Source organism: Liolophura sinensis, chromosome 8 (genome assembly GCF_032854445.1).
Source record: "Liolophura sinensis isolate JHLJ2023 chromosome 8, CUHK_Ljap_v2, whole genome shotgun sequence".
Classification (NCBI taxonomy): domain Eukaryota; kingdom Metazoa; phylum Mollusca; class Polyplacophora; order Chitonida; family Chitonidae; genus Liolophura; species Liolophura sinensis.
In genome coordinates, this window is record NC_088302.1 from 41,473,624 (window position 1) to 41,545,712 (window position 72,089).

At 40.5% G+C, this 72,089-nt stretch overlaps 7 protein-coding genes across 7 annotated transcripts in view; 4 read left to right on the forward strand and 3 right to left on the reverse strand.

Moving 5' to 3' along the window:
* The window catches only part of LOC135474017 (uncharacterized), a 5,831-nt gene extending 5,270 nt beyond the window's left edge, over nucleotides 1-561 (reverse strand). Inside the window, exon 1 of the mRNA XM_064753999.1 lies at nucleotides 1-561. This exon is cut by the window's left edge and continues 91 nt beyond it. Within this exon, the coding sequence (XP_064610069.1) occupies nucleotides 1-252 (252 nt within the window). The 5' untranslated portion in view covers nucleotides 253-561.
* Nucleotides 562-25,453: 24,892 nt separating this feature from the next.
* Nucleotides 25,454-27,880, reverse strand: LOC135472653 (N-acetylglucosamine-1-phosphotransferase subunit gamma-like). The gene has a single exon (XM_064752257.1). The coding sequence runs from the start codon at nucleotides 27,861-27,863 to the stop codon at nucleotides 26,952-26,954; it is 912 nt and encodes a 303-aa protein (XP_064608327.1). The 5' UTR covers nucleotides 27,864-27,880; the 3' UTR covers nucleotides 25,454-26,951.
* Nucleotides 27,881-29,801: 1,921 nt separating this feature from the next.
* Nucleotides 29,802-34,906, forward strand: LOC135473532 (small ribosomal subunit protein eS17-like). Its single transcript, XM_064753384.1, has 5 exons — nucleotides 29,802-29,807; nucleotides 29,928-30,079; nucleotides 31,609-31,714; nucleotides 32,895-32,960; nucleotides 34,761-34,906. The coding sequence occupies exons 1-5, from the start codon at nucleotides 29,802-29,804 to the stop codon at nucleotides 34,833-34,835; spliced, it is 405 nt and encodes a 134-aa protein (XP_064609454.1). The 3' UTR covers nucleotides 34,836-34,906.
* Nucleotides 34,907-35,512: 606 nt separating this feature from the next.
* LOC135474052 (uncharacterized) lies at nucleotides 35,513-40,168 on the reverse strand. The gene is made up of 4 exons (XM_064754043.1): nucleotides 40,065-40,168; nucleotides 39,469-39,531; nucleotides 36,770-37,094; nucleotides 35,513-35,907 (listed from the first exon to the last, which is right to left on the reverse strand). Exons 1-4 carry the CDS (start codon nucleotides 40,154-40,156, stop codon nucleotides 35,788-35,790), a joined length of 600 nt encoding a protein of 199 aa, XP_064610113.1. The 5' UTR covers nucleotides 40,157-40,168; the 3' UTR covers nucleotides 35,513-35,787.
* A 12,800-nt stretch (nucleotides 40,169-52,968) lies between these two features.
* On the forward strand, nucleotides 52,969-55,112 carry LOC135473533 (peritrophin-1-like). Its single transcript, XM_064753385.1, has 3 exons — nucleotides 52,969-53,260; nucleotides 54,249-54,455; nucleotides 54,904-55,112. Exons 1-3 carry the CDS (start codon nucleotides 52,969-52,971, stop codon nucleotides 55,110-55,112), a joined length of 708 nt encoding a protein of 235 aa, XP_064609455.1.
* A 9,215-nt stretch (nucleotides 55,113-64,327) lies between these two features.
* LOC135473534 (peritrophin-1-like) lies at nucleotides 64,328-67,459 on the forward strand. The gene is made up of 3 exons (XM_064753387.1): nucleotides 64,328-64,568; nucleotides 65,785-65,991; nucleotides 67,251-67,459. The coding sequence occupies exons 1-3, from the start codon at nucleotides 64,328-64,330 to the stop codon at nucleotides 67,457-67,459; spliced, it is 657 nt and encodes a 218-aa protein (XP_064609457.1).
* Nucleotides 67,460-69,887: 2,428 nt separating this feature from the next.
* Nucleotides 69,888-72,089, forward strand: part of LOC135472132 (uncharacterized) — a 3,629-nt gene continuing 1,427 nt past the window's right edge. Inside the window, exon 1 of the mRNA XM_064751488.1 lies at nucleotides 69,888-70,232. Within this exon, the coding sequence (XP_064607558.1) occupies nucleotides 69,914-70,232 (319 nt within the window). The 5' untranslated portion in view covers nucleotides 69,888-69,913. The remainder of the gene's footprint in view (nucleotides 70,233-72,089) is intronic.

The window sequence follows — 72,089 nt, forward strand, 5'->3', positions numbered from 1 at the left end:
ACAGGTTCCCGTGTGAACGGAGAAGTAGGAAGGTTCTCTACACGGGGCTCGGAGTTTTTGGATAAGTTCTCCGTCACACAGGTACCCTTGCTGGCACTCCCCTCTCTTCCGAAGATGGTTGCCCCGTCTTACCCACTCGCTCCCTGGAGTAGACGCTGTGCATACCTTCAGAGTATTGTGGCCGCTAAACTGGCATGACCCGAGCTCGAAAAGGGTTATCACCAAGACGGTTGGTATTAATGGGGTCCACATTATTCTGGAATGGACCTTGTAGCGTTGTTGGAATATATATCTCTGATGTCAGACAAGTTAAAGCATTACTAGGCCTGACAATGACCGGGTACTGCATGACGAGGGTCATATATAGGTGATTGGGTCGTGTGATCTTGAGGACTGCCAAATGTTGGCGTGATGTACCTTCAGTGTGATGGTAATGTCACAGGCGGATGTTACACGCTTCACTTACATACCGACCATTACAGAACTAATGTCATTCCTGGGGCTGTACTTAATCACGCAGGCTCCCACAAAGCCTTTGAGGTGATCACTATTATCACAAAGTTCTGAAATGTCAGTGATTCAAGAAAAGTGTGTTGAATTGCAGATGTATTGACACTAGTTTAGGAGCTAATTGCCCGTGCTCTTACGTCGTGTTGCGATCTGCAAAAATCTGCGCTGTTGTGTGTGTGAGAGAGCTCTAGCAGCGTTACTCTAATTGAACGGCTATTCAAAGAGGTATCGACATGTCAGGGCACTACAAGAAAACGTAGATTTAATAACATTTACCGTGCGTGTTGTCGGTGCTGGATATCTTCAACATCTATTTGTTGGTGAAGTTGGTGAAATATAATACAATTATTTACACATGAACGTTGAACGTGGATGGACGTTGATGTGTATGATGTATATGATGTGTATGATGACTCACAATGCTTATGCAATATGACGCTGACTCAATCTCCTAACATTTCAGATAATCCTTGAATTGAACATTTGAACGCGTGGAAAGGGCTGCGAAGAAATAATGAACTAATATGCCCGAATATGGGTCCGAATGGCGACAGATGTTAAAGAAATTTTATTGATCGAACTATACAAGCTTTTATTAAATGGAAATCACTGTCCTTAATTCATGTTTCACAGACACAAGTTTATGCCGGGGTTATTTAGACCTGTTTATCAAACTAAAAAACTGTCCTAGTATGTGCTTTTTATCAGGATTATTTTATTTTATCTCTTCGTTGTGTTAAATTGGAGCCTGGATTCTGTTCTATGTGATTCTGGTTTTGTGTTTATGTTGTTGATGTCAGGTAAAGGATAACCTTACTGTTCAAAATAATTAATTTACACTATTACCATTTAATATCGAAGAACGAAAGTTTGCAATTGTTCTTGGAATACAATGATGTACAAATCCAGGCTTTGTTTTTCCACATATATTCTACGGAATGATCGGGTCTTTACATATGAGGCATTATTATGACAATATAAACTAAATGAAAGATGTATAAATATGTGACTGTCCCATGAAAACTCCACCAACGCGTGGCAATAATAAGCGCGTGTGGGACACTCCACCCCAAGCTACACAAGAGCAATGTCTGATATTAGTGTGTTTCTTTTTAAAATTCCAAGCAAGATATCTGGTTACTTACACAGTCAAAACGATTAAAACATATATCAAGTCATCCAGCATGAAGCGCTTTTCAATGTGATATATATTACGTAACCAACGATTTCGACACATTGACATAAGTAGCGCAAAACCTTCAAAATGTATTACCTTTACTTCGTTTAACCTGGAAATAAATGCAAACATTTAGGTGTTTTTGCGCCAGCCGAACAAACAATGCTTTCGACAAGGTCGGCGCTTATCAAATAAATGGGGCGTCTTATGGCCTTCCCAGCCACAGGTAGATGATAGACACAGACATCGGGGATAGATTTTGGTTATGAGTGGATATTGGAGTGAGGACTGGCCGTTGCTATACCAAGCTATATTGAGGTTGCTTTTGTAAATCTTGTGTACATATAGCCTCATTTGTTAACAAATTTGTTTGTAAATATTGTTGCTTGGCTAGGGCTTGCAGTTCTGGGTTTAGGCGTATATAGGGGTTTGCATGACCTGCTTGTGGTAGCCATATTGGAGTACAGTAGCTAGAGCAACCCATGTTAACAAGAATTCAATATAGTTACCTGGCTATTGTTCTGGCAGGGTGAAGATGTCACGTGCAACCATTCTATACGTGCTTGACCTTATTCCAGGTGCTGTTTGGCACTTTTGAGTATCATTTCTACTTAAGCAGGGTGTTACACGTATATACACTCACTGGCCATAAGTATTGCAACATACAGAAAATTGAGAACAACCACGGCCTCGTGCTATTAACATATAAATACCCTAAGGAGCCGTGTATATTACGCAATAAAGAATGCACTTCCTTATATAACAAGTTGAAGTGTTCTTCGCCGCTGCAAGCTCAAGAGCATTTCACATGGTTTAGTTATGCCGAAGACACGGGAGTTGACAGATGTTGAACGACAACAGATTGTTGTAGTGAGAGCTGAGGGTATTCCGGTTGAGAGAATTACCAGACGGTTTCGTGTTTGTCGTCAAACTGTTTATAGGGTTTGTAGGAGATATAACGAAAGAGGCAATTGTAACAAATTACCCAGAAGTGGACGGAAAAGGAAAACCACAGCGAGAGACGATAGACGCCTTTTGCGTATCACGCGGTTGGCTCGTTTCAGTCCTGCAAAATTTTTGGCTGAAAGGTGGAGCAATGCTATTGGTCAGAGAATTTCAACCAAGACTACCCGTCGGCAGCTTCATCAGTGCAACATGTTTAGCCGTCTTTCCAGAAGAAAACTGCTTATCTCTCCGGTCAACAGACGGGCGAGAGTGAGATGGGCAACCAGGGTAAGAAACTGGACAGTGGATGACAACTGGCGCCATATTGTGTTTTCCGACGAACCTAAATTTTGCTTGTCTTTCGATGATGGGAGAATTCGAGTGTGTCGCGGGATCAGAACTTCCCATAATCCCGAAAACCTGACCTTCGCCCACCATAATGCAGTTTCCATAATGGTATGGGGATGCATCGGGATACATGGTGTCGGTGAACTCGTACTCATAGACGGAAATATAAACCACGTCTATTACCGAAGGATTTTGGAGGAGAATTTGCTACCATCTATTAGGAACATCTTTGGCGACCAAGATCACCCATTCGTATTTCAGGATGATAATGCCCCTCCCCACAGGGCTGCTGCGATGCAGGAATGGTACCATGAACGAGGGATCAACCATATCAACTGGCCTGCCCAATCACCGGATGCCAATCCGATTAAAAACCTCTGGGATGACATTGGCCGAACAGTTATGAAGGACAGGCCCACCACCAGGAATGACTTGATCCGCTCCATTTTCCTGGCTTGGGCTAATATCAGTCCAGAAAGAGTAAGACAGCTTTATGACACAATGCCAAGAAGAATGAATGCCATCATACGAGCTCGAGGGTACCCAACAAAATATTGAAACAGGCAAAAATCAGTGAAATATAGTAGTTACGGTTATTACCAAACAAACTTATCTGTCCTACGATGCAACTAAATGATTTAGAAGCCTGCCATCAATTAATAAAATATCATGTGAAAATGAATTGCTTTCTCAATTTTCTGTATGTTGCAATACTTATGGCCAGTGAGTGTATATTTAGGGGTGTATACATGTTCACATTCCTGAGTGTTTGTGTCCGTAACCACGCCTATACTGTCCAAATATTACTTAAGAACACGGAAAAAACAGGGAAAGTTCCTACCAAATATCTTTTGTTGCATTTTGATTCCGAAACAGTGCCTAAAGAAGTCCACTTCTTTAGGAAATATTTCCTGTAAAACAGTATATTCCACCTGTAATTATATGCTTCAAGCGTCAGTCCTATGGCCATAGATTTCTGAATGCTGAGCGCACCAGCGATGTCCGAGGTGTAGGGGAGAACACACGTATGCTGAGTGTAAGAATTTAGACAGGTTGGTGCATTGTGACATTGCTCGGCGTACATGGGCTGTCCACATCGTAAACAGGTAAACTAGGCTCAGTGTATTAAAGTAATGCTGAAAATATCATTTTCTCAGGCACTTCAAAATTTTCGGGAAGAAGAGAGGAGACCGAATCCTAAAGGCCCCAATGTACGAGCTCCGTTACATGACTCTCATTATGAATGCTCACTCCAGATCCCCGTGCAGTCAGTCAACCGCCCCCGCCCTGTTACATTCCAGTCAAGCCGGTCATGAGGTCAGTGGCAACACAGACTGCTGTATCCACTGATACACAGTCTGAAGGTCCCCCATTTGACAAGGGTCACTAAATTAATTGCCATATTTGCTGAAATACTACTTAAACTATTTGATGTGCCCGACCCTCATAGGCTTGTCCAAACAGTTTTCGAAATTGCCCAACACCGTATGGGATTAGAACCCATAAATTTTAGTCGTCTCATGGCGTCATTAATGTCCTTGTCAACAAATGATTCAGATTCATAGGTACTAAGGAGGCCCAGTGTGAGTTATATTACATTCTCCCCTTATTATTTACACTTACGATATTAATGGCATTGTCTCTCGTGAGTAGGAAGTTTAAGTTTTACTTGTTAAACATTGTTCCTTGTCCCGATGTGGCGTGCTTACAAGAAGCTTTTTTAAAACCACACCTGGACTTTACTTACCATTGTGACCATTTCCCTATACACGTAAATACTAGATTTACTCCACATTTTAATTGGGTTTCCCGGCCATCCAGGTGGAGGACAAAAAATGAACATTGGGGACTATACCAACACAAGACGTTAAACAATGTGGCTGTTAATGATAATATTAAAATAATTTTAATGATAATGTAGTTAATACTATATCTACGGCGGCTAATAACTTGTGTAAAAGTCACCTGGGAATATTTATCGTAAAATGCCCGTGCCTTGGTGCAATTAAAAACCGTCTGTGGCGAAAAAATCGTGCACGTCGCACACGCTTATTTGAAGACATTGTGTTGTTCAAGCGAGCTGTTGCTAAACGTGTAATAAAAAAAGCTCAGAAGGGCCACTGGATGAACTACTGTTCAAATATTTCAAGCCGTACCCCTGTTAGACATGCCTGGGCGCAAGTCAACGCCATTAGCGTCAAGGGCAGATCTACATCTATACCTGATATAGTAGATCAGGGAAGTAACCATGTCACCAATATTGGTAAGGCCAATATATTGGCTGATAAGTTTTCCTATGTATCTAGTTCTGACAATTACGGCCTGGAGTTTATCACACATAAGTTAGATAGACGTGGTCATAAAGAACCCATATGTTAAATATTATTACAAAAGCTACATGTAAATATATGCCACTTACAGTTTGGAATGAGCTAATGTGTGAAAATACTGGATTCATACATCTAGAAGGTAAATTTATGTAAACACATGTCCACAGTACACGAAATATTACCAAATGAAATTTATTTACCACCTAATACCATGTACATTGGAGGTCAGTGTATTTCTTTATTTCTTTATTTATTTCAGTGGTGTTTTACGCCGTACTCAAGAATGTTACTTATTCAGCAGCAGTCAGCATTGTGGTGGGAGAAAGCCAGGAGGAAACCCACGACCATCTGCAGGCTTCTGGAAGACCTTCCCACTTACGGCTGGAGAGGAAGCCACCATGAGCTGGTCTTGAACTCACAGCGACCGCATCGTTGAGAGGCTCCTGGGTCATTGCGCCACGTTTGTGTCCACCTCGGGCACGGAGGTCCCTGAGGTCAGTGTATATTAGTGTATGCAATAACGTAGGGGTTAAATATAACTATACTTTAGAATAATGTATGACATAATTACCGTACTGGAAGGTAACCAGTGTCTTATGTTGAAGATTTTTTAAATACATGGGAAATGTTTCTTTGGACATGAAGTAAAAGCCTCAATACAACAGTATGTAAATAATATGAGAAACTGTATTTACAACTGACTTTCACAGAGTAAATATTTACATTACATTACGCAGAAAAGTACCAGTGTAAATGCATGGGCACTTGACGATGTTTGCGAGGTTTAACTTGGTAATGTGATCTGCAGCAATTTGTGACCCATCCCAGCTGAACTACATACTTAAATGTTGACAATGCTGAACATTTAAAGTATTTGAAATGTTAGAAAATGCTGACAAATGCCGGTATTCACCACAGATAATTCAAGATACACATTGAATGCCAATTCTCTTGTATGGCAGTATACCTTAGCGCTTTTTAGTTTAAACTAGTAAATTGAACGTCCCTACTTAATAACTACTTACGACTTAAGACAAGTCCTAAAATTTCAATTATTTTGTGTTTTCAATTATGTCGTTATGTCACAAGTTATTGACCTAGGCCTAAATTGTCCTACGATGAAAGTCGCACCTGCAGAAAGTGCTTAATGTTGTTTTGTTTTTCTAAAAGAAACTGATTTCCAGAAGGTGCTTTAAAGCAAAATCTATCTATATGGATATTGTTAGTTTTCGTTTGCATGAGATTAAGTTCCTGTGTTTTTCTAAAAACGATGTCTGAGGCATTTTAATTATGTAGAATGAATCAGCTTTGATTGACCATTACTGAATCAGTACTGCTCGCTATCTTGCATGGAATGAAGAATACCAGCCAAATACTTTTGCCTACTACCAAATGACTGCACTTCAGCGCTTAAGTCATTCTGAACCCGCAAAAGATAGCCGCATCTGCTCTTTCCATTTTTCATCTGAAATTTACGACAGTCTTGCAGCTAGCTGGACTGGAAAGATTTGGCTACTCTGAGGGCCGGAGTCGACTAGAACCTCAAGCTTAACTTAACTTAAAACTGATAGATAGCAAATCTTTGTATACACTAACGCGGACATCCGCATTTATATTGTACTCTACTACATAGTAATAATATGTAGCTGTCTTCGCATACAGGTGTGAATTTAGGATACGTCAGGGAATAGAATATGATATTTAAAGTAACAGAGGTAAAGGATAGTAAACAAGCATTACATTCTAGGATAGAATTACTAGGTTATTTAGGCCAGCTAGACATGGGTTGGCAATCTATGAGGTAATCTGCTGAGCTGTATACGGGATGGCCGGCTGAGGACCGGCTAGGGTAGTAACTTTTTTTTTTGATAGATTTAGATTCTCCACGTTTCTCAGAAGCCCTCTCGCTGATATACTTTTTAATCAGATTATAATTCTAATAATAAGATTAATATAATCCTTAACACTAATCCTTAAAACTATACCAAGACACAGCACTTCACCGATTATGTGTGACACGATACACGATTACCACCCTGAAAAGCTATCAATCATCACCGGCGCCGTTAATTTCTGTAATTCACTGGTTATGTGTCGCAAGATACGAATTATCCCCCGGTCGGCGTTGTTTAGGTTTATTTTCATTTCATGGAGGAAAATTCGAGATTGCATGACTCCAAGAGGGCGTTTAATGACTTTGCCGTTAGGAGGCATGGGTTCAAATGGCATGTTGACACTTTCTCAACAGTGATGTGGATGTGATTAAACACAAATTAAAGCGTCCTATTACTGGCTTGACTCGCCTGACAGCAGTTAAACGCCAGAATTAAAACAACAATGTCTGGAATTAGGCGATTATAAATGCACTGCACATTTGCTCTGTTTGGAGGATTTCTACTGGGGTCAGATGTTATGCTGACAGGCGAGTTAGTTCCTCTTTGTTACTCGTCGAGCAGACAACTGCCACTCCACCTGTACAAAGCCTAATATTAACGGTTTTTTTGTAAGCTGTCAGGAATTGTCTAATTGAAAGTAACTCACTCTGCACGTACAATCATAGGGAAGTCATACAGTGCCTTATTACTGAAGTGAACCGGTCGTAATCAAGAGGAATTCATAACGCACAAATCACACATAATCAGAAGGAAACCACACCTATGCTGATGAGGCGAACTAACGTTAATCAAGAAGAAACCATTCATGACATCAACCAATAAAATCTTGGTGAAACCATGCTCTACCTGATGAGGTGAACGTTGATCCAGAATAAATCATTCTTGTGACTTAACCAAACATAATCTTTTAAAGGAAACCCTGCTCTACCTGATGAGGTGATTAACCGACGAAAGACAAACCACGTGAAATATAGCAAGATAATCTAAAAGAACCACAGTGCCTGACGATGTGAACCGATGTAATCAAAAATGAAACCACATGCCGGTAGACATAAACTACCATAATCTGAAGAGCATCACCTTGCATCAGGAAATATAATGGAGAGAAGACACCATATGGCATAGAATCGGAACAGAACGGAAGTCAACATAAGCAGGACATTGTCTGATATACATGTATCAGCATTAACGTACAGGAGGCAGCTACCAATGGATGATCGCGGGTTTCCCTTGGATCTGCCTTGTTTCTTCCCATCATAATGCTGACCGCCGTCGTGTACGTGAATTATTCTTGAGTAAGGCGTAAACACCAGTCAGTTGAATAGACAAATAAATTAAAGTACAGGAAAAATACTACGTCGTGTACAGAGACATTGAGACTTAAGCCAAGAATTGAGATTTAAGTCAAGAATTGCAAGTGATTAAAATGCCAAACTCAGAAAAGGAAGGAACACAAACTGTAGTTGGTACATTGCCCTGCAGTAACAATCAGAGTACAAAATTTCCTCTAACAAAACATTTTAAGTGTAGTTGTTCTTGAATTGTTGACTTAAGTCTTCATACGTTTGATAAATATGCAACGTTTTGTATGCAAATTGTGCCGTAGAGCTTCTTTCCTATTTAAGAAATGTATAGAAAACTAAACACATGTAGCATTGATCAGGTTCATCAACAAAGAGACACGCGCTCTCATATCGAGGTTGCAGGCTCATCCATATTGAGGTAACAAGTTCACTGTTATGGAGACAATGAGTTCATACATACTCGAAGGTCAAAGCTCATACATACTTGGAAGGTTGCACGCCAGATATCCTACACATATGGTGCTAGCTCGCCATGCCGAGGGTGCACACTCGTCAATATGTGGGGTGCAAGCTCGTCGAAGCAGATGGTGCGGGCCATATACAGAGAGTAAAATCTCATCTACGTGACACATAGCTGTCCAGACGATGTCCACCAGCGGTTAAAAAGGACGGTGCAAATGGGGCCATACAAGTAGAGCTATTTTACTGAAGCATGAAAATAAAATCAAAAACATGAACGATTTTTTATACTTTTTATTTACGGCGTTTTATCTTTTATTCATGCGATCTACATGCAGATGTACGCGGCACACATGTTTCAACATGGGCTGCACACTGAGGCAAGATGGTTATTTGATAAAGGGAGAAAACGACAAAGGGAGACAACTAGAACGGGTAGGTAGTTTACACAGTGGAACAGGAGCGAGTGGAGTTTACGAGGTTAAGTGTCTCATATGCTCAGTTCCGCCTAAAAGAGCAGCCATCGGTGTCCGGGACACACGGCCCATCCTCTCCCTCTTGGAATCTCATCCCTGGGGCACAACGGTGCAGCCACTCGTCGTGCTCAGCCACCAGGGGGCACTTGTACATCAGCTGGCAATCATCGCGGTCTCCCACGTACAGCTCTGTCGTGTCCTCATTGGCCTGCTCGATCAGCGGTCGACACAGCTCCTCACGCTTCGCTGTAAAGTATATAACAGTAACAGATGTAAGACAACTTTTACAAAGCTCTATCAACGCTGCGCTAAGCGTATTTATTTATTTGATTGCTGTTTTACGCCGTACTCAAGAATATTTCACAGCCAGTATTGTGGTGGGAGGATACCGGGCAAAGCCAAGGGAAACCCACGTACATCCACAGGTTGCTGGCAGATCTTCCAACGTACGACCAGACATAAAGCCAGAATGAGCTGACCTTGAACTCATGGCGACCGCATTGTTCAGAGCCAACTACCAGTCCTCGGAGGCTATCTCTTCACTATACGTTGTCATGAAAGTTATGCCAGGCTCAGTTTGCGACTGTATCGTAAAACAGGCTCTTGGAGCCAGATCTACAAAACGTGCAACCGTTATGGCAACGTATCAGTAGGCTACATTGTGTTACCATAAACATTATGGTGGGCAGATTTGCGCAGGCCTTGTAGAACTGTCCGCCAGAAGCCCGTCTTACTAAGCGGTCACAATATTAATGTATTTCCATAGTCATCCAGCTCATTACCATCCTGCACAAAAAAATTCACATTTGAAAAAATAAATTATATGGAAAATGGGTAGTACGAGGTAGGAAATATAGGCGAATATCATTATGGCCTGACACATTGCAGTTGTGGTGAACCACGTGAGATGCACAGAGCACGTTCTTTTGTGAAAACGCCACACTGCACATATGTGCGAGGTAAGGTAACCACAATTTCATGTGGCTGAGCACCAGGACCGGTGAAGAATTTGTTTTGATGAGAAATAAAAACACCCTAACAATCTTTGAGAGGGCGGCCACGTGTGACGACAGATGCCGAGGAAAATCAAATTCGGCGAAGTCATGCGTAATCGTTTTACGACCACAGCATCAACCAGTAACGCGCTGTTTAGGGGTTGCGTAACAGCCCAGACCATATGAAACCGCTTGCGCGCTGCCCATCTTCATGCCCGACTAACTTATGTTGGGTCAATTCTGGCACAGGTAAACCGGAACGAACGTATACGTTAGGCACAGGTTCAGCTGCGCTGGTACCAGAGACAACGGAATAGGGTTATGTTTAGCAACGAATCGCGTTTAACGCCGCGATTTACTGACGGAAGAGTCCGAGCATGACGTCGTTGCGGTGAACGTCACGCTCAGTGCTACGTACATGTACGGGTAGCTGATCGATGTCATGGCGATATAGCGTAATGGTTTTCGGCGCTTTCGGGCTCACGTCTCCTCCTAATTCATGGAAGCCTCATTGCAGTGGGATATCATGACCGTAGCTGCATGGCGCTGTTCATGGCTGCTCATGATCCAGGATTCCGATTCTATCATCATAATATGACACAAAACACAGCTGTTTTGACACGCAATTTCACGTAAAAAAGAGGTTATTGACGTTATGGCGTGGCCATCGAGTTCATCTGACGTCAATCATATGGACCACGTATGGGACGCTCTTGGAAGAAGTCTTCGTGGTTAGGGCTCTATATTGGTACAGCAATGGCGCAGCAATGGTGCCTTGCTGAACAAGCGGTACTGAACCAATACAGATCGCAAAGCCTTGTGCAATCAACAAGTGATCCAATTATGCTACCGATGATAGTCATGATGCAACAAGCGCGCCTTGATTCCTAATATTGTTTTAGTGTATGTAATGTTGTCATTCTCCAGATTACGATTTTATACGTAACCGACGTTCGCGGCAATACAGATCTACCAGTCGAGTCATGCTGTGTTGAGTTCCTGTCCATAATTAGAACCAACAACATTATATTTGGCGACGAGAATGAACACATCGTTATCAGTAAGACATTTTTTGACTGGATTTTGAGAAAACACGCAGGAATTAACTTTTTTTACTGAAAAATCACTCTAAACCAGTGAATTTTACGTCCCTTTTTCCCACTCAGATGTTGTGGCGCGCAGCACATAACGCGGCTGCAACAACAACATAACGATGGCCCAGTCACTGCCGACATTCCGTTCGTTCGACGTGCACAATAGCTCAACGATGGACATCAGATACAAAGAGCCCTGTTTATCCATTACGGCGGCGAAGTAGTCAGTGATATTATGGATACGTTACTGCACACATGTGAGGACCTAGAAGGAGTTCTAGAGAAACTGAATGCTCACTTCAACCCCAGACGAAACATGGACAATGAAACATACGTATTTTGCAGCACTAAGCAAAACATAGGCGAAACAATGGACACGTATGCTACACGTCTGCGCCAGTTAGCCCTCACATTCGAATTCTCGGATCAAGACAGAGATATCAAAGGCCAGGTTATACAGGGATGTAGCTCCCATTGAACAGCCCAGCCAGCCTATCCCAGAGACGGAAAATACTGTAACAAGTCTCAGCAAAACAGAACGAAAACCCTGGAACGAAAAACCACAAATCAATGCGTAAAAATGCGAAACAAAATACAAGGATTGTTTTACTGGACTTGGTAAATTGAAAGGTGTTCAAGCCAAACTACACGTGGACAGCAGTGTACAACCCGTCGCTCACCAACAACTTCCGTTTAATCTGCGTGATTGTACGACGGGAGAACTCAAACGGTTACTTTAACCTGACATTATCGAACCAGTTGGTGATGTACCCACACCATGGGTGTCCCTATCCGTGTAGTCGAGAAACCTAAAAAACCATTTCAGATCAGAATCAGAAATGAAGCAATTCAGCGAGAACGACACATAACTGCCACTCTGAATGATATCATATCTGAACTGAATGGATCTACGGTATTCTCCAAACTCGACTTGAATGCTGGTTACCACCAAATCTAGCTTCACCCAGAATCCCGCAACCTCATAACGTTCTCTACACATGTGGGCCTCTTCACAAACGCTTGAACTTTGGGGTGTGTTCAGCTGCTGAAGTTTTCCAGAACCACATCAGAATGGCTCTTCACGGACTACCAGGCGTTATTAACCTTAGTGATGATGTTTTTCTCCATGGAATTGAGCTACAAGAACATGATCAGCGATTTGAGGCAACTTTACAGCGTATATGAGAACACAACCTCACTCTGAACCGTGAGAAATGTGAATTCACCAAGTCGCGGATTGAATTCTTCGGATATGTGTTCACAAAGGATGGTCTTTCTCCTGATCCACAGAATGTGCAGCCATCAAAAAACACCACCCGCCCTGCGAATGCAGCTGAAATTAAAAGCACTAAGATAATCTCCTATGCCAGTCGATCCCTCACGCCTGTTGAACAATAGCCAAACAGAACGTGAAGCACTTGGTCTTACCTGGGGAATACTGCACATCTCTATCTCTATGGACGAATATTTACGGTTGTTACAAACCACAAATCCTTGATTCCATTGTTCAACAAAGCCAGTTCGAAGCTTCCCGCTAGAATCGAACGCTGGATCTTAAAGCTTCAGGCATACTCGTAGAAAGTAACATATCGCCCAGGACATGATAATCCAGCTGATTTTATGTCCAGACACCCTGTTCAGTCACCAGACAGCTCCAAGCTGTGAAGAAAAGATGGCTGAGGAACACATAAACTTTCTAACGCAGCATGCAGTTCCGAAAGCGCTAGCCCTCGAAGGAATTCAAGACGCCACGAAGGCCGATCCACTACTGGATCTTAGTTAAAAGCAACAAATGGAAATCTGCCTACAAACCAAATGTTAACGCAAAGCTTGACAGCGCTACAGCAAGACAGCTTCAGTCCTTTGCTACAGTGCACACCAAGTTATCAGTAAACTCTGACGGAAATATCCTCTTGTTTGGTTCCCGCTTTGTGATACCAGCCTGCCTTCAACAGCGAGTGTGCGACTTCGCCCACGTTGGACATCAAGGCATCGTCAAAACAAAGAAACTGCTTCGTCAAAAAGTTTGGTTTCCTGGTATCGATAAACTCGTGGAGACCATTCATAACTGTATCCCGTTATGAGGCTGTAACCCCTGAAAACCCTTCCCGTCGAGAACCGCTCAAGATGACCGCCCTCCCGCAAGCACCATGGGAAAACGTCTGTTCAGATTTCGTTGGACCATTACCCTCCGGAGAATACTAACTGAATGTCTATGACGAATATTCCCGTTACCCTGAAGTAGAAAACGTGTCTTGCACCTCTGCGCCATCCACCATTCCCGCCTTTGACAAGATATTTGCCACACATGGTATACCATCAGTTTTGAAAACTGACAATGGACCTCCACTTAATAGTACAGAGTTTCACCATTTCCTCGATTACTTAGCTAGCAAACATCGGAGAATCACACTGTACTGGCCAAGAGCTAATGGTGATGCAGAAAGGTTCATCAAGACCTTAAAGAAAGCCATGCGTACATCTGAAGCTGAAGGAAAGCCATGGAAACAGGAACTATACAAATTCTTAAGGAGTTACCGTGCAACGCCCCACAGCTCAACTGACAAACCACCTGCTGAACTACTATTCAACAGGCCGTACCGCACAGCTTTACCACAACTTGCCCAACCAGTCTCTCAATCCGACATCCAGGTTAAAGACGATAGCGCCAAACAGGGAATGTAGTATTATGATGATCTTCACGCACAGGCTAAGCCAGCGATCATTGGTTCTGGTGATATCGTACTACTACGCAACCAGAAAAAGGGTAAACTTAAACCTCTGTTCAGCTTCAACCCGTATAAAGTCACAGCAGTGAAAGGATCAATGATAACCGCTAAACATGGAGATCATCATTTATGAAAGTGTTGAAATCTAATAACACATGTTCAGGTACTGCCACCAACAATCACATCAGTGACAATGACCTTGATGACGACGACCTTGCTGATGATGCCACCCCAGTTCACAGCCATGATGCAACCACGAGTTTCCCGTCATAGGCGACAGCCACCGGTTCGTTTCAGAGACTATATAACCTCGTGACTGACATTTCTGATTGACTATACGGACAGTTAATTTTGATATTTCGATTTATCTCGTGTGCATAATAGCAGATCTATGATGACTAAGATCTCATGTTTTATTTCCAAATGTTGGTAGGGATGTAATGTTGTCATCCTCCAGATTATGATTTTATATGTAACCGACACTGGCGCCAATACAGATCTACCAGTCGAGTCATGCTGTCTTGCGTTCCTGTCCATAATTAGAACCCACAACGTTATAGTGTACGCTCATTACGTCCATATACAAGATTTATTCCCTAGCAACACACTTCGTTCTATATGGATACATTTGAAATGCAATGTAACAAGTGTGAAATTTCTTTCTTTGTTCAGTATATTTGCTGTAAAGGACATTACGCCAGGGCACATTTCGACTGCTTCATAAGACGGATCCAGCTGGTAGGAGTGAGGGTGGGTTGTGGGAGTGGGGTGTTGCTGTTAATTGTATACAGGCCTATATAGCGCTACGAAGAGGTAATTTCCATGACAACGTAATTATTTCATAATTGGTCGCCGTGGTAATTATACGTGATTGTGATGCTTTATATGCTTTGTGAAACAGGCCCCAAAAGATTTGCACTGATATAAAAAATAAAAAAGCACACTGAATATCAATAATACTACAGTGTGTGAATATTATGCTAAGAACTGAAGAACTGTCTCAAGGGAACAAAATTGAACTGATGACAGCATCTCACAAGGATGCTTTTTAGATCAATAGTCAGTGTCAGTTTCTAGATTAGGTTTGGGTTCAAACAATTCAAGTAAGGATTACAGCAATGTTGTTCAACACAAAACAGATAAAGAATCAAATCGAAGTCAACAGCAAAGAAAGTGTGTTCTTATGAACAGTACCCGTTTAGGCAATGACTTCGATGGTTTAAATGATATGCAAGCGGTTTGCTCCGGGGAATTCAACATTATCTCCAGCCAAACCAAAGAGCATTCTTTTACATCTGATAATGGTAAAATTTATTGAAATTTATAACAAATGTCTGACAATAAAATACTGATTTCCCGATGCATAAGTATTGAGGTTACAAACGACCTTGTGAAATCTCTTCACTAAGACTTTATTACTAGTTATTTATTTTGGTTTTCAAGACATTTTTGACACGGCTTGATCCATCTTTTTTATAATTGTAAATGTATATGTTTTATATAATAATTCCAAAAAGTATTCGATTACATACTTTCACGCAGTGTAAACTCCGCAATGTCTGTTGAAAAAACGACGTACTCTTAAAAAACATCTCACAGCACAAACTATCAGCAGCAGTTAGGAGACAAATATGTGCGGCAAGAAGGAAACTTCCGCACAAGTGTCACTGTCCTAAGCAAGTGTGCTTAAACCGTTCATCTAAAAGAAATATCCAAGAAATTCCGACTTGACAATCAATGGGAACCAACCCTCTAAGATTATTCCTGTAGAGAGTCCACGGCATTTCTAAATCTCAGCAGGGAGGAATTAGTTTTTGTCGCATAGTATATCGAGAAAACATTCGTAGATATGAGATCCTTTTCACGCAACCATAGTATTTCTCTCTGACTTAAGGGCTGTTTCCACCGAGTACGATAATCGCAGCGATTCCCGCAACGGTTCCCGCTAAGGCAAACGCAGTGGATCACTTCTATCATAAATAAGTACCACCTTCTCCACTAAAATCGCAGCGGAAATCGCACTGCAAAAAGCGTTTTTCGCATCCAGTCACCCCTTCGACTCATTTCACTGCGTTTTCCGTTTGGTCTTTTGATTTGATTGGCTAGTAGAAATTGTTCTGTATTGAGTCTGGGTAGATATACATTTTTATTCAATGTGTCTAGAAACAGCACAAAATGATAGATGGACGTAAAAGAGAGAACAATTTTGGAAGTTGAAAAAATTAAATGCTCTTTGATAAGGCGGATCAGAATTACAAGAGAATCTCCCATGTCGGTTATTGAAGTAGCTAGTACAAATTTGCTTTTCCGGCGCTATGATTTCTGGTCAGAACCCCATGTAGTGGGAACACTTCACCAGGCGTTAAACGCTGCAGGAGCCGCTGCGGGAATCGTCGCGGTTCTGGTGAAAACGGCCATTTAAACCACGCCCAGAGTATGAACCAAATTGCAGATTAACTTTCATGAGACAAAATTGTTTGTTCCATTGTTATTCATGTCCAACGACATGAAATCTTCAGCTGAGCTTTGCTTATTACCATTTTGTACAAATCAGAATTGGTGTCTGTTTAAGGAAATGATTTCTAATTTACCACTGGACTATCATAGGGTAAACAAAAACAACAATAGCCTGTGGACAAACTGATTTTGCGTGCTCTAGGCGCGACTTCATTCGAAAACATGGGTTACTAGCATATGAAAATGGTTTTCATTTTCTATCAGTTACTCTTCCCCCTCTTTAGTTTCTTTTACGAGAAATGTGCTCTCGACGCCATTCCGAACATTGCATCGTTGTCACACATGGGATGCCTTCAAGAAAAATTATTTGAATCCAACACTGAACGCATTACACATGTGACAATTACTGTTTCTCAAATACCGTGTGAACTGGTGCAGTCATGAAGTACAAACATAACGGCGTCTAACCGTATATCGTTAAAAATGCCTACATTTTGGTCATGTTCCGCGCGCAGAATATCTCCATTGCTCTGTTTGCGTATAATGTCTCTGCTAATAGTATACTATTTATGTACCACCTCTGTCCGAAAAAGGAAAATCTTTCTTTAAAGGAAAATACATCTAAAATCGAACTATTCATCACTCAACAGACCGACTAAAACTATGTATAAATATACTTTCATTTATTTCTCTAGATTTTTGTAAAAAGAGTTTAAGGTGTTTCAACATTTGAATTCTAAAGTGGGCTTTATTATTTATTTATTTGATTGGTGTTTTACGCCGTACTCAAGAATATTTCACTTATACGACGGCGGCCAGCATTATGGTGGGTGGAAACCGGGCACAGCCCGGGGGAAACCCACGACCATCCGCAGGTTGCTCAAAGACCTTCCCACTTACGGCCGGAGAGGAAGCCAGCATGAGCTGGACTTGAACTCACAGCGACCGCATTGGTGAGAGGCTCCTGGGTCATTACGCTGCGCTAGCGCGCTAACCGATTGAGCCACGGAGGCCCCAAAGTGGGCTTTATTGGCCATACTATCGGGGCTTAGGAACTCTGACGTCACAGGAAGCTTTTCCAACTCTATTTACGACGCTGAAGATTGGAATAACCTTTTTACCCCCTGAGTAAAAGATTACTGAAATAATGTTCCCAAAAATTCCTTGCTTCTGGTGAACATCAGGACTGAAAGGTGATGTGACGCCTGAGTTCCTAGATACCGTCAGTAAGGCGCATAAAGTCCATAATATTCAAACATTTTGCATGTCTTTCAACACACTTCGAAAAAATCTGAAAAAATAAATGAAAGTATTTTTACGCATTATTTTCAGTTGTTTGTGTGATGAACCTTACTTCATATTTTAGCTTTCTTTTACTTTAACAAAAGCTCGTACTCGGAAAATAATCTGTGACCCAAAATCTAAAGAAATATATGGCCACAAGAAATACCGGTTCCATGGCCAAAAAGAGTGCCCCTATAACCTAAAACAATACTCATATCCCTAAAACAATCTATTGCCGAAAAGAATACTTCAATTCCTAAAATAATTTATGATTTAAAGAAGGAGTCATCTCGGGTTACCTGTTAATCTCTCAAAGTCAAGGTTTTCGTCGTCCTCCTCAGCGGTGCAGTTGAAGGAACCGAACACGAAAGCGTAGATATTGGGGAAACTACATGTTCCCGTGTGGACGGAGAAGTACGAGGGCTCAGGGCATGGCGCCCGGAACGGAAGAACCTGTGCACCGTCACAGAAGAAGCCCTGTTGGCAGTCCCCTCTTCGCCTCAGGTGGTTCCCACGCCTCACCCACTCATTACCGGGGGTTTCCGCTGTGCACACTTTGACAGCGTTGAGGGCACCAAACGGTGGAGCGCCTCTCTGACAAGCCCCGAGTTCAATTAAGGTTATCACGAAAACGGATGATATCAACAAGACCCCCATGTTCTTGTGTTTTTACTCGTTGATGGTGTCAGTTCGTATCAGAGAAGGCGTATAATGTCACCAAGGTCCAGTTCAGTAAAGAAAAAGTTTGACGATTAAAGGACAAAGCGCAGTTTCTTTTATATATACCTCAACGACTCGCCTTGGGGATTGGTATATAATTTTTGACATTATTGACCTCGGTAAGGTCACTGGAAGGTATTGGGATTATACCCTCCACGCTTAGCATACCAACTGGCGCATAAGTGAGGATATGTTTAATACATACCTACAGCTGTTTTTTCCCAGGCACAGTAAATCTAATAATGAGAGAACAAATTGGAAATGTCAATTATGCAATAAAGACGTTGTTTTGAGACGGAGAACCGTAAGGTCTGTTGACCCGGTACAAAGCGGGAACAACATTCCGCGCCGCTAAATTAATGGTTCTGGATGGAGGAGGATGTCGTAACGAAAAGTTTCATTTCACAATATATGTGATATTTTGTAAAGCAAATACCAGGGGGGGAAATGCGAGAGTGGTGGATCCGTGGTGAGCGTGCTATTCAAAGACGGCGTGACAAAAATCTGGGAGGAATTTACCTGACATTTAGCTCCAGTGACTTCATTAACCTTCCGAGATAAATCAAAGAATGTCAGTCGTTTGTACATCTTATAAGACATATCCCTCAGCTAGTCTAGCTTTCATCTTCGGTAACGTCCGGGATTGATCTGTTTGTGCAGACAACCCGCTCGAGGCTGGAGTCATTACACTCTGTACAAGCTCAGCTGTCACAGAACTATCCTTTGTAGCACTCCTTTGCATGCACTACTCTTATCCGGCTTTTAACGTGATGAAATATAGCACAGTTTCAGTAACTGTCGGCTCAAAACCAATTAATACAACAGATAACTCTCAACATATACGAAAATGAAGACACAAGATATATATCTATGCGTTGGCTTTTGCTAATTTCTGTCAAGAATGAACTGGGGACGATTCCACAAAACTATTTCTGACTTAAAATTAAAATTTAAAAAAGACTCTTTACGATGCTTAGTTTTTGATACTGGAAGTTGAAATTTAGACCAGTTCATGTCAGATAACTTTGATGAGAAGGGGGAGGTGGGGGGGGGGGGGGGGCGTCAATTTCCAAAGCCGAAAAATAAGCTTCAAGATGGTATTTCAAATTCTGACTCAAGTCAGAAATGGTTTCATGGAATCGGCCCCAGATGAATGTAAGAATGAACGAATGAGACTTAACGGTCGTGGTGGCTGTGCATTTCGTGAAGACTGAGTAAGTTTGTCAATACGCAGAAGCTGAAATGATAGATTGACTGGCTGATTGTTGTTTATTGACCAACTTAAGAATTTTCGTGTACATGACGACGTTTTATAAATGGTGTTATAAAGATATATCGATATATCGCGGGTCCATCAGCAGCGTGCGGATGGTCGTGGGTTTTCTCCAGACCCTGTCCGATTTCCTTCACTATAATGCTGGTCGCCGTCGTATAATTGAAATATTCTTTAGCACGGCGTAAAACACCAATCAAATAAATAAATTGCTTCTTATGTTTGCTGTTTACTTGCTGGAAGCCAGTGCTGTGAGTACAGAGCTAAATGGAATGCCCGGCGAGGTTAGCCCCATGCACCGACATTTAAGAAGTTAAATGACGAACTTGTGGAGCACCCATACAGATTTGGACGCCATAAAGGCGGAACGCTACAGTGATTTGCAAACGGTTTCGCTTATTGTCCCACGAGTATGGAAGCCAGGTGCGGCCACCTGCGTTTTCTTACTTTCGCCCTCATAAATAAATGGTCGAAAGCGCGAAAGGACGAAGCCCGAAAACGCAAAAGAGCGAAGGTCGAAAAGCCGAAAGTGCGAGACAAAAGCCCAAAAATGCGAGGCGAAAACACGAAACCGCAAGGTTGGCACAACGCGATACTTAAAACGATCAAGCACACTGCGCTGCTTTCCACAACACACGAATTTCCCATTTCGCTTATTTCTACTTCCATAGATAACAACTTTTGTTTCTAGATTCCAAATATCCGCAATATTCTTCATAAGCATTTAACATATTTTGTAATTCACATCGTGAAGGTGCCATTATCACAGTATTATCTGCATATAGTAGGGCAAATATTTTTATATACAGATTATTTGTCTGGACTGTAATTCCAGTACATCCTTTGCCTTTCAGATAGGTTTCCAAATAATGTACACATGATTTAATATCATTATATATTGATAAAATCATATGAAAAATTTTACCTCTTATACCATGCTTGGTAAGTTTTAAACAAAAAGTTTCAAAAGACAAAACATACATTGAGAGCCCTTTGTTCTAAATAGCCGTGAAGACCTTGCCCATGCAGCTTAGAAAAGTGATTAAGCAGTAATTATCCTTATTTATGAAAATAGGCTTAATTATACCCGTACGCCAGTCTTTAGGTACTCATGCAGTATTTACGATCATATTAAAAAACTCTGATAGTTATCTTTTGGGATTGAGAATGTTTCCTTAATGTATTCGTTAACCATATTGTCAACACCTCCAGATTTATTGTTTTTAACCTGTTTTACTGTGCTTTCTAATGCCTCAAGGGTAATCTTCTAATTCAGAGGACCAGTGTTTACCTCACTGTTTAGTAAAATTTCCCTGCCCGTCCTTGTGGTTTACCTGTATTTTGTGAATAGCGTTTTTGTACTTTTTGCTAACCGTGCGTAATAAATCTTTGTTTTCTTGGGTTGTGTAACAAGTCCTTATTTTCTTGAGTTCTGTGCTTTCCGTGTTTTATATTCGACCCTTTTTCTGTACCTGCCTTGTTAATCCATGTTGTGTTTCGACTTGCATAAGGTGTTCTTTGTGTATGTTTGTACTGCTACGGCTTCCATTGCTCCCTAACGCCGCCTCAACTAGGATGTTTTCTATATTTTTTCGCATGTTTTACTTTTGTTAACGTTCTCTATGTATAGATTTTTTGTCGTTCTATCTTGTTCCCATTTGTTTTGAGGTTTGTGGGTGTGCTATTTGTCACACTGTACCCGGCATCGGAGACTAAAAGTGACAGGACACTGGACATCTGAGAACAAAGCGCAAAATTCATGTACTTCAAAACTCATTCTTTAATGCGTCTGTTGAAGCTAATAGGTAATCTACTGTTGTAGTGGCCTTTTCCATACCTCTGTCATTTCCTGACCGACCATTACATATGAAAATGTTATTAAACTTGCACAGTTGTAGTAGTCTATTGCCATAAATATCAGCATTTTTTATCAGCGTTACATCGTTGAAGAGGGATTTTCATTCCTGGAAGTAACAGTGGTCTACAACACAAAAATCAGCATTTTCGCTTGTTCGGCTATTAAAATCTCATAACGCAGAGACATGCAGAGGTTTGAGCAAGTTTTCTGACAAGTTCCCTTTCAATAGTTGGTCCTCGCTCGTTTTTTTATCTTATATTTTTTTCTTAATTTTTAGTCCAACACTCATGATTTAGCTTCTGTAGTGGCGTACTCAGGGATAGTGGGACACAGACCCCCATTACAACTTCCGGAATGTAATTCTGTGTATTTTAGGGTGTAAAGTCTTTTTCTTCGCCGCCAGCCTGCCGTTTTTGGTGCAGGTACAGGTGCATGCTTGGTATCAAAATGATGGAAATTGTCTATGCTTTGGGCAGGTATGAGTTTCAGTGATGAAAGTTTGAAATTCTGGGCGAGAGGATACAAGGAGACAGGTGGTGATGAGGCTGCGAGTGACGTCCCCTTGGCGTTGCTAGGCACCCCTCCCAACTACCGGCATGGAAAGGTCCAGATTTTGACGTCAACCGATGTCAAGATTTTTATGGCTTTTATCTCACAGGCTGGGCCTGGTATGCACCAAAGCTTATTGGCCACGAAATGTTTGGGACTGAGCTACAGTGCTAAACGTTAACATTGTCGCTCATGGAAAATGGGGATCTGTTGCCTGATCTGTGGCTTTACGCAGCACGCTGACAACACACTCAGACCAGAAATCTAAACAGCAGGAAGTTAACTTTGCTCTTTCGCGTTTTCGACATTTTCCAAAGAGCAAACGAGCAAAGCTGACCTTGCATTTTCGCCTTGGGAAAAGGTCGAATCCCGAAAATGTAAGGCAAAAACCCCAAAACGCGAGGCGAAAACCCGAAAGTGCGAAGTTGTGCCAACTTCGCGCTTTCGTGTTTTTGCCTCACGATTTCGGCTTGTTGCCTCGAACTTTCGGGTTTTCGACCTTCGCGCTTTCGCGCTTTCGGACTTCGTCCTTTCGAAGTTTTCGACCTTTTATTTATTAGGTCGAAATTAAGAAACGCGAGTGGCCACATTCGCCTTCCACACACGAGCACTGGGAGAAATTCCGTGTCCCAGATAGGGATTAACCGGAAGCTGGAGAGCCAGTGATCAGAAGTCACCCACCTTTTACTCACCGAGCTACGTTGTGCTCTCTGGGGTTTATATAAGCCTTTTGCGAGTATGAGGAGACAATGGTCAGTGTTCCCAGAAGTACACATTAACAGAGAGAAATGTCATGCTCTTCATATGATTGTACTTCTGCACACTTCATTCACAAAAATTATTATTGTCCTGTTTCTACATTATGATTGTGGGGTGGTAACATTTTTTCAGTGAATGACTTCAGGTATATGCCGGGAAAACGGACGTGTCCACTGTTTGATTTATTTATTTATTTGACTGTTGTTCAACGGCATACTCCAGAATATTTCACTTATACAATGGCTGTCGGTTTCAGGGGTGGCGGAAGCCTGAGTGCTTTTGGCAACTTACTGACAAACTTCTCAAATACAACGGACAAAGGACCTCGAATTGTAAGGCCGGGAATCGGCCTTAATGCAAGGAAGTGTGCACCTGAAGAGGCGAAACTGACAGACCAGGGCCTATAACTGACACTCATACGGCCACTTTTTTCAGTTCTGTCTTACTTTTTTCACCCTACTATATGGCAAACATGCGAGTTATAAAGCACATGCACTGAAGCGATGAACAGGATATTAAATCGAAAAATAGTTAAATCGAAAACACTGTAGTGTGGGGAAAATCACTGCATCACAAATGTAACTCAGAACGTGAAAATGTTTGAGCACAAAGATAGGCCTATGCATCAGTCAGATAAATAAATATGTAACAAATGTAACTTTCAGTCTATATTTCCGCAACGCATAACATGTTAATGATAGCTAGAGGATAGCTATGATTTCGCTATAGTTACGTCATACCATACCTTAACAATTATCCATTCTAACTTATGATAACACTTATTTAATGCAAGACGATCTATATCTTTACTCACACAAAAGTATGTTTCCAAAGAAAAAACAACCCACAAAGATTCGAACGCTTTCTAGAGGTGCACCCTGTTTTCAACAGTGACTTCGTTAGTTCATTGACATTGAAAGATGCCTAAGAGGCTATGGCATAAATGCGTGTTTTAAGTCAAATGTTAACAAAAACGAAACATTGACAGCACGCAGAAAAAAAAAACGCGTGAATGTTTCCGAAAGAATATTTTTTCTGGTTAACGTTGATCTTCATACTACAAATAAAAACAGAGCCTCGTTTGAGCAATAAATTGGTGTTTGTAATCGAGAGTGCATTTCTGGAGGGTTATTACTAAGTAACCGTGCATTTCATGGCCGTATAACTTTTATGGGTGCTTCAACCACCAGTAAATTAATCAAATAAATAAAAGGGTACCTTTTCTATTTTTGTCGTGATACATAACCTACATATCGCAGTTCAAATTAAGCAAACGGATGCATATTGAGAAAACTTTAAGCAATCATGAGAGAATTACTTCTGTATACCGACAATGCAGCTGTTTCCTCTGGTGTCACGCGAACTGTGTTTTTCCGCCATTTATCAGCGTGTGCTACGAGTGACAAAACATGGTGTATCCAGTTTCTCTAACACAGCACATCATATGGCCTCAGAAGAATTACATATTTAAAGAAGAAAACTTGACACTTTAGGCTGAAAAGAGCACATTTTTTTTTCTATCTGGTGGTGCCTGCTGCATAATTTTGCGATTTTCCTCGCCATACACGTAGAGCCTGAAAACGGCAAAGCTGGCATAAATCGCTGAGTTCATCGCGTCCTCCATCATTCACACCCTGTAATTTATGCAGGGGGTGTGTTGCCTATCAGCCAATGAGAGTCGATAAAACTGCCGGCATGTTCGTATAAACTTGGAACCTACGTCCAACATTCCGGTTTCCCGATCGGTAAGCGGAAAACGAAATGTACTTTTCGCTACCTGGCCACAGACCCCCCATTAGTTTTCCATAAGCGACAATGTTAACGTTTAGCGCTGTAGCTCAGTCCTAAACATTCCATGGCCAATAAGCTTTGGTGCATACCTGGCCCAGCCTGTGAGATAAAAGCCATAAAAATCTTGACATAGGTTGACGTCAAAACCTGGACCTTTCCATGCCGGCAGCTGGGAGGGGTGCCTAGCAACGCCAAGGGGACGTCACTCGCAGCCTCATCAGACTCATCGTTTTGATACCAAGCATGCACCTGTACACCAAAAACGGCAGGCTGGCAGCAAAAAAAAGACTTTACACCCTAAAATACACAGAACTTCAATCGAAAATTGTAAAAACCGAAGCTGTAATGGAGGTCTTTGTCCACCTTCTGGGAAGAAGAGTTCTACGGAAAATGTACGACCTGCACTTCGGCCGTTTCCGACGGCAATTCTCCTCCTAACATAGAAGACTTCAGAACAAGTTCTTGGGCAAATTGGAGTCGCCCACAGCGGATTTTGGCGTTGACTTTATTTATCAATTTATCAACTTGAGGTACATATTAGAAATTTTTTATGGCATGCACCTGCGAGGGGAAATACATACTCTTTTCAATGGTATTTGTTTATCATTTCAATTTTCTTCTCCTTTAATGTCGATCTGTGGAATTACCATTGAAGAGGAAGTACAAAATTACTCTGGCTGTTAGATGTACTTTGACTCCTCTTCCAATATAGCTAAAGGCTAAATTATCTGTTGTCCTTTCTTCTTAAGTTTCCCACCCAACTGAAGCGATAGGTATGAACAATTCAGGAAAAGAAAAGACGAACCAGTCAAACAGCCATTTTGTTCATCATACGCGTATTAATGTATTCTTCCCATAAATTGATGACAACAGATGAAATGCTCAAATTTTGTGTGTTCAGGTTTGTTTGACATGTTCTTATAGGAAGGCTGATATCCTATTGGAAATATCTACACGCCAATAACAAGATACATGGAAAACAAAAAAAAAAACAACAAAGAACAAAAAAAAAACCGGTATACTAATTATACAAATCAAAGTATATACATACACATCAATTTTAAACTGCCCCATTACATAATGACATTAACACCATCCTTTGCCTGAGCCTAACCCTCACAGCAGATGAAAGTTCTACATAAATGTCATGTTGTATCCCAACCCATACCTGGCATATTTAACAATATCACAGAAAAATGTATTTGGTAGCATGTCTGCGAAAGAGCTCTCCAGTAGGTGACACTTGAAATTCATCTGTGTACATGAAATACTTAAATATTTACTTTAAAATGGATTCTAATATTTATAAATTACATCATTTAATAAGTACGTCGGGCACCAATGATGGTACATCCACCTCATGTTATTGTGCTTTAATACATGAACTCAATACATGCAGAAAGCTTAACATACCATCCTTTACCATTTACCTTAAAAAAACTGTTATTGGATGTTGATGCTTGGGGAATGACATAAACCACGCCTGACTGTGCTTTGTGCAGGACAGCTAAAAATGACACCTTCCACCCTTACAATCATATTATGTTAAAGTTGATGCACTTGTATGTTACATACAATGATGAAACTTATGCTTCCTACATGAATGTTTGTGCCAAGAGTTCAGAAAGTGACCAAGATGTCACCATGAATGACAGTGTAAAATTATTTTGAGGCTTACGATGCATGATGTAACTTAAGAACTACCGTTCTTCATTGTAACAAATATGGTAAATGTGGCTCTCTTGTTCGAGCTACCAAAGCTTACGAGAGCCACTAACACCCACATGAACAGATTTGTGACATGTTAACATTTTATGAAAACATGCATTGTTTGTTACAAAATAAAGTCTCCATGACTGTTATTATGGACAATATGCTAACTCGAAACAGAATACCACATTTTGCAGCTGAACAAATAAATAGGCCTACTGTTATGATTCAAATATTCTTAGGTTATGTAACTGTATCAGGCTACTTGTATAAATAGATATACATGATTTAATGAGTTGGTATTTGTGCTGCTGGTGAAGAGTTATTACTTTTCGCAGTACTGTTGTGATCATTATGTTCGGTGCCTTCATGGCCACGTAAAGCTAATAGTGTCCGAAGTCCTTCCACTTCGTTTTTCAGTTTATTGTACTCTTCTGAGCACTTTGCTAGGTTGTCAAACTCCCCTTTGGCTTCATTTTCTTTCTGTTTTTCCTCCTCTTTTGCTTTCTTGGCCAATTCCTTTTTCATGGACAACGACAAATAGTATCCAGCACTCTCGAATATTTTGGCAAGTTTTTTCTTGTAACCTTTTTCTGTGACTTCCTCCTGGTATAACGCCCCTTCTAAACGGTCCCAGGCCAGCTGCAGCTCTTTACTGAGTGTTGGATACACAAGCATGGAGTGAGGGTGACACACATATGGTGTCACAAACGTGATCTGGTAATGACAAGTTGACGGTTCCGAAGCGTTAGTCAGTTGATTCTTCTCGCCACACGCGAACACAACTCTCACGCGCCGATACGACGTTCCACATCGATCACCTTCCCGATACAACATAGCCACAAACGTGTTGTTTTCGATTTCCCACTCTTGGTACACACCCAGAATACCGTGATAGGGATTCCAGCGAAGGCTTTTCTCTTGCTGTGTTATGTTTGAAAAATGGCACACTTCGTAAGAGTAGCTATTATCGTCCAGTTTGAAACATTCGTTCCAAAACTTTTTCAGATGTTGTGGTCCCGAGAAATTAGCAGGTGCTACCCGCATTGTCAGTTTTGGTTCGTTTGGTTCCGTGCGATGACGCTGATCCCACATGTTATTCCAGCCATAGCTTGACGGCTCCTCGACTATTTTCATCGCTATTTGCTCACTAGCAGACAGCTGCAGAAAACAACATAATAAAATTAACAGAACTAGCATGTTGTTGTTTGCAACGCTCATCACTCTTCTCGGAAGTACATTGAGAGTTCAGTCCCTTTAGTTACAATATTAGCCAATCGAACCACCTCATTATCGCTGAGCCCCATCACTTCCTTTTTCTATTTGTCCAACATGGTAGGTTGCTCAGAATGTTTCAACCAGCTTACAATCCCCTTCAATCTGTCAGTCCCATGGATCTGTTTTCCCTAAATACATGATTTGCAAACAGTGCACACATTATAGTTTGGGAAACATGTGGTATTGAAGCTGGAGAAGTAATCATTATCGGTGAGAGCGGACAGACACTAGGTGACTAATAGTGATGCTCTCTATGTGTGATTGTGTACTGTAAAGAAATGTTGAATTGATAGATCTGTATCAGAGTAATGTACCAGGTGGCGGAATGGAACAGACATTTCTGTGTCAAAAGCACAAATGTGCTACTGCAAATGCTATTAACTCTATGTACCAAACGCTAACGACTCGTAAAGATGTAGTTGCAACAACAACAATGTAGTAGGCCTGCCATAGACTGGTGTAGCATAGGCAGGTGATACAACGTCTCACAGAGGTCGCTTCCTGAAACGCTTGATATTTTCCTATCCGCACTTGGAGTACCCATAGCGTTTCCTACCTAACATGTTTTCAATCAGCAATCCCTTATAATGATCAAGCATATCTGTTGTAATTTGAAGTCAGAAAATTGTGACCAACTCTTTGATGAGAGAAAAATGGATCATATCGCCCAAAGAATGAAACCAGAAGTTAGATCATCTGGTGTGACAAAAAAATAAGGCAGATTATAGTTGTGGAGTGAGGTAACTCCCATATCATCAACGCAGTTGGGAGAGGTGCTGACATAAACCTCTGCCAGTGTTGCAGAAAATTTACTGCTGTTGACACACACAGTAAATCTTGCCTAGCATAAAACCACATAGTGACCACATGGTGTAATTAACTAGCTTGTTTTGAGAACAACCAAACCAAAATTGGTCCACGGCATCACAAAAATGATGGCATTTTCCTTGCCTACACTATTGCGTTAAGTGAGTGCATGCTCTCATCCTGCCTAAATGAGACTGACTTTGAGGTCATGATCTTTTATCAGCCTCTGCAAAGTGTAGTGCATGCTGATATGGCAGGGAGTCCAGGAATTATCTGCTTTGAATGTCTTATTGAATAGCCACATTGATCATGTCACTGAGTGTAGCAGATTGAGGTGGTGGCTGCTGCCGGCTAGATTCTAAGCATTTGCATAGTTCGTGATTTGGTGCAGTTGTCTTTGCTTTTGGTTAGGTCAGCCTAAGAAAAGGTTACCTTCTTTGGAGGAACATTCGGTTGGCCACTGTTGACCGTAAGAAAGCTCTAAAGCTTGTGTGAATAGGGTTATATGTTCCTTACTGTAAATCTGACAGGTTTGTGGCTATTTTATTGGGTAACTCTAGCAATTGTACTGCTTAAATCAGCTTTTAGTAGAATTATGTCATATAAAATTGCAATTTGAAAATACTTACAAACATAATCTGTGCAATAGGCAATCTACTTATTTGATTTAAGCTTCTCAGTTACCTCTACTTATCTTTAAACAACAAGGGTTGGTCAGAAATTATGACAAAGCCTGCAAATAAATACAACAGAGTGCACTACCCATTTCAGACCAATAGGGTTTTCTGGCCGATATTTGCATGAATTCAGTTCACTGATGAACATACTACCGTGCAGCAAAAAAAATCAGTCTTGACACATTTATGGATGTTTTATGAAACTAAAAATGCAAAATCATGGTCATATTTGCTTTAATGACAAATGCCAAAAAGTAGAAAAAGTCAAAATTATTCTAAGTGCATTTGTTTTTATCTTTTACACATGTGACACATCACAATGCTGTCCAGTTTAAAATTGACAGTAGAACTAACATTGAAGTTCTTCATGGAATAAATGAAGGTAAGTAAACCGGGAAACAATCTGTCACTGTGGCTGATTGACATTTTGATGAAGTATAATATCTTCATGATAAACCTGAACAAAGTATTGATTTTTGTTTTGTTTTGTTTTGTTTTGTAGGGGCGAGTACGTACCAAGACCGTTAAGAAGGCGGCCCGGGTGATCATAGAAAAGTACTACACCCGTCTGACGCTGGACTTCCACTCCAACAAACGGGTGTGCGAGGAGATTGCCATAATCCCTAGCAAGAAGCTCCGCAACAAGATTGCTGGGTAAATCTGATCACATATTATATTACTGTACTGATCAAACCTTAATGTTACTTCAAGTTTATTTGTTGAGACTAACACTGATAGTTACACAATTCCTGTAAATATGCCATTAAAAAGGATGAAAGTGGCAGAATTTATCATCTTTCCAGATCCATCCTTTGAAGTCAAGCTTTTGACCATTTTTACTCTTAATGTCATCATGGGTTTTTTTTTTTGTTTGTATGTAATTTAATGTGATATACTCTTCAGTAGTTTTCCAAGATTTTTAACATTCAGGCTTGTAAAAATATTGATCTTCTCAACGAAATGTCAGGCCGTATACCCACTCAAGAAGCAGGGAGAAAAATGTGTGTGGGGAAGCGTTGAGCTCTAGATGCAGAAGTTGAGCTCTAGAAGCAGAAGTCTCTTTCTTGGACTAAAAACAGGGTAGCAAGGTAGTAAATACTGTAAGATGGAATGGAAAATGTAAATAAAGAGCCTGTTGTGCTTGAATGAGTTTCCATTGTTTAAGTTAAAGAGTTATCTCCCCTGACAGTTGATTTATAAATTCAGATCTATGAAGAGGTATGAAGGAAATTTTTATCAATTTAAAGAACGAAATGATCATAAATTCGTTTGCTGAATTCTGCTGAAATTTTGAATGGGATGTGTAGTAAGAGGAGAATCTCAGTCAGGTCCATGAAATGTACTTTTTTTACACTGTGTTAAGAAGTTGCACATGAAATATTGTACTTTTTTTACACTGTGTTAAGAAGTTGCACATGAAATATTGTACTTTTTTTACACTGTGTTAAGAAGTTGCACATGAAATATTGTACTTTTTTACACTGTGTTAAGAAGTTGCACAGTTGGGGCATCCGGCAAATTTAAAGAAATCACGGCCCTACAAAAATTTTACCTCTTCCCCGCAATATACCCTGTTTATGCAAATACAGCATAAGAGTTAACTAATCACTTGATGTCTTTATTTACTGATTCAAATCAATTATGTATCAAATTTGTTAGTTTTTGTATCTTCTTTTGAAAAAGGGCTGCTGCTCAGGCAAAGCTGAATGGGTTATCAGATGAGTCGGCAGTGTGCATATTTAAAGATTGTTTAGTCATTGTTCTTATAGCCTGTTTTAGGCTAGTTGTGGATTTGATTCTCGGCACTAACTTCTCGTTCGGCAGGGACACCCCTCACAGGAATTGATAATGCAATCGCGGCAAGCCCAGCAAAGTCCAGGAAAATGTAAACAAACTTTAGAATCACTGTGCGACACACTTGGTCGAATTACATTGTGCCGATACTAGCGAGGGCCGACTTACGTTTACAATTGTTTTTTTTTTTTACCTCTCCCGGACGATTTCTGCTGGTCACATACGGGAATTTACTGGTAAATGGAAACACTGCTGGGTCATTTTATCTCTGCAATTGACATGTTGAGGACTGTTACCTAACTTAAGTGTACCTGTATAATACACTTCTCAGATGGAGGTATGATCTTCACCTTATGCTAATGTCTCTTTCTAACCTTTATTTTTGATAGGTTTGTGACTCATTTGATGAAGCGCATTCAGCGTGGCCCAGTGAGAGGTATCTCTATCAAACTGCAGGAAGAGGAGAGGGAGAGGAGAGATAACTTTGTGCCTGAGGTATGATGTATTTCCTGCAAGCAGTTTGTAAAGTTTTGTAGAACGAATTTCTTCACATGTAGGGAGAACGTCCAATCTTTCCTTCATTGTTTGGATCCGGTAAACAATGAAAAATGAGTGATTTTCTGCTCTTTCACACATTAATTTGTATCTGTCTACCTGTCTGTGATGTTAATCTTTATCATAAGTACCACTTGAATTGAGCTCAGATTTTGAATCGATGTATAATATGAGTGAGCGTTTGATCCTTGATGTGCATACCCTAATTCTTCTAATTTTTACGACAGACATTAAGAGAACTGAAAGCAGTGAATTACATCTCTCCCAAAGTTGTTTGGAAAAGTCAAGAAATGAATATGTTGTTCATTAGATGGACTAACCATGTGAAAAAAAAGAAACTAAATATTCCTGTTACAATTACATGTGTATAATGTATATTGACTACAAAGAGCAGAACCAAAAATTAGAAGAAATATGTTATTGATTACAGTAAATTGTACATTTTATGTACTGGAATCAGATGTTAAGCGTTGTGTCTAGCATTGTGGAACTGTGTATGTATTGAGTTGTGGTTGTGTATACATGTTAGGGCTCAATAACATGGACGTTATGATCCATGGTTGATGCTATGTGTGCAAACTAAAATTACTGTAAAGTAAAATATTCATGATTTTTGTTTTTGAATTTTGGAATCAATGTTAAGGTACATGTTACTGGTGTTCTGTCAAGGAATGCAGCATGGATTGAGCTCAGGTTGTGCATACATGTAAAGCACAGTGACCATGGTAACACACCTCCTACATATTCAGTTCTCTAGAAGGCTTGCTGTCAATCTAAGTTGCATTCATGAATTTCAATTTAATTACCAATTTAACATTTTTCATGTTCTTGAACAGACATTGGTTTCCATACAATAAATGCTTCAAAACTGAAGCAGAAATTTTTGCCAGAAATTTTGTGTGCAGGTTCATTGTGTCATGTCTGTGGCTCCTCTTGAAAATGTTTGAAAACTTGTTTGATCCATACAGTACTGCACTTTTATTTATATGAGAATTCTGTGAAGTTTGAATTTATCTTTTATGTTTTATTCTTTATTTCAAAACAGTCACGCTATCATTGTATGCAAAACTAGAATATATTCTTGTACAGAAGTTAACAGCTATGCTGGGTTGATTGACAGGTATCTGCTATAGAGCAGGATGTGATTGAGGTAGACCCAGACACAAAGGAGATGTTGAAGATTCTGGTGAGTTCAGTGACTCTTACGCCCAGTATTTTTTTTCGGACAATGTGTCCTCCAGTATCATACATTAACTCATAACCTCACATCAGACTGCTCATACCTATGCTTACATCAGTACCATACCCCACATTTTCATCAGTACCATACCCCACATTTTCATCAGTACCATACCCCACTTCCATCAGTACCATACCCCACATTTTCATCAGTACCATACCCCACTTCCATCAGTGCCATACCCCACACTTCCATCAGTACCATACCCCACTTCCATCAGTACCATACCCCACACTTCCATCAGTACCATACCCCACACTTCCATCAGTACCATACCCCACTTCCATCAGTGCCATACCCCACATTTACATCAGTACCATACCCCACTTCCATCAGTACCGTACCCCACTTCAATCAGTACCATACCCCACTTCCATCAGTACCATACCCCACATTTACATCAGTACCATACCCCACTTCAATCAGTACCATACCCCACATTTGCATCAGTACCATACCCCACATTTACATCAGTACCATACCCCACTTCAATCAGTACCGTACCCCACTTCAATCAGTACCATACCCCACTTCCATCAGTACCATACCCCACATTTACATCAGTACCATACCCCACTTCAATCAGTACCATACCCCACATTTGCATCAGTACCATACCCCACATTTGCATCAGAACCATACTCCACACTTGCAGCATTACCCTAACCCACATTTGCATCAGTACCATGCCCCACCTCCACCAGTATCATACCCGATACTTGCATCAGTACCATACCCAACTTTTGCATCAGTACCCCTACCTCACACTTGCAGCAGTACCCTACACCACATTTGCATCAGTACTATACCTCACTTCCATCAGTATCATACCCAATATTTGCATCAGTACCATATCCCACATTTGCATTAGTACCATACCCCACATTTGCATCACTACCATACCCCACATTTGCATCAGTACCATACCCCACATGTACATCAGTACCCTACCGCACATTTTCATCAGTACCCTACCGCACATTTGCATCAGTACCATACCTCACATTTGCATCAGTACCATACCCCACATTTTCATCAGTACCCTACCCCACATTTGCATCAGTGCCATACCTCACATTTGCATCATTACCATACCCCACATTTGCATCAGTACCATACCCCACATTTGCATCAGTACCATACCCCAAATTTCATCAGTACCATACCCCACATTTGCATCAGTACCATACCCCGCATTTGATCAGTACTTTACCCCACATTTGCATCAGTACCATACCCCATGTTATAAGTTCGGACACCTGGCCCATGCTTGCATGTGAGAGTTAATTTGCGCATCTTTGTAAACCAAGTCAGAAATAAGTAACAGTATATCTAAGGCAAGTGTTTTGTATTTAACGTTAATTTTTATTTTTTCAGCTCGATTGTAATTTTTTATTATAAGTTACAAGTATTGTAACTTACAATTTCTGTGTGCAAGAGGGTGTCGATTGTAAGTTAAAGCAAATATTGTGATTTAGTGTTTTACACTCAAGTTAGGATTACAGTCCCTTTGTGCAAGTGGCCCAAGGGGCTTCAAGCGCTGGCTTGCTGTCACTTGGCCAATCAGGTAGCATGTTCAAATCCAGCTCTATCTGTTTCGGCTGTAAGTCATGAGGTTTGTCTGGTACCTGTTGACCTGTTTCCTCTACTCTTAAATGTGATGGTCATCTTAGAAGTGAAAAATTTTTGAGCACTACACTAAACACCAATCAGTCGTAACTAACGCTCTGTTTCTTCTGCCCCCAGGACTTTGGCAGCATCCCCAATCTCCAGCCCACACAGCCTCCCACGCAGATAGGATTCCGGCCCAGAGGACCTTAGAACGCCAACAAAATAATGTACAAAAACCACAAGGAAAAATAACAATAAACCCTTCTCTTTGAAGAGTGAGACTGGTTGTATTGTTGTTACTTTTTCACAATAAATAATTATATCTGGCACACTAGTATTTTGCACCTTTCACTTCTCACTGAGGTTTTGGTGTCTGGTGTCTGACAGGACAAGGGTATGACCTTCAGCAATGTCATCTGCCACAACGGGGTATTGTTGTGACTAAGATGTTCAAAGTGAAGTTGAAACAATTATTTTGATACCGTATGTTTGCATCAATATCCTGTTCTGTCATATCTGTGCTTAGATGACTGTTTATTACACAAACACTCATTATCAAGGCCTGAGGAGCGACCAACCTTGAGTTCAGCTCAGTCGATCATAGAAAGTTAACAGAGCTAGTACCATACCCTAAGCGTTGGGGTCGGCATCCAATAACAGTTAAAGGAATGTAAAGGTAAACCACATGTAAGGTTGGTGTCTCAAAAAGTACCCCAGGTATTGAGTTCAAGTTGCACTTGGACGTGAAACATAATTACGCGAAGAGAATGTTCCAACATTGATGCCCTGTGTGTATATTAATTACCATAATACATATAACAAGGTTGATGACTCAAGAAGGTGGTATCTCATGTCCATTAGCAAAGAAGCATGAAGTTGTATGATAACGTTGACACAATGAAGTTAATTTATCGCGACAATCATGCATTCTTCTCAGCATGGAAAACGGGATTTTCCTTAAATCATTCCTTAATGTTAATAAATCGGTAAGGTATTGTCACTCCTCTGTATAATGAACTGTTTAAATGCAGATGCCACCTGCAAGTCAAATGCCTGAAGTCTTGAGAAATCCGTTTGTCGTGAATTTGCACACGACGCCTGCTGTCCGTGATATCACACCGTTTCCCCCATAACCCAACTCAGATCAGCACTCGGGCCACAGCTAGGTATAACCTTTCCATGCGAAGGAATGGACAATTCCGAGGTCTTTATAAGGAGAACTTTGTATCCGTCGGTCACTGTCAGGCACCAGGTTTCTGTCGTACTTTGTCAATCTCTCCAGCTGAAATCGCCAAATTATGTTTTGATTAACTATCAGCTTTCTTAAATTTATTTATTTATTTATTTATTTATTTATTTGGTAGGATTTTTTTGTCATACTCAAGAATATAACACTTACATCTGGCCAGTATTATGGTGGGAAGAGACCGGGCAGAACTCGGAGGAATACCACGACTGTTCTCAGGTAGCTGCATGCTTTTCCACGTACCACTGCCAGGGAAGCCAGCATGAGCTGGATGTGAACTGACAGCAATGACATTAGTGACAGGCCCCTGGGTCATTGCGTTGCGCTATAGAATGCTGACAACTAAGCCACGTGGGTCCCCAAGAAACTGTTGTACTGGTTATGGTGAAATTGTGATTGCACCAGCTTAACTATAAATACATATTCATTCATTTATTTGATTGGCGTTCGACAAGATGCTGAAGAATATTTCAGTTTTACGACCTCGGTTAGATTTGGATGAATTAACAAAATTCGGAATTTTCATTGAAAACTGCTCAGAGGGTTATTTGATTGTTGTTAAGCCCATACTTAAGATTTTTTCATTTAGCTGCTAGTTTTATAGACGGAGGTAATTAGAGTATAATCCGGGTATACCATGTACAGGCCTTTGGTATAGAAAACGAGTCGTCTTCAACCTAGGACTAATATAACAGTAATACTTGTCACAGTAACTCCAAAGCCTGATGGTAACAATTAGACAGGGGAATAAAGAAATGCCTGTCTCAGCCCACCAAGCGCGTTCCAAACGTCCCTTTAATTCCCTTGAATTAGCCAACCAAAAGCCTAAACTTTAGTGAATTTGAGTATAACGATGAAGTTATAAATACTAAAATATGTACTGGCCAACGCGGCTTACCATTTCGTCGGCCTGGTCCACGGTAATGTCAGGGTTGTTTCGCTTTGTTGTTGTTTTCCGTGGGGTGGGGATGTAGTAGAGGCGGTTTACAGCCTGCTCTACCTCATCGGCCGTCATTTTCTGATGGCCCATTCCGAACTCCGGCTTAACGATGGTTCCCCACGGGTGCTTGAAGGTAGAGCGATTGGCCGACATCCTGACCGCTTCGACGGCAGACTGTGCGTGGTAACCCGGTGTTATAGTGGACCTGCCAGGAGACGGATGACCTACAACAACGACTGTACAGGTCACCAGCTCACTTGTACAGTCGCATACCAGCATTACTCTGTAACCAATAACACAATAAGCCGCTACAGAAGGATTAGGTTAATCTCGCTCGATAGTCTGATCCGAACTCGTTTCGCTCGCGCTATTGTAGCAGGCCCTATTATTCTAGATGAATAAGGAACTGTTTGTATTTCATCGTGCATGCTTGACAGAACTGGAACGGTTTGATCCGTCTACATGTATTTTATTATGAACGTATTTGTCGGTTTTAAGTTGGGGCACTGGGGTAAAACAAAACTTAACCGTATAGCGGCTACATTTCGGGTTGTACTCGAGTGAAAGTCTCGATTATCCGACTTTTTCTCGCCAACATCTCGCGCTGTAATTCAGGCCTCGTCAGAATGTCGCCTTCTCTTAGTATTGAAAGATATGGCTGAAAAGGGAATTAATGTGTTCATTAAGAAAGGTGTCATTCTCACGAGATTCGGACAACATAGCGAGATTCCATATTAGGTCCATATAAATTTATTGCACAAGGTCAGAATTAGTCTATATTCAGCCATACATGGTACCGTTCCAGAACGCATCATTCCTCATTATCCCATGTGCTTCTTTCAAATGCACCTTCCGAATATTACTCTTCCAGTGCTGAGTTCCAACTTGAGCTTTGACAATCAGATTTTAAAATTATGGCAAAAATACACAAAAACTAAAAGAAATACATCTGTTGTGAGCGAGATTTTGTCGAGATTTAAGACAAAATTTGATCGAGAAATGAATGAGGATGCAAGATTCCAGCGAAGATACCAGATTCAGTGAACGTGCATCTTCATTCTAACAGGTAGTTGAGAATGTAGTTCACCAACCCTCTACAAAAGGAAGCAAATATTGTAACCTATGGAACAGTAGTGCCTTCTACCTATACTTAAATAAGAGGATAATATTTATTTTATTGGACGGGTGGATAAATTTCGCCAGTATTTCAGGTGAGTAATAGGTTGACTAAGATGTAATAATGAAGTATCCCGAACTGTTATGCATACACGGAACCCTTTTGGACAACAACAGGCGATGCATAGTTTTCATTTTTCAGAACACTGTGTAGTTTTCGAGGTTTGCGTTTTTAGCCTATTAGAAACATGCCCGTCACTTTTTATTTCAGGTTTGTTGTACTCCTTATTGCTGGGAAAACTATGTACTCATTCTTAGTTGAAACACGTTATCGCCACGATATATTCAGGGCTGTGGTCACCATCATACATTCATTTATTCCTTGTGCAGAGAATGACTGGGCAATTCTAAAACGTAAACAAAATTGAATACAATTAAGTCAAAACCAGGAATCTCAAGGTCAGAAGTAGAGGTCATTACCTGAGACAAGAAATCCCGTCACGTTCATCAGAAAGTAAAACAAATGTTTGTAGAGAAACCTGGAAATAGCTGTCAATCCCTCGCTCCACATGCAGAGGGTGAAGGTCAGTCATCAGAGGCTAGACAGGATATAGCCACGTCCACACTTCACGCAGGGTCAGACATGACCCACAGAGTGTCAGAGAGCAGCGACAACAGTGTGATAGTTGACAATTGGTCACAAGTATGCATTGAAATATGGCCACTTGTCAATTTACCTCTGTTATGGCTTAATTTTAAGTGGCAAATTTGCCTGTGCCTAGATTGGCAATATCTTTTCCTCACAGACAGTATCCACGAGAAGTATCGTTTTGTCTCTATAAAAAAGTTAAATCGTTTTATTAGCGCTGATGTACAGCTGCAATTAGAGTGGTCAAATTGTTAGACTAAAATCCTGAGCCGCGACGTGAACAATTAAAAGTGGGACAAAGTTTAGCCGAGAAAATGTGCATACATTTTTTTAACGACTCACGTAGTTTGTGCACACAGACTTATCGATATGTCTGCGCGTCTGCCCTTCAGCATGCGTTTTTCAGAACGAAGAATTGTTTGTGTCCTGGAAATATTGTGCTATTATTCACGGAACAGTACAAATAGCGCGTCAAATCTGCATGAATATGTTTTAGTTTCTTTTATATTTCTCGGAGAAACAATCTTAATATGCGTGTTCATGTAAATAAGGTATAATTTATTTTATTTATTTATTTGTTTGGTGTTTTACGCCGTACTCAAGAATATTTCACTTATATGACGGCGGCCAGCATTATGGTGGGAGGAAACCGGCAAGAGCTCCGGTGAAACCCACGACCATCTGCAGGTTGCTGGAAGACCTTCCCACCTACAAATAAGGTATGAAATGAAAACACAGATGTAGCATTACATAAAACTATATATGAAAATAAAATAATATTCTTCACAAAGAAACCTATTTCGTGCACATGGTTGTGTTTTGATTTAAATCCAGGTAAAAGGTAGGTGAATTTGTGGAACGACAAACCTATAATTGATATTAACTGTATTACCGTATACCCGGTTTCCTCTGGGAATTGTTTGAAGGAAGAATTTGAAGGTTTGACCAAGGCTCCCTGCAAAAAGGTAAAACATTGTGTATATAATGCTATTTAGCGTATGATGTGTTGGTTTGTGATTGTGACATGAATTAATTGCCAAATTACCAAATCTCCAAAGAGTCGGTCTACATCACAACTACAGTCGTATAGGGCCTTTATGACCCTTTCCTCTCATGGCCTCTCCCAAGCCCCCTCCCCCCACTCCCCCCCAATCATACAAAATAGGGCTGATGATCAGTTATTGCAAAATACCAGTAGAGGATTTGCTTGAAGTTGATATAGATCGACATACAAACCAGACGACAGAGTTTTCAATGATAAACTGTCAAGCAGATGCAGCAAACTTCCTGCATGACTCGGTTTTTCACTGCGGAAGAGGGCCTGTCCATGTTGAACTGAGAACAGGCGACTTCAAATCAAGGGCGGTTACTCTCTTGTACCACGAGCGGCTTTGCATTCTCGAGAGTTACCTGTCCGTTTTATGGGACAGACTGTGCTCTATCGCTTAAATTCTGTGTAGTTTAATAAAGACTTAGTCAACTTCATACTTGTTAATCTTCCTCGTTCTTCTCTGTGGGAACTTTCTTCTCTGTGGGAACGTCTGCCTGCAACCTGCGGATGATGCCGACCGGCTTCGCATAAGTCAAATGTTTTTGAGTGCGGCATAAAACAAACAAATAAATATTGAAAACGTCATCGACAAGTTTACACAGATCACGAAATGATACGTAACTAAAATAAAGCATATGTATTTATAACTGCACATGGACGTTTGTCCGAAATAAAAGAATAATTTCCTCTCTCAAGCATTCCTCTATCAAATACCGATCCCTTGTCAAATAATGGTCAGATGAGGAAAATAGTCACAGAATACAAGCCTACATTTGCCAACTGCCACATTTTCTATGGTGTATTTTAATTCTTTTTATTCTTCAAGTTGACACACATTACGTGGTCAGATAGAGACAAGACATCGCAAACAATATTATATTCATCCTAACGCTCAACACAAAACATACACAGCGATTAGTTAGATGAGGGAGAAATCAGAAACTATACTACATATATCTATGGGCACAAAAAGTCACAAACAAAATTACTGTGCCTATAACGGTACGTGTACAGTGACCACGTGGGAAGGAACAGTCACCAACAACACCACACACCTGGTGACATATAAGACACTATAGTGGACATGGTAGGGGGAAGTTACCGAAAAAGCCACACACCTAATAACACATAAGGCCTACACATATACAGTGGGCATGGTAGAGGGAAAAGTCACCAACAACACCACACACCTGACGGTATATAAGACACTGAAGGTCTATACATATACAGTGACCATGGTTGTGGCCTTGACACATGTAGGGGGAAAAGTCACCAACACCACTCACCTAATGCTACATAAGCCGCTATAGTGACCATGGCACATGTGGGAGAAAAAGTCACCAACACCTCATTGCTAATGCTAAATAAGCCGCTATAGTGACCATGACACATGTGGAAGAAAAAGTCACCAACACCTCATTGCTAATGCTACATAAGCCTCTATAGTGACCATGGCACATGTGGGAGAAAAAGTCACCAACACCACATAGCTAATGCTATATAAGCCGCTATAGTGACCATGACACATGTGGGAGAAAAGGTCACCAACACCACTCACCTAATGCTATATAAGCCGCTATAGTGACCACGGCACATGTGGGAGAAAAAGTCACCAACACCACTCACCTAATGCTATATAAGCCGCTATAGTGACCATGACACATGTGGGAGAAAAAGTCACCAACACCACATTCCTAATGCTATATAAGCCGCTATAGTGACCATGACACATGTGGGAGAAAAAGTCACCAACACCACTCACCTAATGCTATATAAGCCGCTATAGTGACCATGGCACATGTGGGAGAAAAAGTCACCAAAACCTCATTGCTAATGCTAAATAAGCCGCTAAAGTGACCATGACACATGTGGAAGAAAAAGTCACCAACACCTCATTGCTAATGCTACATAAGCCTCTATAGTGACCATGGCACATGTGGGAGAAAAAGTCACCAACACCACATAGCTAATGCTATATAAGCCGCTATAGTGACCATGACACATGTGGGAGAAAAAGTCACCAACACCACTCACCTAATGCTATATAAGCCGCTATAGTGACCACGGCACATGTGGGAGAAAAAGTCACCAACACCACTCACCTAATGCTATATAAGCCGCTATAGTGACCATGGCACATGTGGGAGAAAAAGTCACCAACACCACATTCCTAATGCTATATAAGCCGCTATAGTGACCACGGCACATGTGGGAGAAAAAGTCACCAACACCACTCACCTAATGCTATATAAGCCGCTATAGTGACCATGGCACATGTGGGAGAAAAAGTCACCAACACCACTCACCTAATGCTATATAAGCCGCTATAGTGACCACGGCACATGTGGGAGAAAAAGTCACCAACACCACATTCCTAATGCTATATAAGCCGCTATAGTGACCACGGCACATGTGGGAGAAAAAGTCACCAACACCACTCACCTAATGCTATATAAGCCGCTATAGTGACCATGGCACATGTGGAAGAAAAAGTCACCAACACCACATTCCTAATGCTATATAAGCCGCTATAGTGACAATGGCACATGTCGGAGAAAAAGTCACCAACACCACTCACCTAATGCTATATAAGCCGCTATAGTGACCACGGCACATGTGGGAGAAAAAGTCACCAACACCACATTCCTAATGCTATATAAGCCGCTATAGTGACAATGGGACATGTGGGAGAAAAAGTCACCAACACCACTCACCTAATGCTATATAAACCGCTATAGTGACCATGGCACATGTGGGAGAAAAAATCACCAACACCACTCACCTAATGCTATATAAGCCGCTATAGTGACCACGGCACATGTGGGAGAAAAAGTCACCAACACCACATTGCTAATGCTATATAAACCGCTATAGTGACCATGGCACATGTGGGAGAAAAAGTCACCAACACCACTCACCTAATGCTATATAAGCCGCTATAGTGACCATGGCACATGTGGGAGAAAAAGTCACCAACACCACATTGCTAATGCTATATAAGCCGCTATAGTGACCATGGCACATGTGGGAGAAAAAGTCACCAACACCACATTGCCAATGCTATATAAGCCGCTATAGTGACCATGGCACATGTGGGAGAAAAAGTCACCAACACCACATTGCTAATGCTATATAAGCCGCTATAGTGACCATGGCACATGTGGGAGAAAAAGTCACCAACACCTCATTCCTAATGCCATATAAGCCACTAGAGGCCTGGATAGGAGTAGAGAAAGCGTACGAAAATATGCTTGACACATGATGGCGTATCAGACAGTATACATAGATAACTCTTGCTTAAGTCTAACTCACGCTCAACTGACCGCTCTAAAAACAATAGCATGGCCAACAAAAAATAGGTTGAACGTGGCTTAATTTACGGAAACAATGTATTTCTAGAGGTATACTTCATTAACCTACTTCTACAGGGATAGTTTGTGTATTCTGAAGGCCAACCTAATCAGTTGGCCAAACTTTCGTTGCCCTTCACGACTTCATGTCACAGACAATCCCGTGGGTGGCACAATCTTGGTCACGTGTTACTTGCGGTCTGATTACAGGTGCAGTTCTGATGCTGGAGAATTCGGCGTGTTCACCCTGTCGGTAAGAGCATTAACAGCGTTAATTATACAAACAAATTGTCATACTTGAGCTAAGTATTGTTTAAACAACCGTTGATTGAATGTGTCAATTTGACATTGCGGAACGGAAGCCTGACCCGGAAGAGTCTGAAAGGAGAGTTCTTTCTGCTTCCAGGACCCCATTGAGTTTGGAGGATGGAAGGAGTGGTGTTAAGGGGAGAGGGGGGGGGGAGGCGTGAATGTGGTGATCCTCTCTTACAGGCGCCAAGGAGCGCTATGCCACAAACACTCTATACGACTATCCACTCACGTGTATCTTTAAAAGCAGCCAACAATAGCTTGTTGTTGTTCAGTACAGACTAAACAATGTGATATAGTCTAAAAAATGTGATATAGCCTGTAAGGATTTTTTTTATAAAACAGTGTTTAAACATTAAATCTACTTCTGTCTTCGCCTTTAAAAACCATAAAAGGTCAAACAAAGGGGCATAAAGCAGTATCGACTATTATTTGACTGATGTATTTATCTGACCGAGGCTTTATAGAGCAGTCATGGCTATTTACAAAATCACCGGTGTACATGATACAGGCTAGAACCCGATAGAAAGCTTGTTATCATGCACCTAAGAAACCTCCTGATTCAAGGCCGCATCTGTTCAGTATGACTATACGATTTATGCTTTTTTATTTATTTATTTATTTGATTGGTGTTTACGACGTACTCAGGGATATTTCTCTTATTCCGCGGTGGCCAAAATTATGGAGGTAGAAAAGCGGACAGGTTCCGTAGAGAGCCCAAGGCCATCCGGAGGTTGCCGTCAGACCGCGCCATATGCGACCGGATTTATTCATTTGATTGCTATTTTACGACGTACTCGAATATTTCACTTGTTCTGCGACAAACAGGATTATGGTGACAGGAAAGCGGGCACAGACAGGAAGCGTAGGAAACCGAAGGTCATCCGCAGGCTGCTGACAGACCTCCGCAGGTGTGACCGGAGAGGAAGCCGGTACAGGCTGTGCTGCATTAGGCGAAAGGCTGCTGAGCCATTCTGTTGTCTAGTACACCAACGTACTGGGAGCGGACAATCCACGACTATATGAAAATGCGTTAATGTTTACAAGTCTTGCATTCTCTCGGAACATATGGGGATCGTGAATTACTATACCATCTGAAAATAATTTAAAGAAAGAAAAAGCAATATTATTTCTCCGCAGCAGAAACCATTTACTGAATAATGATATTGTATATGGGCAGGCCAGACTACTGCTCGTTCTCCATGTACTTCAACTTGTCCCTGATGAATCGCTGCTTTCATCTGTGAGATTAATACTCGGTTTATTATTGTGACAAGAAATGGAATGATTTAACAGGGCTGAATGAAATGTAATCCCGGTGCACAATGTGTACGATTCAAGCTGCACTGGGCGCAATATTTGCTTCGTGAGTTATCTGCACTTGCTCTCAGATCTTGGTGTGTATACACTGCATGTCAAACACTGTTCACGTTGAATTCTGAATGCTAATGGGAGAGACAGGTAAAAAGTTAACGGTTTCATCCTCAATTGGAAAAGTTTGTATGTTAGCATATAGGTGGTTTACCCAAGGATGTATCTATAGCTGTGAGGGGTGGGGCTCACTGGGCTCTGGGGGCAATCCCACGCGAAGGGTCTCAGCAACCACGATGTCATTCATCAGGACTACAGTTATACTGTCTGCTCACTCTTGTCAATATTTAATGTGCCTGTGAGCAGGGCGTTGGTTCAGCTACTGCATATACCTCTCCCTAGGTTCTGTTTGGTAGAGAGTAGATGTAACAAACGACACCCTAGTAGTGCAAATTAAGAAACTAAATATTTGGTTATCATGTCCGTTATGAATAGCTGGTCATCGCATTCATAGTTTATTCACCATTCACTCAAATATGTTTTGCGTGAGTGAGTGAGTGAGTACTTCAGGTTTAACATCGTACTGAAACAATTTTACAGTCATATGACGACGAAGGAATCCTTAGAGAGCATGTAATGTGCCTTGATGCAGGGCGGATTTCCACCGCTCTTTTATCTACTGCTGCTTTACTGAAACGACTTATCGAAGGCAAGTAAACTGCCCCGCCCGAGCCACAATACTGATACGGGTCAACCAGTCATTGCACTATCCCCTTAATGCTGAACGCCAAGCGAGGAAGCTACCACTGCCTCTTTTAAAGTCGTAAGTGTGGCCCGATCGAGGACTGACCCTGGATCTTCCGCTCCCGAAGCAATCGCTCTACTAACTGCGCTATTGGGTCGGTTTAATTATGGTTTGAAGAGACGTCTGTGTAATTGCTACGTTCACGCGTCACGGCATCTTATGGAAAATGACTGGAAGAGGTAAACTGTCCCGGTCAAAATCTGGCCTCATTAGCATCATTAGGGACATCAAGTTGTCAAGGTCATTGTCCTACAAGTTAAAAAAAATAAAAAACGTTTATTATCGTCCAGTTCATAACCTGAACTGAACTTTTCAGTGAGTTTTAGTGAGCTAATGACAACACCCATGTTTAGTTTATTCGTGAGACCGATGTAACATAGTGGATCTCACGAGAGTGACGTAAGGGTGCTGTACAATAAGTAAGTTAGATTGGTAATGTTAAGGGCACCCTTGTGACTTAAAGCTCGTAGTAACTTAATGAGCTAGGGAAACTGTAACTGCGCAGTAAGGACGGACAACTTGCAATGTTTAATGATTACCTGCAGTAAATAAGTATGACGGGCAATGTTTAATGAGATCGTGAGGCTGATTGTGCTATGTCATCTCAAGTGACTTTTTTTATACACCATCTAGTGAATGAGGTCACACAGCCGTTACTAATATTTCAACGAGACGTGGCGATATCTTATTCGCGTTATAGAATAAATATGGTTCGCGCCTGTAGTTTTTTTCTATATGTTTGAGTACAGTCTTATCGAACGCCTTGGAACAAGGTACTTGAGATGTGCCGAAATAGTAAATAGCATATTTCATTGTGACAAATAAACACAGCTTCAAGCAGTAAACGTTCTTCCCACGTCGTTGCTTGTATTTAGTTCAAGTTGTATCGTTTTATCAAAATAATGTAAGTTTTATTCTTCAGGTTGGATAGAGCAACGGTACGACGAATCGGATAATGAATTCTATGCTACATGTAGGCTTAGCTATAATTACAATGCTTTTGGAATCTGTCTCAATACCCCTTAAGGGAAATCCAAACTGTGTTATAGTTTGTTGTTGTGGTGTTCCCTTCTTATCTCTTAAAAAGACAAAGAAGATGAAGAAGATGATGAAGAAGATAAAGAAGATGATTAAGAAAAAGAAGAATAAAAAGAAACAGAAAGAAAAAAATCTGCTAAAAAATAAAATGAATAAACGACTTTAATAAATGTTATACATGCTTTCGTCCAAATCAAGGTTATCAGATTTGGATTACTTATTTGTTATAATAGAATATCCCGTAGTTCTGTCCCCTGGATCACGAAGCGATCTTAGACACAAGTCAAAATTTCAATCATTAAACTTTGTATGTTCCTTTCCCTTATATCAGATGAAATTAGTAGTTTACCAAGAATTTTATGTTGTTAATATATATGTTAATATGATATTTTTATCATGTTACATAAGAAATAACAAGTTTGACTTAAGTCTAAGGTCGTTTCGTGATCCCTGGGCCTGGAGATGTTCACAATATCACCAAGCTAAATGTAAATGTAGTCGCTGTTTGGCGCCCAGTCCGTGCGTGTATGGTCTGACAAATGTACTGCGTGTACCCCCCACTTTCTGACTGAAATGAGTAGACTTGGTGAATCGGCACGAGTTGTTTGATCAGGTAGATATAGAAATACAGTAGCGGGCGGCAAAGAAACGCGCGCTGAGATTGTGCCCTGTATTTACATAACGGAAGTTTGGCTGAGATTGTGCTCTTTATTTACATAACGGAAGTTCTGCTGGCATTGTTCTCTTTATTTACATAACGGAAGTTCGGCTGATATTGTGCTCTTTATTTACATAACGGAAGTTCCAATTGTGAGACGATGAATGCCTATATAGTGCTAACGCAAATTTGGCAATTTAATGGGACATATGTACTCGGTGTACATGTTGACGAAAACTAGTCGAACCTTCCTTTAATAAATACAATATCAATCTAGTCCAGTTTAAATGTTTTCCTTTCACACACGCATACACTGATATTGCTTGTAAAATTCTTTTGGTGAGACAGAGGGCGGTCTTTTCCAACTCGGCACCTTTTTTGTATCTGTAAGCACTTATGGTACATGTACAGTGGGCTTGAGTTTATTAAGATCTCATGTAAGTCTTACTTATCTATGACGATGTGCTTGTAAGAGCGTCAGTCTTGTACACGGGAAATGATCTTTGACCAATCATGATCAGGAAGGATAGAAGACGATAGCATGGTATTTAGTCCTACAGGCGTCATCCTGCCTAAATGTTCATTTCAAACCGCCAGCTGTCAGTCTAAGATGTACCGGACAACTCATGAAAACGGCTAACCGCAAATGACCTAGATTGTTCAGGAGAGACGAAAAGTGTTCAAGTGTTTACATATAGCATACGTTACAGATACCGTTCTCTCGGTCTCAAACACTGTGTACGAAGCGCTCATATCAATTACAATGAACGCAAAACTGTGGTAGTTTTTCAGCCAACAACTACATGTACTAAATCAAACAATGTATATTTTCCTTTTTGAAACCTGAATTAAGACCACGATGAAGCAACCATTTTCTGTCGATGAAGGGTTAGTGATCTTGCTGTTTCAATCGGACCTGGGACAGCCTAAAAAATAAAACAGAAAAAACACCACAGAACGATAATTTATACACGAGCCTGCCATACATCTGAACTTGCTAAATTACCAATGTAGTCGTTTAAATACGGAAAATGGTTGCCATTTTTCTACCGCCCTTCCTATAGGACGAATGCTGGCCCTGTCGTTCTCCATCCTTTGAAAATTTTGAGTTTTAGACTCTATATGAACGAATTATTCGGGCTCACCGGTACGCAAAGTATTGGAATGGAATTGATCGATCGGGTGTCAAATATCTTCTTATGCACAGAGAAGTTCTAATTCGTGTCTGTTTTTTTTTTTTTACAACGACCATCTCGATAGGGGCTCAGATGCTAAGGATATGAACAAATGAGTGGATAACGTCAAAACTGAGGCCGCTAGAAGAGAACGGTTCCAGTCTTCGGCATGGCGTTCCAGTAGTGGTATATATAGTCTGATGATATACATGTATGCTCTTGGTCTAGCTACTAAGCGCTCCTATAATGAAGTATATAATCTGCATACATATATGCTCTTGGTCTACCTACTATATCTTAAGATATTTATTTAACACACTTCGATTTATTTACAGCTTGTTAACGTCAGAGTCAAGATTTCTTTTTCAACAATCAGATTGCGGTTGATTTTACGGTTGCAGGAAACCAGAGTGCTGGGGTAAACCAGTGGTTTTAGGGATGCTGTGGACAGGCAATGTCATTAAGTGACGCACAGATTAACATACCATACGTTAGAATGTACAAACATGCCCAAGACTGATGTCGACCACTTATTGTCATCAAGCAGCACGAGTAGTACAAGCGCTTAATTGACGAATTCTTTGTCAACATCCAGATTTAAACCCATACTTTATGCACCAGAGTTTGAGAGTCGCTAACCTTTCGACTTAGCCATGTCCCACCCATCTGTTTCAAGATAATCACAAAACAGAAACAAGCACATTTTCATAAACATGTATACATGTACATGGGGGGGGGGGGTCGTCTTTGTTCTTTATATGTAAAGTCAAGCGGTGTGTTAGGTTTTAAAAATATATTTCTTTTTGTTTTTTGTTTGTTTGTTTTTTTTTTTTGTTTTGTAAACCACACCCCGGTCTTGGGATGTAAACAACATGGTTCTCGGCCTTGAGAACGTAACCAGCAAAATACAGGTCGGGTATCCCCCATATTGTCCGCTGTCCCCTCAGGCACTCGTCACGTTAACAGTGTCCAGGTACAAAGCGGGTAACTATCAGTAATTCAGTACCCACCTCCACTAAAAGATATCCGGGTAGGTCTCACAGCTTCATGGCATGTTCCTCTGCTTCATTGTATCCAATGATCTCGCTAAAACAGATAAAAGGTGTAAAATATGTGTCAGGTGTCGTTCGCAAGTATGTGAGGAGCGTGAGTATTCATGTTTTACCTACCCACGGGCTTGTCTCAATCCTTCACAGTACACATACCCGTGGCTTGGGTCGTTCTACCATTGTGCCGGTTGACCCGTAAGTCTTTTGTCACTCCCCCAAACGGAGAGTGGATAAAGACCAGTCAACAATAACTACTGTAGCTTGTTGGAATAAGTGTTTATTTTTTTGTCATCTGTAGGCATAGGTATGTTTGATCTGACTGGTAACTATTTGACCTAGAAATACACCATTTTACTAAACTCTTCTTGTGGAATTTGTAGGTTAATGATAGGCATGCTTGTCGGTCACCGAAATATCGATAGCCAAAGTTTTTATGGAAAATCTCTGAAGACAGGATCATTTTTCAAAGAGAACTTAATGTGGTTTCCATCATGTCGTATGGCCAGTGGCAATATTCGGCTCGTCATGGGAGTTACATATTTGTAACTATACATGGGCGTTGCTTAAATCTACTTCAACCATCAGGGCTACACGCCAACAGATACACGTTGTCAAGTTCGCATCATATATAGTAAATGTAGGATTTGCGAAAGCCGAATGCTTTATGGAAAATGCTTAAATGTGTAACTGCCATCACGACGTAAGGCCGGCGGCAGTTTTCTGCTCGTTGTGGTAGTTACTTGTTCATAACAATACTTTGGGTTTTTGTAACAACAAAAAAAAAGAAAGAAAACTATTACTGATCATGGGTAAATGCTCAATAAGTACATGTGGAAAAGTCTGCATTATATATATGAAGCTCAGTTGACAATTATTCCCAATTTGCCCACAAATCGTCATCACAAAGACAAGACTGAACAGTACACTGCACAGTGTGAACCCGAATCAATGTAGTCCGGAAAGGTTCCCATAAATTTTGGTTTGCTAGTATACAATTTTGATATATTTATTTATCTGATTGGTGTTTTACGCCGTACTCAAGAACATTTCATTTACAGGACGGCGGCCAGCACTATGGTGGGAGGAAACCGGGGGTCAAAACCATCTGTAGATTGCTTCCCACGCACTACCGGAGGGGAATATAATTGTGGTTTTGGTGTAATATTTTACCAAAACAAATGTACATTCGAACATAAACTATGTGTGAACGCATTAATTTTATAACTGTACAAGATACGCAGTTCACAGATAAGTGGACAGTAACTCAAGGTAAACAGCCATGGTAAGAAGCCACGTAGGGAAAAGGCATTCAAGGTAATGAAAAGACTTATATTCCAAATGTGACGAAATATTTGCCAATTTCACAGTAATTAATAGTTTTGTTTAAAATAAAAAAGCTCCTTTACATAATGCAATATTGCAATGAAATCAGCAAGTCTCGTTGAATTAAGGAACAAATGATTATCTTGTTTGTCCCATCAGTTCCGTCTGTTTGCCATTAAGGTCCACTGTTGTTTTTTCTATGCCAGACAGATAATTACAAACATGTAACAATGCGAAACGCTTTCCAGTGTATGGTAGTCAATGAAGAAGCATATTCTTCAAATAAAATAAAGAAATACTAAAACGGAGTAAAATATTTCAATACTCATTCGATCATGTTTGGCATTGTAATTCTCGTCACTCGAATCACTTTTTACATGTACATGCTGTAAGCTGGGATACAATGCATGACAAGCCGACCTCTGGATGACTCCAGTTTTCTCCGGTGAAATGTACCTATTTTTCAAACCAATCTGCTTTAATGCGTGCCACGTTAAATCTCGTGTTGGGGTAAGCTGTCAGAGACTCGTTCCAAAAGACATTTTCTGCCTATAAAGTCGACAAGTGTGCAATCCGAAAATAGAAAAGAAATCCCCACTGTATTGGAGGCATTTTTCTCTGGATATAAGAAAAGAGTGAGGCCTGTGTGACGTAGTGGTTAGCGTGCTAGAGCAGTATAATGATCCAAGAGCCTTTCACCAATGTGATCTCTGTGAATTCAATTTCAGCCCATGCTGGATTCCTCTTCGATCATACGTGGGAAGGTCTGGAACAACTTAGGGATGGCCGTGTGTTTCCATAGGCTGTGCACGATTTCCTCACGCAATCATGCGAGCCGCCTTCGCCTTCGAGTGAAATATTCTTGAGTACAGAGTAAAACTCTCATGAAATAAATAAGTAAATAAATAAATAAGAAATTAGGAGAGGTAGATGTCGTTTTGGTGGGAAATGCTTGTCGAAATACGAGATGTTTATTGGAATAGCCCGGCCGCTACTCTCCGAGGGCCTTGTTGAGACGTTTGGGTCGTCTTATATGACGTGCGCCGGAGAACTTTCACCAGTAGTGTATGGCCATTATGAGTCAGCTGTGAGGGTTAATGTCTGTGCTGGCGCTGAGCCGTATCATCACGCCCATATTTTTGCTTGAATTATTTCGTTTCAAAATAATAAAAGACCGACAGAGAGTAAACCAGGGTAGCAACGACAGTGTGATAACTGGCACGTAACCGGTAAAATACGACCTCTTGTTAATTTACCTCATTCATTCATACCTTTCTATATGTATATGCATTCGAATGTAGAAAATTGTGTAGTAAGTAGCTTGAAATTTATGTGATGTTAAATGTCCGTTATAGAATTCAGTGTTTAAAATAAATTTTTGTCGGTTGAGAAAAACAAGGAGGAACGATTTTCTGGACCGTGTTGAATAGTTTTTCATCTGGCATATACTTCATATTAATGTTTCTTTTGACATCAAAGCTGTGGGTTCAAAGTAGCAACAATGTTCTCCATTCCTTTTGTAAAGATACTGTTTTTTCGGCCATTGAAACACACATATCATTGTGTTGGTAAGGAATAGAACCTATTAGGAAAAAATACACCAATCATAAAATCGTATTCTTATCAAAACCATTTAGAACAGGACATCGAAATATGGAGATCACACATATACGTGGCTGACTTTATTTTCGAAAACTTATGAAAGAGATACATAAATACTCCTGGTTATAAAAGATGGTACAAATTGTTTGAAAATCATTTCACAGATCCTTTTCCATGAAACATCATGTATATACCAAATCCTTTTCGCCGGGATTATGACAGGGGATTCCCCTAAAGAGAAGCTGATCTCTTGTGGATGTGAAAAGCTTTTGTTTGTGTATGGACGGATTCCAATGATTATCTTCACATGAATACAGGTTTTGCCTGCAAAGTTTATTTGTCTAGAAAGCTGACAATATTTGTTCCTAAGCAGTTCTTCAAAGTAGTTAGGCTTCAACACCGCTGAGTTGTAAACTTAAATTTCTCTGGGGCAGAGATTTGGTTTAAAGAGAACCCGTTAATCCGCGATCCCACACGAGCTGTTCGGCGCCTTGACTTCCTACTTCCAGCTTACGCGTAATCCGGACAACCATACACGCTACGCATGATGCCGGCCGAAAAGGAACACTTCGCATTAAACAAAGGCTCCATTTATTGCATGGAGCTATATAAATGCATATCGCCCGCTGAAATTGTTCTCAAAGACTGTAGCACTAAGATCAGGAGAGCATGACTTGTCGGTGAAGAAGGAATCTACTAAATAGCGAGAGCCCTGGTGAAAATGGTTGTTGCCATTGGGACAGTGATAGTTGGTTTAGGTCTCTTGTTGACATGTTGTTACAGCGCACCATCTGACAATTTCGGGGCGGACCCTGGGTGCAGAGACCCCTGGACAACAGAATGGACCAGGGATAGCACGGACTGTAAGGCGGTGTACTTCTGTGTCCTCGGCAAGATCATTCACACCATGCAGTGTAACGAAAGCCGGATTTGGTCTAACGTCGGCCACGCATGCGTGGAACCGATGTCACAATGGGATGACTGTAACCAGACACCGACAACACCCATTATCAGTGAGTATTTTATCAGTGATAACACACCCATTATCAGCGAGTGTTGCAACAGTAATTGCATATCAGATTGTGCCGACTATAACACCCAGAATCAGCCTCCATTCATATTTTGATTTATTTCACCAATGTCGCACAAATTATTTACACAGAGCAAGTGACATTCTCCAAAAACGTAAACAGTACCCAAAGCACAGGTTTTACTTTAAAAAGCCGAAGTGTCAGCCACATAGGCATAATAGTAATGAAGAGTGGTTGGATGTTGCCGCTCACAGTGAGTGAGTAACAGTAATTTTCTGTGAATTATTGAGGTCGTGCTTTAGAACCCAACCTCTGCATGAGAATCTGGGCACGAGATATTCTTCATGTAACACACATACACAATCAATTTTAAAGTCCCCACGATATGATTTATTTATTTAATTTGTGTCTTACGTCGTACCCATGAATATTTCACGTATACGTCAGCGACCAGCATCATGGTGGGAGGAAACCGATCAGAGCCCGGGTTAAACGCACGTAACATGCCGACCCACGTACGGTCGGAGAGAAAGCCACCATGAGCTGGATTTGAACTCACAGCGACAGCATTATGGGAGTTTCCTGAGTCATTGTGCCGCGCTGGCACACTAATCCCCTCGGCCATGAAGACCCCCTTCACGATAAGGCTGCAATATTGCCGAAGTGGAGTTAATTGATAATTCCCTTGGACCTGGAATTTGTAACTTCTCACACTATCCTTCTTTGTGGGGTCTTTGTGAAAATAAGCGGATATTGGCGCTCGTAGAGCGATTGGGCAGACTGACGTTAGGCTGCACGTCACACCTTGGATAGATTATCAGTAAGATCGTTGGTTTACCTCACTTCTGTTTCCTCCACCCATTAATTTGATTACCATCGTTTAAATGAAAAATGAGTAGGGTATGGCGTTAAATAACAATCAATCAGTCACTCCATTTACTCATACTTTTTCTTTATCATTCTCACTCAGATGATCCCCGTTGCATCAACCCTGATGGTATCAACCCAGACCCGGACAACTGTGCCCAGTTCCTCGCCTGCACTAACCGGACAGTCGTGGCCACCATGCAGTGCCCAGAGAACACGTTGTTCGGCACCCGGAACAACACTTGCGAGTTAGGCTTTCTTGTCGCAGAAGAGTGTAAAAGTCGACTTATTCCAAATAACGTCGTCGTCAGTAAGTAGACGTATTCCGGTGTCTTTTCTGTTGTTAAATGTTCAAGGTAGAAAGTTTATGTTCGACATGTTAGGCAAGTCGGTATGCAGTTGCTCATTTAAGTGTGCCTCTTTGCCACAATCACGTTTGCTTTCTTGTTTGAATCTTGTCGATTGCAATGCTCTGTGTCCGCCCTTACTATGAGGCCTTGGAGACAATGAAAAGTCGACGACACTGCTGTGCACCCTACTTTTCGTAGGACTACCAATTGTCGTCCACCAAGACGATCGGCATATCTGTATCTCACACACTGAAGAGAAAAACAAGAAAGAAGATGTAGGGTTTTGGTTAAAACCTCATGAAGATAACGCGAAAAAAAGTGGTACTCCTTTATATATTATATATAATGTATGTTTCATCAAATTCTAACTCTGTGGAATTTTAATGAGTTTTATTTTGTGTATTTTAGCAACGGCTAGTCCCGTGATTGATCAGCCTTGTGAAGGAAAGAAAAATGGAGACGTGGCAGACGAGACTCATTGCCTGAGATTTTACAAATGCAATCACGGGCGCATTGTTGCGCGCATCCGATGCCCTTCTGGAAGTGGCTACTCAACGATAAAGAACAAGTGTGATTGGCTGGCCAACGTAGATTGTGATTCCCGGCCAATCAACTGAGCTTCTCCTCTGAACGTGGAAGTTTCAGTAATTTGAGTGAAATTGTTTGAATGAGAACTACGGCTGCGCAGAAGGATTATGTTTGCTTTGTACTATAGCCACAAGATTTCGGTTTGCGAAGGATCTTTACGGTTCCATGATACATTGTGATTATTATTATTATTAGTAGTATTATAATCATTATTATTAATATTATTTATTTGTCTTATATATCACATCAATATACTATTCTCTTGCCACTTTAGTTCCATTACACAATTCCTGGCCCACGAATTCCATGGAGGATTATTCCAACGAAGCTGACACATCTAACTCCTCTAGTTTTCTTTTCCAACTTCTTCATCTTCTTCTTCTTTTATGTAAGGAAAACAAAGTATCTTAGAAATAACACAGGCTATTGTCCCTAAATGTTGTGAAATATTATTGCTCAACAGTATCTCCCAGAATGTCCACCATGATTTCTGTTCTCCACCTAGACTGAAGTCTGTGCAAGGGAAATTTAAATGAATGAATGAATGATTATGGCTTAACGCCACATCGGCAATATTTCAGCCATATCGTGGCGAGGGAAATTTGAAAATCATATCTAATATCAGAGCATTTTGCCGCGTTCAGTTTTCAGTGTACATGAATTTGAACAAGCACTGAAGGGGAAAAGTTGTCGATTCGTGATTTCAGCCTAAGTGGTTTTGACTTCATTCCACATACTTTAATCATGCAGGAGACGGAAAATTTTCTGGCTGTTAATTTCTCACTTAATAAAAGCTGTACAATGAAGTCTTCTCAATTATTGCTAATTATTCCCTTGGACATATTAATTCCAAATGATTGTGTTGTTCTATCAGAATTCATAACGTATATATAATAAAAGCTTTAAAAGCTCTCTACCAACACTGACGTCTGCTGTATAACTTTTTCTTTTGTATTTTGGGCGTACAATGCAATTAGGGCTATTGCATTACAATGTACTAAACAATCAGACCGATGTTCCATTTATTTATTTAGTTATTTGATTGGTAATTTATGCCGTATTCAAAGAATATTTCACATATACGACAGGGGCCAGCATTATGGTGGGAGGAATCCATGAAGAACCCGGGCGAATCCCACCACCATCCGTAGGTTGCTGAAAGATCTTTCTATGTAGGGCCGAAGAGGAAGCCAGCACGATTGGACTTAAAACTCACAGGGACCAAACTGGAGAGAGGCTCCACAGTTATTGTGCTGCGCTAGCTCGCTAACCAGTAGATCCCGTTTCACTGTCTCGATTTCACTGATAGATTTGTGAACAGCATGTATTAATCTGCACATTCTCTTATTGATTCATCACATCAACTGAGAGGTGAGACGAGTAAGTAAACTCACAATGTATACGGCGACCATGGAGATTTGAAACACTGTCTATGTTTCATTAATCCTTCAGGGTATTTCTAACTAAATGTCACTTTCAACGCTATTTATGATTTCGCTACACGGCCAATTACAGCATTTGGCCTGTCTGGGTTTAACTCCGTACTTCTGCTAGTAGAACTCACACCGACCGCATTGGTGAGAGGATCTTGGGTCAGTACGCTGCGCTAGAGCGTTAACTGAGCCACTACCGTACTCAAGCCTTTTCACTTAAAAGAGGGCGGGCAGATTTATCGGCACACGAACATATCACCGCCCTTCATCAGTGACCTGATAAAACTCATGCAGCAACTCTATCAGCGAGAACTGGATTCGAACCTGTGATCTCATTTGTCGGGAGTCAACAAGAAGAACAACGCTTTGACTAAATCAGCCTGCGAGGGCCCTCGTCGATTTGAGGTAGTTGCAAAGCGAAGCGTAGATACCAATGAATGCATGTTCAAACCTGGTATTTGACAGGGAATTTGTAGTTACCTCTGTTCTCATTGTCTCTGTTGACACTAAGCGGTCGATGACGCTCGTGTGGCCGTTCGATGAAGACGACTTGAACAGTCTAGTCCTTTTCTATATTTGTTTCGTATACTTACACCCTTATTCTCTACTAACAGCGAGTAAGGGGAACACCTAGACGCTGAAAGCTGCGGAATTCTCCTAAACCTTAATTTTAACGAATATAAATGTTGTTTAAAGATACGTCTAGGATATAAAGAAAAGTTTTATAATATAAATACGTGTAATTAAATCTACTTCAGTGAAAACTGTGTTGTATATGAAGGTGTATTTCTATGAGTGTTTAATGCCGTCCTCAATGATATTTTGTTTGTAGGGCGGTGGTGAGATTTATGCTTGGAGGAAGCTGCATGGAGTCTTCGCAGTAAATCTTCGGCCTTCAGCAAATGACTTATTAACTTCCACAGTTGGCCCTGCCAACCCTTTCTAGCACCTATATTGGTCTATTTCCCGTTTCAAAAGTTGCATGCATAGAACCTTTGCACTCCTCGTAATTTTTATGTCAAGTAGGCCTATGTAAATTTCGGAAAGTTTAACTTTCAGCTGAAACCAGACATAACAACAACAACCTAAGCCGGAACACGGGCCTGACCTTCGCTGATTCTCGCACAAAGCTCGCTAATTGGTCCCCAGCTACACCAAAAAGCGTTCACATTTATTTCTTTAATATTGCACGCAAACACACCGTTTTTTTTAAACAGTGCTTCGTGAATTGCGTAATTTAAAGCTTTACATTAAATGTCTGTGTAGTAAAGGTTCGGTTGTTTGATAGCAAATTCATTTAATTGAAACGTGGCTAAAGTTAATTACATCCAAATGCTGCCACCGCTCGTTTAGGCCAGGTGTTTGCCGACACCTGCAATCACGTCACACGTAAACTGGATTTGCATATTTTGATTTGACCAATTCCTCGGTGCTGACGTCATGGGAGGCGGAGCGGAATAACAATAAGCCGAGTAGGCCTTGGTCAGAAATCTGTGAGGCTTTCGTGGGGAAACTTTATCTCATCATACAATAAGTCCAAGGGGAAAACTGTCATGTGTGATACTTACATGCTCTGTTATTTATCTCCAAAGGTTTGGCGTTGATTTAGACGTTTTCGTTCTGTCATTAAAAAGCCTCACCCATGTTAACGGCAACTAATGCTTTACGAACGAAAAAGGGGTGCAAAGCCGAATCTAAAGCACGCTGCACAGTTTGATAATTAATTATCAAACAGGAGCGGTACTGTTCGCTCTTTCCCAGTATAGCCATCAGAGTAGTCATGAATTCTATACATGTATAAAGTGTATAGTATGAGAACTAACTGTATTAAGTGCCCCGTTAGAAATATACAAACATACGTTAAAATATCGCCAACTTGTAAGAGATATCGAAAGCCAAGAACGGTAATTTCAAATGTGTACGGGTATAAGAAAGAGGACACAGGTATAAAAAAAAATCCAACCGCCTTCGCAAAACATTGGTAAACTAGGGAAGACAGATTTTCACGAAGTTACTTTTGACAGAGTTTTGAATAAGGTGTTATTACGTAAGTTTTAATTGCTTTTGCTGCGGAACGAAAGTTACAGCCTTAGACAAACATATAATGTTCTTATACAAACTTAATCCGCCTGTATTGTTGTCTCTATGTTTACGCAAAATCTCATCATACTGGGTGAATTTAATAAAAGAACATCTTACACTCAGATCGGTTTCTCCCTATTTGGCGTCCCTGGAAGTGTTTCGTGCATAGCCATTAACGGACAAGACGAGACTCGCATCTTACTTCATGTGTTTTGCTCAGCGTAAAGAAATGAATGCCTACTTCACATTCAAAAGGTGTACTTACCACGGTAGTAAGCAGTGATGGATCAGTTGAAATGACATTAAAACATCTATTGACACATCTTAGTTGTATTTAACTTTGGGGTTGAACACAGACGGTCTTGCATTGATTTCTCGAAAAGCAAAGAAGACGACTGATGCCGACTAGTTTTGGGGGGCGGTGTGAATAGTATGGCGAGTTGAAATTAACATTTGAATGGGGTCCTGTGGGGAAGGGGGAAAGGGGGGGTGTAGATCAGAGGTAAAGAATCTGTATCATTAGCATCACTGTGAATTCTGGGTAACCACTGCTCACTACATTAAATGCATGCTTATATATCAGCTCAATCATAGTCATTCCTAAAATCAAAACAGTTTATCTGTCTAGTATAGTGCATATCATAATAAGTTACATAATTATGAGGCGTAATTAGCTAGCTAAATAGTAATGAGGTGTAATTAGCTAGCTAAATAGTTATGAGGTGTCATTAGCTAGTTAAATAGTTATGAGTTGTAATTAACTACCTAAATATTTCTGAGGTGTAATTAGCTAGCTATATAGTTATTGTTCAATTATCGATATTTAAATGGCGTACTCGCCAACGGCGTTTAGGTAACAAGTCATCCTATTAATACATAAAACTTGTATTAGTTTAAAGCACTTATGTTTTATTACATCTCTAGATATGCTCATTTTTTCATTCGAATAGATATATTATAGATGTTAATAACACGTTCATTAGATATCACTAGTAACTGAAACTAATTTGATTTCACCCAGACACTGGGTATGATCACAGTCATTAAGGAGATATATTTCATACCAATAAGACATTAACCGTATATCATGTAGGCATTAGCTGCACAGCAACACGACATTAACTGTATACCCATTTTATATTAACTGTGTAAGCCAGTAATATAGTAACTATAAATACCAACAGGTCATTAAAAGTATACCAACTAGACATGAACCATATACCAACGGGACAGTAACTGTCTACTAACAATACATTAACTGCACATTAATATTAACTTATAACAGACGGTAAACGGTAAAGGGGGGTATTACTGGACCATTGTCTAGTTCAAGGCCTTTCAATTACTAAGACACATGAGATGTGGGTTCAAACCTGGCCTTTGACAGAGAATTTGTAGATTCCTCCCCACTCATGGGGCTGTTTGTGGGGCTTCGGTGACAATACGCGGTCGACGATGCGCAGTCTAACGATCGATGAAGGTAAATCCCACCTTGGTGATGTGCAAATCTGTGCGTCACGTGTGGGAAAGTTTGTCAGTAACCCGCCAAGACATGTAGTTTTCCCAGTGTACAACGGTTTCCTTCATTTAAAATTGACCGCCACTGTAGGAGTACAAAAATTGTCACTATGGCGTTAAACATCCATGAAATAATAAATATGTGATTAGACGTTAGGCGTTTACTGAAAGGTATTTATTAGGTGTCAGCTCGCATTAACCATAGTCCTGCATTACAAAATTTTATATTGACAACTGTCCGTTAAATTTCAGTTGGGCATGTAGAGAAATACATATTAACTAGTAGCCAAAGACGGGAGGTGACATTTCATGTTAACGAGTCACAAATATGACCACGTTTAATTGTTTACTTTAATACTTTGTGGTTGTTTTCGATCAGTACACGGGTTGTTGATATTCTGTTCCCTCATTTAAAACGGTTACTTCTCTCATATTTTGTCCAACAATACTAACTGTTGGTCTTCCCTTTTCATTCAGTAGCCTTACTTTATTGAACGCTGACAGTATTACATTCTTGCTTTAGTTCAGCGTCATTTTCAATATTATTTAGTTCATCTCACTGTGATGTATCCTTGTGAAAGGCTGGTCGACATACTTACACTACTGCCTCTCTGGAACGGCATGCTGAAACCACCAAGCAGATAAACCGACTAGTCACAGTACACAGCGCACACTATTGCTTAGATCAGCATCTTATCAGGAAAGCTAATTCCGAAAACTCCAATTTTCCCAGGCTCTGACCGTTTTCCTCTTATGCTGGCCGTCGTTTTACATGTGAAATATTCTTGACTACGGCGTAAAATGCGAATCTGATACTATCAAAGAAAACTCCAGGACTGCCTATTATGAAGTCACGATCTTACATGGGGTTGGACCCGGGTACCCTTTAGCAGGGCTGACCTTATTTACTCTCAGTTGTCGTTTGTATATGTATTTATTTAATTGTTTTAACGCAACACTGAAGCATGTTGTTTCACTATTATACATACATGTAGGTACGATATTGGCAAGATTTATCGGGGAGGGATACCCGGAGTAAATCACTGCCCATTGGGAAGTGTACTGACGATCTCTTTGCGCGTGACATATTGCTTTCCAGAGAATTACATATAACGTCACACAAAAAAGCACCGTCAAACGCTTATAGTGAGTAAGGCCTAGGCAACGGTGGCACCCCAGAATTGAGCCCACGTCTCGTGCCACCTAATCATTGGAAAGGCAAGCACCTGGGCACGGCCTGCTCGCAGAAGGATAAGCAGACCGATGTGTTCCGTGTTATGTTGATTACTGTTAGGATTAACACAGCCTCTACGTCTAGATTAGCACTCCGGCCTGGGTAAAGATCACCTCGGAGATCTGAGGAATCCCTCCCTGCACACCCTTAACGTGTATTAGGGCTATGACTTCCTAATTGAATCATCCCAGACCCGTTGCATGTGTAAACTCTGATTTCACCCTGACCCCAGACAGGCTAATTCTGTAAGACTTCACACCAAACTGTTACGCAGACGAAGCCATCCAAAATAACCTGAAATTTTCCAGATATTTGACCGTTGAACGGCCATAAGTACCTATTTTATTATAATCGAATATGTATATGGTCAGTACATATATATTCGTCAGACTTTTGGCCTGAGATGATGTATTAAATGACCAGTCCGTGTGCAGTGTGTCTATATCACAGTGCACTATGTATATATTCTTTAAATAAGCAGGGGCTATGTTCCTTGAACTGATTTCTAAACCCCAAACTTCAATAAAGTTGATATTTATGGGATAAAAGGCATTTTCGCTGCACGTGTTACATTATTGTTTCATTTAAAGTTGCTATCTTCTTGTAACTTATTTAAAGCAAAATATCGTTATTTAGCTTTTTAACTTAGACATAGTAGTTAGATTAAAAACAACTCTAGCAGAGTTCTAGCGGACAACAATTCTTAACCTCGTATGATGATTACCGCTTAATAATTCCACTCCTCAGCATATACCCCGTATTTATCTATTACTTTAGATGCCCTTCATGTCAGTTGTTATCAATGTAATAGAGGTTTATTCCAGTATAAGCTTAAGTGCTGTCTTTAGTGTCATGCACTTAAAGTTGAAAATGGGGTTATGGTGTGTATAAACTTAGCCTAACTTTTTATGCATTTTTTAAGAAACTGCAGTTGTTTGAAAATGAATTAGGATTTAAACCTTAGAACCTATAGAGTTATTTAGTTCGTATTATGATGAAACTTGTACTAGCATTTAAACCTGCTGTCATTTATTTATTTGTTTATTTATTTATTTCAAGGGGATACTCAAGAATTTTCACGCATAAGATGACGATCATTTTTATAGATGAGTTACAGATACCTGACGAACGCATCCCACATTATCGGTGGAAGACAAGTGGTCTTTTAACGCCTGTTGTAAATAAGGAATTAATTCGTGCTTCGTGTAAATACAGTTATATGAAGTGTAAATACAGTTATATGAAACAGTAAATACAGTTGTATAAAACAGTAAATACAGTTATATAAAACAGTAAATACAATTATATGAACAGTAAATACAGTTATATGAACAGTTTACTGCTGAGCTGGACCCAGTTTCACAACGATGTCGTACATGTGCGATAATCACATGTATAGAACAATGATACGGTAATAGTGACGTACAAAATAACGTACTACAAATATACGATGAAAAATGCCGTACGACGCTGTGTGAAATTTACCCAGACGAACAGCTGAGAACAGTGTCTTTGATTCTTAAGTTATATTATTTAATTGTAAGTACATTAATACTGGCAATGAAAACCCGAGTGTAAGCCACGATTTTTTGCCAGATAGCTGCACAAAAGTTCGCAATATTTCGACGTGAATGTGATTCGGACAAAAGACACTGTTGCTTGACAAGACATAGTCGCATATAAAATTCACGTAAGTTATAGAAATTATCCAATATCACCAGAACGCGGTTTTCGCTTGTTTTGTCTGAAATGAGATTTGTCCGTGCTCGCAAAGTGCCAACTGCAATTGCCTTAGAGATTTTATTCATTATGTGTACTAATGAAATGTCCAATAAAGCCATGCTTTTGTACTGATGTTGTATACTGATGCTTAAGTCGCCAACGAAACGATCACTCATGTCTCGCACAATCATCACAAGAGAGAGCAGTGAAAGATCTACATTAACAAATCACTCCAATTTTAGTCCATTTTTTTACTGAATAAAATGCTGAAAATGATGAGCTCTATCGACTACCTTATCGAGCTTTCAGAACAATAAAGCCATATCCAGTTTGTTTAGATCGACTTTTATACCCATATATAGACAAAACTGTTGTGAACTGTAGCCACTGACTTGATTACTCGGGCATTTCTCGGGTATGCGGTATACTAGTAGTATAAAGCGAAGCGTTCAAATCACTCACAGTTCATGCCCTCAACCGGTAAAACAATATCCAATGTCTTATTCACAAGAAAAAGTTACATTAATGAAAACGCATCATAATACCAGTTCTAACGTGAAATTCTCCTTATTTCGTGGCCATATATCGATATGAAGTAAGTGTGTTTACCATTGTCATAGTGAGAAAGTACGACATGAAGTCAGTGCGTTTGTCATTGTCATAATGGGAAAGTACGATATGAAGTCATTGCGTTTAGCGTTATCATAATGGAAAAGTAAGTCATATTATTGCGAGCATTTATTTGCAAAGAAAAACTTAACAAAGAAGCAAAATTGATGTTTTAACCGGTCTTACTGATCGTAATAATATCAATTTAACGGCACATAAGCATATATGGCGCCTACAAAACACAGGTCTTGATGGCTGCTATAAACAACCTGCCTACTTCCAGGGATTATACAAGCACGTAGACAAGTCGATCCCTGGATTTCCAGCGATAACCTCTCGCGGGAAACGGATCAGAACGAATTTCCGTCATGTGCACTAGCCTGATGCAATGTGTCGGTTGAAGCGTTATTCCATCGCCAGAAATCAAAACTGTACATATCTGCCAACACTCAGATAAACAAAGCTTTACTTTTAGATATGGGGCCTTTAAAAACCGTTTCTGCGTCTTGGGACGACCATGTTTTGGTAAAGTTCCTCAAAGACCCGACAGCCTGGTTGGACTGTTTGAAGGGAACTCTTACTGTGCATTATCATGAGGTCGAAGTTTGTCTCAGTCACGGTTGGTCTATGTTGTCTTATTTCTGGTATGTTTTGTTTCGGTCCTGAGGACAATTTTGGAGCAGAAAAGGGCTGTAAAGACCCGTGGACATCAGAATGGACCAGAGACAGCGCTGATTGTTCCACTGTGTATTTCTGTGTTCTGGGAAAAGTCATCCAACAGCTTCAGTGCAATGACAGTCGGGTTTGGTCCAACCATGGTCACGCATGCGTAGAACCCATGTCCCAGTGGGATGACTGCAATTTTACACCGACAACTCCAATTATAAGTAAGTCCGATTCTGAATATACTTCCAGGTGCTTCGTACATCCTAATTAGTGTTTTTGCCACAGTCTACCAAACGTATTGCGGTGAATAAGGCTTTATTATTTTATTTATTTGTTTAAGTGGTGTGATCAAGAATATACCACTTCTACGACGGTGGAATATTGACCGGACAGAACCCGGGGGAACCGATTTTATCATTTTGTAGTATTCCACAACGTAAAAGACTGCCAATCTGGCAGCATTAAATACAGACTCTGTTCCAGAGAATTTGTGCAGATTTATGGCTTTTTTTGTGACAATGATATCGCATTCATTTGCGTTTTTGTTATAAGATTGTTGACGTGATTCCTGAAATTATTAGCATTCGGTCTGCAGGACCCTGCATACAAACCTCTGTCCAGACTTCTTCCGGCCATCTTTATGAATTCCAGGCTGCATTTCAAAGGCGTAAAAAAGGGCTAATCGATGTCATCATTATATTTAAGCCACATAACCATAGTGCAGGATATGATATGCTCCATGAAAGTATGTATTTATTTATTTGATTGGGGTTTTACGCCGTACTCAAGACTATTTATACCACGACTGCCAGCATTGTGGTGGGAGGAAACCGTGCTTAACCCAGGGGAAACCCAAGACACTCTGCATGCTGCTGACAAACCTTCCCACGTACGGCCAGAGAGGAAGCCAGTATGAGCTGGACTTGAACTTACATCGACCACATTGCCGGAAAGTAAAACACAAGCATGATAAACATAAACAAGATAAACAGCATGCAACTAGAACCAAATTTTGGTCTTTTCACTTTGTAGAACTGAAGTGGCTGCTGAGTTTGTCTAAAAATTTAAATATAAAATGATGACTTAATACCAGTATTAGCTGATACACTCTCGAACAAATGGGCCCTGTGTATTAACATTGCCCAACGTCAGACTAAAGCCTATTTTTGAACGTTAGTTTTAAATAAACAGCCGGCGTCAGAAGGCTATTAAAATCCCGGATATCCAACCTACCAGCAGCGTTGTGTCTTTCGACGTTGGTTTTGTACCCGAGCTGATCCCTCAAATAATGGTGATGGCTTAACATGGTTGCAAATATTTCAATTTCAATATTAAAAATCCTGATAAAATGTAGATACTCTTATACGTGATAATGATGTTGATGATGGTGATGATTTATTTGATGGCTACATCATTCTAGTGACTATATTATTACAGATGACCCTCGCTGTGTGGACCCTAACGGCGTGAACCCTGACCCGGATAACTGTGCCCAGTTTCTAGCCTGTACTAACCGGACTGTCGTGGCCACCATGCAATGTCCGGAAAATACCCTGTTTTCGACCGCAAACAACACCTGCGAACTAAGTTTCTTGGTTGCCGAGGAATGCATGAACCGTGTGATCCCGGAGGACGTTGTCGTCAGTGAGTGTTTCCGGGTGGTATTAATAACGCACTATTCCACAAAGCCATTTAAAATCTCCTCACAATGTTTAGTTGTTCGTACTGAAAGTTGAAATTTGTTTGAAAAAGGCTATATTCTTTAATGAAACCTTTTTTGTGTATTTACGAAGAATATATAAAATTGTTGTCTTGAAGCAAATATTAGACATGCACCTTTACCATTTATATTACTATGACTAATTAAGTGAAACGCTTAATACATTTTTGAATTTTACGCATCAGAATTCTGATTTCTAGAGCCATATGTAACCTCTAACATTGAACGTTTGTTTTACACTAGTGAGAAATAGCTTTGTGGATTTATTTATTTATTTATTTATTTATTTAATTGATTGGTGTTTACGCCGTTTTCATGCTCACATGCCCTAGAATATTTTACTTATTCAACGGCGGCCAGTATTATGGTGAGAGGAAACCGGGCAGAGCCCGGCGGAAATCCATGACCATCCACGACCTTCTCACGTACGACCGGAGAGGAATCCAGCTAGAGCTGGACTTGAACTCGGGTCTCCTGGATCATTGTGCTGCGCTTTGTGGATTAAGGCATAGCCCTGAATCAATAGTGAGTTAAATCAAGAGTAAATCAAGAAATGAAAAAGGGATACGTGACAAGGAGGTATTGTCGGTCGTTTACAGGCTGATGAACAAAAGTGTGTTATCCTTCTCTCAAACTATACCTCCTACATCGAAACTTCGATAACTTCTGACGGCACTGAAGAACTATACTGACAGGATTTTCTCGATGAAGCAGAACTGTAAATCTGACAGTTAAGTGTGATATCACGGTGGTGACATTATCCTGAAAGGGACGATAAACTCTGAAGCCAAAACATTATAGTCTAACGGGAAACGTTTATCGTGGACAAAATGAACCACGCATGTGCTGGCGCCATATGCTGCAATAGCATACTTATGCTGTTAACAAAAGACTTTCCATCATTCTACAGCTTAAAATGGTTTGAAAAATGCTTCGAAAAATTTCCATACACGTCAGCATTATACATATATATATATATACATTTAGACCAGGTAAAACTCCTTTTTGGACGATAACTTTAATAATACTGTTGTGCAACTCGATTTTAGGCAATAACATGGATATTATTTTTCTCCAGCAATTTTTTGCAATACATCGAATAAGGCTGTTTTTACAACACATAGAAAATATATAAACTATCAACAAATCAGATCAGTGACTAAATTCTTCTTTTTTCTTTCAGCCACTGCCAGTCCTGTCATAGACGTCCCTTGCGAGGGAACAAAGAATGGTGATGTGGCGGATCACACGCATTGCGCCAGGTTTTACAAGTGCAACCACGGTCGTGTTGTGGCGCGCATAAAATGCCCCTCCGGAAGTGCCTTTTCCACCATAAAAAACAAGTGTGACTGGCTGGCGTCGGTAGAGTGCGGAGAAAGACAACTCACATAAACTACAAATTACAGCATCATTTAATATATTACTACGCACTTTTCCTTTTAACTTTTTTCTTGTCCAGATAAATTCATAGCACAGTACAACTTAAGTGAAGATCGAGAAGATTGTAAAACTAGATTTCCTAACGTTGATATGATTGTTCACATATTTCGTGCACAATAAATGCCTATTTTTGAGTACACATTTTCTTCACTGTTTTGATTGTAGTGGCGTCAAATAGCGGTGTGATATCATATATGCACCATACACAAATGACCTAAGGCAAAAGAGATATTATCACGCTGCAACCCATTTGAATATGATGCGATTGTTCATGAAACCAGATCCCCGAACCCTAAACGCAAAGCTGGATTAGAAACGTTGATCGAATTTTTATATGAGGCTTTAACATGCTAAATGTCGTCATTTTTTAAAACATGTTTTCATTCCTAATAAAACAATGACCAGATTTTTCAATAAGATACACATGCGTGACTGCCAGACACAAACACATTCGGTTGTTCAAAAGACACATATGCAATTCTGTGAGGTAGCGTAACGGTTCTGTGAGGTACAACATTTACGCTGTTCAAAATGAACGAAATGAAACATAATGCGGTTGGCTGGAAATATCACGTACGTTGCTGTGTGAAACAATTATCACGTTGTCAGTGGTGGATGCTCTGGTTTTGCTCTCCATGCTGTACTTTTCTTATAACGTATAGTTTTGTAACGTTGTGTACTTTGCACACATATATATACATACACAAGAAGTAATACATACGGTGCTATACAGTTATACAATGTCAAGGATTGTTAAAAAGGACAACGTACGGTGCTATGTTGTACAATGTTAAAGGTTATTCAGATGAAATACGTACATTGCTACGTTGTACAACAGTCATAGTTGTTCGGAAGAAACACGTACTGTGGTGCGTTAAGCAATATTAAGAGCTATTCATAAGGAATGCATACGGTGCTACGTATTGCATTGTTAACGGTTGTTTAGAAGGAATACTTAAGGTTCTATGTTGTACAATGTTGGGAAAGGTTCGTTAGGAATACTTCCGATGTTATTTTGTGCAATGTCAAGAGTTGCTCAGAAAAAAATACATATCGGTTTATGTTTTTGGAACATTATGGGCTGTTCAGAAGGAATACCTACGGCTCCACCGTATGTAACGTTAGGAGGTCTTCAGAAGAAACATGTACGGTGCTATGTTGTGCAGTTTTAAGGGTTGTTCAAAAAGAGTACGTACTGTGCTATGTTGTGCAATGTTAATGGTTGTTCAGAAGGACAACGTACTGCACATGCATGTTTCTCTAAAAGTAAGGGGTGAGGTATGCTATACAAAGGAGTACAACATACCTGTGCAGTTATGAATTCATCTGTGAAATGGAATGGCTGGTTAAGTCACGGTACTGTGTACCACACCAAGTACACCAGCATATTTTCTGTTTTAGACAATACACGAGAGCGTGACATATTCAGTAAGACTGCAGTTCTAGACAATATGTCTTTGTTGGCCTGAATTCAACACAGAATTAATGTGTTTAAGAACTTTGACGCTTAACCTAACCCAGGCCGACACTTCTTTAAAAGGAAGTGTGAATCATTCTCAATACTGCATGCATCTCAGCTTAAACCCAGCACACAATAAGAAAACATTTTAGAAACTGAACATCTAATGTTTCTTTAAGCGAATTCTTATGGTTATACTCCATATGTTCAAACCTTGTAAAACTGATCTTAGCTTGGTTTATTACATCTTTAACTTATAACATGTGAAAGCTATTTTTGTATAAACCTGACTCATGTGTGCTTAATTTGCTATTGTGAGGCTGAGTGTAAAGAGGAGTGTCGTTTACAGTTAGCTAAAACCGTGTGGAAGTGCTTCAAAATTCAACCTGCTTAGTTTGGCAATGCCAGTTCAATCCCACATAATGCATACGTTCATAAAAGGTAATAAGGCTGTTCTTATAGGTAAAAGACAATGAAAAATCAGAATTCCTGTGAAATATGTGATATTTCATCCTGTGTGTTATCATTCAGTTTAATGCTATATAGTATGCACTATATATGATAGTTACATGTAACTAAACGTTCGTACAGATGCTAAGTGCACGGCGTTCACAGCGACTGTCACAAAATGTGACGAGTGTCAGTCAGGAACAGATGGCTAGCCGTCCTTCCGGTTTAATCTCAAACGTGTTATAATTTCAAATCCGCCCGTGTTGTCGTTTTACAATCAAGCCAGTCAATGCAAATTTACACGTGCAAATTATCCATCCAGTCAGTGTGTCTCGCCGCTCTTTTCCAAATTTTAGACGACAGGCCTGATAGCACTAGATCCGATATTAAAATGAAATTGATGTGGGCGTCTGCATGGTATAAAGACTGTTGGATCTCGCGGTAATGTCACAGTCAACCAGTTGTCGCGCAGTAACCAAGCGTCCTCACCAGACACAATGAACCCCGTTGTTGTTGTAGCTGCTCTGGCCACCCTGACGGTCTCGGCTTTTGCCCAAACCACCGATGAGTGCTCTGAAGCTCTTGGAAGCGAATGGGTTTGGAGCAAGAACTTCGCGCGCAAAACCAGTGATTGTACCTTGGGTTACCACTGCTCAAATGGACAACCCGTGGCGCTTGCACGCCCATGTCCCGGCGACTTGTACTTCTCACTCAGTTTAGGAGTGTGTGTGCCTCCGGACACCGTCTACATGACTCTTTTCTTCGGGGTGAACACATGTGAGCAAGAGACGCAGAGATACAACCAGGCACTGAGGAGTAAGTAATTGAATACGGATACACCATTGTGCGTTTTTTCTTTATCACATCTGACTTATTAACATGTTCCTATGACGTTTTAAGCATTTGTATTTCCATCATCGATTCCTGTAAGCCGATCTTCATATTTCTAACACCTTATCACGGTGTTAATCGAGTCTTCACACACCACGCACCATATCACGGTCTTAATCGAGTGCTCATACATTTCACACCTTATCAGCGCCGTAATCGGACCCTCACACATCACACACCTTATAACGGTCGTCATCGTGTCCTAATATAACGGTTTCATTAGTTTTCTCTGCAGACACTAACTGAACAGTCGATAGCGTCAATTTGTAATTTCCACGAACTCTTATAACTGTTAGTTCGTACCTTCTACCAGCCGCCTATTTCTGATTACTCAAAACAGCCATCAGTAGCTTCTACCAACTGCCTATTTCTAATTACCCCAAACATCCATCAGTATTAGCTTGCAACTTCTCCAGACAGTTATCAGCGTCAGTTTGTAACTTCTCCTGACAGTTATCAGCGTCAGTTTGTAACTTCTCCAGACAGTTATCAGCATCAGTTTGCAACTTCTCCAGACAATTATCAACGTCAGGTCGTAACTTCTCCAGACAGTTATCAGACAGTTTGTAATTTCTTCCAGTAGTCATCAGTGTAAATTTGTAACTTTTCCGGACAGTGATCAATGTCAGTTTGAAACTTCACCCCGAACAGTCAACACTGTAAACTTCCTCACACAGTGACCAGTTTCAATTTGCAATGTTCCCGGACAGTCATGAGTGTCAGTTTGTAACTTCCCCTGAACAGTGATCAATGTCAGTTTGTAACTGTCCCGGACAATCATCAGTGTCAGTTTATAACTTCCCCGAACAGTCATCAGTGTAAATTTGTAACTTTCCCGGACAGTCATCAGTGTCAATTTGTAACTGCTCCGGGCAGCCATCAGTATATCTTATCTAAAAAGAGTCCATTCCCGAATATTCATTAGCTCTGCATTTGCTAGAAAATATCTTTGCCTTTTTGTGTTCTGGCTTATCGAGTGACGCCACGTCGTGCTTCCATTTGTTCTATCATAGTGCAACTCATGGCTGTATGAGAATTCCTGATTAAAAGTCGATTTATAGAGTTACCAAACACGTCAGAAAAATTCCTATGGCCATACAAGTCTATTTCTACCCATCAGCCTCAGGTAATAAGGTGTATTACTTCAGGTAATAAGATTTGTTGTCTTATCTTTTCATTAACTATTATAGCTATCTCTAATTAGTCACCCTGGAAGATATAACACCTAAATTTATCACTACAGACCTGTACAATTCTTAAAAGGTTAGTGCCAATTTATCTGTACGCTGAATAGTTATTGCGGTCTGCCGCAAATGTTGGATCTGTAGGTTGCTAAGGATATATCCACATCGTCTGGTACATATACGTACTATCAAACGTGCTACAGATGTTTGTCGAGTAATCGGGTTATACTATATATTCAGCCTCAAGCACCGGTTGTCGGCCTGGGCTGTGAATTGGATATCTCCCTCATTTTCTATGTTTTTGCTCCGTCCTCCTAAAGCACGTTGCTACCATTTGCCTACTACATGTACACCATAATCAGTAGAATTTCCCAATAAGTGTTAGATATCATCGAACTGAACTGATGGGTGTTCTTCCCGTGTGCGTTTCATCGGCTAGGCATACAAAGCTATGGTTCAGGATTGGCCTCTTGCAGGGGTAATTGCCTTTAAAATAAACAAATTTCTCACCGCCTTGGTGGCGATAATATTGTCTTACATGAAGTTTATTGGCAATCACATGCTATCTACGAATATGGCTGTCAAACAGAACGCGCGA

Excerpts from the sequence above, each read along its gene's own strand:
- LOC135472653 (XM_064752257.1), bottom strand. The coding sequence starts at position 27,863 with ATGCTAGTTCTGTTAATTTTATTATGTTGTTTTCTGCAGCTGTCTGCT.
- LOC135473532 (XM_064753384.1), top strand. Across the intron at positions 30,080-31,608 it reads CTCCGCAACAAGATTGCTGG|GTTTGTGACTCATTTGATGA; the intron begins GTAAATCTGATC and ends TATTTTTGATAG. Across the intron at positions 31,715-32,894 it reads GAGATAACTTTGTGCCTGAG|GTATCTGCTATAGAGCAGGA; the intron begins GTATGATGTATT and ends GTTGATTGACAG.
- LOC135474052 (XM_064754043.1), bottom strand. The coding sequence starts at position 40,156 with ATGCGAAGCCGGTCGGCATCATCCGCAGGTTGCAGGCAGACGTTCCCA. Across the intron at positions 37,095-39,468 it reads CAGAGGAAACCGGGTATACG|AGTAATGCTGGTATGCGACT; the intron begins GTAATACAGTTA and ends TATTGGTTACAG. Across the intron at positions 35,908-36,769 it reads TGGACCAGGCCGACGAAATG|CTGGAGAGATTGACAAAGTA; the intron begins GTAAGCCGCGTT and ends TGGCGATTTCAG.
- LOC135473533 (XM_064753385.1), top strand. The coding sequence starts at position 52,969 with ATGGTTGTTGCCATTGGGACAGTGATAGTTGGTTTAGGTCTCTTGTTG. Across the intron at positions 53,261-54,248 it reads ACCGACAACACCCATTATCA|ATGATCCCCGTTGCATCAAC; the intron begins GTGAGTATTTTA and ends ATTCTCACTCAG. Across the intron at positions 54,456-54,903 it reads TCCAAATAACGTCGTCGTCA|CAACGGCTAGTCCCGTGATT; the intron begins GTAAGTAGACGT and ends TGTGTATTTTAG.
- LOC135473534 (XM_064753387.1), top strand. The coding sequence starts at position 64,328 with ATGTTTTGTTTCGGTCCTGAGGACAATTTTGGAGCAGAAAAGGGCTGT. Across the intron at positions 64,569-65,784 it reads ACCGACAACTCCAATTATAA|ATGACCCTCGCTGTGTGGAC; the intron begins GTAAGTCCGATT and ends ATATTATTACAG. Across the intron at positions 65,992-67,250 it reads CCCGGAGGACGTTGTCGTCA|CCACTGCCAGTCCTGTCATA; the intron begins GTGAGTGTTTCC and ends TTTTTCTTTCAG.